The sequence below is a fragment of the Macaca thibetana genome, chromosome 9, assembly GCF_024542745.1.
Source record: "Macaca thibetana thibetana isolate TM-01 chromosome 9, ASM2454274v1, whole genome shotgun sequence".
NCBI lineage: Eukaryota > Metazoa > Chordata > Mammalia > Primates > Cercopithecidae > Macaca > Macaca thibetana.
Window position 1 is genome coordinate 41,335,955 of NC_065586.1, and position 71,868 is coordinate 41,407,822.

Here is a 71,868-nt window from a genome sequence, read left to right on the forward strand (position 1 = left end):
TTAACTATTTTTAAACTGTCTAGTTTAATAATAATAACAATAATTGCGGCCGGGCACGGTGGTTCACACCTGTAATCCCAGCACTTTGGGACACTGAGGCAGGTGTATCACCTGAGGTCAGGAGTTCAAGACCAGCCTGGTCAATAAGGCGAAAACCCGTCTTTACTAAAAATACGAAAATTAGCCGGGCATGGTGGCACACACCTGTAATCTCAGCTACTCAGGAGCCTGAGCCAGGAGAATTGCTTGAACCTGGAAGGCAGAAGTTGCAGTGAGCTGAGATTGCGCCACTTCACTCCAGCCTGGGGGACACAGCAAGACTCTGTCTCAAAAAAATAATAATAGTAATAATTGTGTTGCTAGAGTTCTTTATGTATTGTTGGATACAATCCTATATTAAATATATGATTTGTAAATATTTTCTCCCAGTCTGTGACTTTCTAAATGATGTCTTTTGAAATGCAAGTGATTTTAATTTGAATAAACTCTAATTTATCAGTTTCTTTTTTTCTTTATCACTTTTACTTTTGATGTCATATCTAAGAATTGATTGTCTAGTAGGGTCTCAGAAAATGACACCCAAAACTGAAGGCCACAGAAGCAGCTCTGACTTTCTCTTAACCTTTCTGCCTCTGGTCCCTCATTCTCCCCATAGGCTAGCCATAGAAATTAGAATCCCTCTTCCCCCACAGGTCTAGAAACCAGAACCCCTTTTCTCCAAAGCCAGCAATAAAACCTAAAAATATATCCCTCACTTTCCCATACCTTTCTGTGTAAAAACAGGCCATAAAAAAGTTATCTGTCGGCCGGGCGCGGTGGCTCAAGCCTGTAATCCCAGCACTTTGGGAGGCCGAGACGGGCGGATCACGAGGTCAGGAGATCGAGACCATCCTGGCTAACACGGTGAAACCCTGTCTCTACTAAAAATACAAAAAACTAGCCGGGCGAGGTGGCAGGCGCCTGTAGTCCCAGCTACTCGGGAGGCTGAGGCAGGAGAATGGCGTAAACCCGGGAGGCGGAGCTTGCAGTGAGCTGAGATCTGGCCACTGCACTCCAGCTCGGGCGACAGAGCGAGACTCCGTCTCAAAAAAAAAAAAAAAAAAAAAAAAGTTATCTGACCTACCTTGTTTAACTGTATGTCCTAAGACCCCCATTCCAGAGAGGGTCCTGCCTCAGAGGCAGAAGGAAGGAACGCATGTTTAGAGAGGCCACGAACAATCTAGACAGACAGGCCCTGCTGGGTTTCCCCTTTCCCCACTCAGTCTGTCAGTATCGGATCACACCCTTCTCATCCCATCAGATTTCTACATGGCTGTACATATTCTGTTGAACCTGAGCAAAAAAATGGGCCCTATCCCCTGTATCTCTGAGTCTTCATTCTGAAGGCTCCTATTTCAAGTAAAACTACGATCAAATAAATGTGCATGCCTTTTCTGTTAATCTGCCTTTTGTCAGTGATGTTCAGCAAACTTTCAGAGGGCAATGGGGAAGTTTTCCCTTCGCCTCTACATCCCAAACCACATATATATATATATATATATATATATATATATAGTATAACTTACCTCTTCTATTTAGGTCAATGATCTTTCTTGATTTTTATGTATGATGAGAAATGACTAAACATTTTTTTTGAGGATAAAACTTATCCTTATATATAGGATATATATAAACATATATATAAGGATATATAAACATATATTATATATAGGATATTATATATAGGATATATATGTTTATATAGGATATACAAAGATATATCCTATATAAACTTATATATAAACGTATATTTTATATATAGGATATATATGTTTATATATCCTTATATATATTAGGATATATATATAAACTTATATATATATATCCTAAACTTATATATTTTTACATGAGGATATCCAATTGTTCCAGCACCATTTGTGGAAAAAACTATCCTTTCCCCACACTGAATTTGCCTTGGCACATCTGTCAAAAATCCATTGCTAACGGGCTCAGGTGATCCTCCCATCTCAGCCTCCCAAGTAGCTGGCACTACAGAGATCATTTGAGTCCATTTAAAAAAAAAAAAATCCACTGATGATGGGCACGGTGGCCCACACCTGTAATCCCAGCACTTTGGGAGGCTGAGGCAGGAGGATTGCTTGAGCCCAGGAGTTTGAGATTAGCCTGATCAACATAGGGAGACCCCATCTCTACAAAATATTTTAAAATTCGCCGGTGATGTGTCACACATCTGTAGTCCCACCTACTCAGGAGGCTGAGGTGGGAGGATCGCTTGAGCCTGGGAGGTCGAGGCTGCAGTGAACCATGATCTTACCACTGCACTCCAGCCTGGGCAACAGAGTGAGAACCTGTCTGAAAAAAAAAAAATCCACTGGCCAAAAACATAAGGGTTTATTTCTAGAATCTCTATTCTGTTTGATGGGTCTATATGTCTAATTTTATGCTATGACCACACTGTCTTGATTAATGTAGTAGCTGTGACATTGTGAAATATATAATTGGTCTTCAACCTCATTTCCTAACATACAACTCCTAAAACCCTTAGAAACACCAAAATGATGTCTTATTGTATGTTAATGCATTGACAGCCCCCCAGGTAGCTTCAGGATGGGGCTGTCACCATAAAGACCAAGGGAGGATTACAGGGTTGGGACTTTCAGGCCCACCTCCTCTGGAAAGGGTTGAGGGGCTAAAGGTTGATCACCAACCATTGGTTTAATCAATCATGCCTATGTAACGAAGCCTCCGTAATAACCTAAAGGACAGGGTTCAGAGAGTTTCCAGATAGCAAAACCTATGCAGGTTCTGGAGGGTGGCACGCTCCAGCAGGGCGTGAAACCTCCATACCTCTTCCCACATGCCTCACCCTAGGCACCTCCCCATCACTTTCCTTTGTAATATCCTTAAGAATAAACCAGTAAATGTAAGTAGGTATTGCCCCGAGTTCTGTGAGCTGCTCTAGCAAATTAATTGTGTGGTGACCGCAGTTATATAAATGGAACCCAAAGAGGTGATTGTGGGGGCCCAAACTTGAGAAGCTGGTGGGTCAGAAGTTCTGGAGACCAGGGCTTACGTCCAGAATGCCTCCAGATGCACCTAGCATCTGAGAAGGTGTAGGCAGTCTTACAGGGTTGAGCCCTCAACCTGTGGGATCTGACACTATCTGTCAGACAGGAAAAATCCCCACACATTTGGTCGCAGAAGTCTTCTGTGTTGTCGTCGTGGTGTGACAACAGATGGAAAAGTTTGTTTTTTCCCCTTAGCAGTTGTATAGTAAGCTCTGAAACTGGGATTAATTTCGTTCTTAGTTCTTTTTCAAGATTGTTTTGACCATTCTCAATTCTTCTTTTAGTATAAATTGCAGAATCAGTTTGTCAATTCTTCAGAACAATCCTGCTGCAAATGTGATAGGTGCTGCATTGAAACTACAGATCAATTTGAAGAGTTTTGCAATCTTAAAATATTGAGCTTCAACTTCATTAATGCAGAGTGTCCCTATATTTATTTAGATTTTTTAAAATTTCTTTCCGGAATGGTGGTTTTCAGTGTACAAGTCTCACATTTATTTCGTTAAATTTATCTCAAATATTTTATTGTTGCTATGGTTTGAATTTGTTCCCCCAAAATCATGTGTTGGAAACTTATTCCCAGTGCAAGTTTGGGGAGATGGGGCCTAATGAGACATGATAAGGCCACGTGGGTGCAGTGAATGGATTAATGCTGTTAGCATGGCAGTTTTATAGCATCCCTGCTATAAAAGGAGGGAATTCAACCCCCTTTACTTTCACTTTCCCTTTCTCTCTCTCTCACCCTCTCACCTTCCACCATGGATGAAATAGTGAGAAGTCCCTCACTAGATGCCAGAAACTTAATACTGGACTTCCTACCTTCCAGAAATGTGAGCTCCAGTTTATCAATTTTTTTCTGCATGGATTATGGTTTTTGTGTTATGTCTAAGAATTCTGTACCTAACCCAGATCATGAAGATTTTCTCCTGTTTGCTTCTAAAATTTTTACAGGTTTGTGCTCTACTTTGAACTCTATAATCCCTTCTGAGTTAATCTGTGTGTAAAGTGTGAAGTATAGGTCAAAGATCATTTTTAACACGTGGCTAAATGCTCCAATACCATTTGTTGAAAATGGTATTGGATTTCTCTTTTTCTATTGAATTGTTTTTGCACCCACGTTTAAAATTTTTTAACTAGTCATATTTCTGTGGGTCCATTCTTGACTATTTTGATCCACTTATGTATATTTCTATATCTCCACCAATACCACAGTCTTAGAGTCTTAAATCTTTAGAGTCTTAAATTGTGTAAACTGAGTCAAAGTTTTTTCTAGTTTTGTGAAAACTTGTTTTAGCTATTCCAGTTCCTTTGCCTTGGATAACACTTTAGAATCCACTTGTCTACATCTACAAAACAATCCTTCCAGGATTTTGACTGATATTTTGTTAAATCTAAAGATCAATTTATGGAGAACTGACATCTTGACTATGGTGAATCTTCCCATCCATGAATATGACATGTCTCTCCATTTATTTAGGTCTTTTATTTCTTTCATCAGCATTTTATAGTTCTCAGTGTACAGGTCCTATGCATGTTTTGATTTATACCTAAGAATTTCATTATTTTATGAACTATTGCAAATGACACTGTTTTTAATCTCAGCTTTCAGTTGTACATTGCTAGTGTGTAGAAACATTTTTTGTGTGTGACCTTGGATCCTATAATCTTGCTAAACTCACTTATGAGTTCTTGGATTTTTTTTTCTTTTTCAAACAGTCTTGCTCTGTCACCCAAGCTAGAGTGCAGTGGCACAAATCTCAGCCCACTGCAACCTCCACCTTCTGGGTTCAAGCAATTCTCCTGCCTCAGCCTCCCGAGTAGCTGGGATTACAGGCATGCACTTTAATGCCTGGTTAATTTTTTGTAATTTTATCCAGATGGGGTTTCACCATGTTGCCCAGGCTGGTCTGAACTCCTGGCCTCACGTGATCCAGCTGCCTCGGTCTCCCAAAGTGCTGGGAGTACAGGCGTTGAGCCACCACGCCTGGCCGGTTTTTGCTTTTTATAGCTTCCTTTGTATGTTCTACATATTCAATCATGTCCTTTGTAAACAGAGACAGTTACACTCTTTCCTTTACAATCTGTATGCTTTTTATTTCCTTTTCTTGATTTATTGCACTGGCCAGGATTGCCAGTCCTATGTAAAACAAGAGTAGTGACAGCAGATATCCTAACCTTATTTTCATCTTATAGGGAAAATATTCAGTCTTTCACCATTAAGTATGAGGTTAACTATAGGTTTTTCATAGTTGGCCTTTATGGGGTTGAGGAACTTCCCTTCTACTAGCTTGCCGAGAACTTGTATCATGGATGGATGCTGTATGTTGTCAAATGCTTCTGCTGCATCAATTGGTACGATCAGGCAGTTTTTCCTCTTTGGTCTTTAATCTTCTTTAACGTAGATTACATTGATTGATTTCCAAACACTGAACCAGCCTTAACCTCATTTGATCATGATTCTATATTATTATTTCTATATATTGCTAGATTTTATTTGCTAATATTCTATTCAGGATTTTTGCTTCTATGCTGATAAGGAATATTGGTCAGCTTTCTTTTATTGTCCTGTCTTGTCCCATTTTGAATAAACACCCTAGTGTTTTAAATGAAAACTTCTTAAATGAAATACGTTACCAAAAATGTCACAATTATCATTACCATTTTGAAATATTTTATTTGTTTTCATATGTTAAAGTAGGTTTCCTCAATAAGACAAGCCAGTACCCAAGCTTTGTTCACGGTGTCTGACAGCAGGTAAAACCACTGGCCCCTCTTGAGCCTTGTGCACAGGATATAGATCATGGTGGAGGTTCTTTTGAGATCTTTAATCAATTTTGTAAGAGACCTCTCATATATATATGAGAGAAATTTTTTATTTTATATCTTTATGCAGAATTTTAACTTTATATTTTTTAAAATATAGGAGAAATATATGTATATACACCTGTACATATATATGTGTGCGTGTATATATGTATACATACTATACACTTTTTAAACAAACAGAAATGAATATAACTAACACAGCACCAGCTAACATTTACCTTGCACTTTGCATCTGGTATTCAGCTAAGCACTTTACAAATTTACCTCCTTTAAACAAAACTAGGTTTTTTTTATCTGTACATGGTAGATGATTCAATAGGCTATATAACTAGCCAGTGGTTTCACAAAATATATTAAGAGGTAAGCTGCATCTTGCACCCTGACTCCAAAGATTATACTTCTAAACTGCTGCCATAAGCTTTCAGATACTGTTCTGTAACCTATTTCTTCATCCAACATATCCACTTTATCCTTTTTAATGGTTGTATCATATGCCATGGCAGATCATATTTTCCAAAATTGTTGTAATAATGTACTCCATTGAATATACTTTTCTGGCAATGTGACTCTGATACTCCTCCAAAAAAGTATGGTCTATGTTCCCTCTCCTTTGAGTTTGGACAGGCTTGACTATGGAGAAAGAGACACCAAATTTTTTGTTATTGTTGTTGTTTCTTTGTTTGAGACAAGGTCTCACTCCAGTTGCCCGGACTGGAGTGCAGTGGTGCAATCTTGGCTCACTGTAACCTCTGCCTCCCAGGCTCAAGCAATCCTCCCACCTCAGCCTCCCCACCACTACAGGCACTACATGTCCCAAAGGCACATGCCACAGACCTGGCTAATTTTTTTGTAGAGACTGGGTTTCACCAAGTTGCCCAGACTGGACTTGAACTCCTGGCCCCAAGCAATCCACCCACCTCAGCGTCCAAAGTGCTGGGATTACAGGCATGAGGCACCACACCCAGCCGAGATGCTGTTATTTCTGATGCTACATCACAACAGGCAATAACAGTTTCTCTGCCTGACTCTCCAGAACCCAGGCACCAAGCTGAGGAGGCCTATGCAGCCACATAAAAAGGTCACATGTAGGTGTTCACATGCAGCTGCCCTAGCTGAGGTCCCAGCCAACAGCATTAACCACCCAATTTGTGATGGAGCCTTCAGTTGTGTTGTCTGATAGAAACATGCGAACCATACATGTAGGCCGCAAATGTAAATGGAAATTTTCTAGTAGTCACATTAAAATTCAATTTTAATACATTTAGTTTAACCTATCTAAAATACAGTCAATATAAAAAACATTAAAATAGTTTAGTTTCTTTTTTTATACAAAGTCTTCGAAATCTGATGCACATTTTATACTTACAGTCCTATTTTCAATCAACATACTAGTCTCCATTCAGACTGGCCTCACTTCAACTGCTCAGTAGCCACCTGTGGCTACCATAGTGTGGCCACTTCAGATGACTCCACTGACCAACTGTCGATTCCAACCTTGAATTTTCCCAACTGAAATCCCAGACATCATGGGGTTACAAAGCTGTTCCTGCTGTGCCCTTTCTGAATCCTTGACTCACAAAATCTGTGAGCATAAATACTGGCAGCTAAGTGTGTGATGGTTTCTTATACATCTGTAGTAACTGGGATGCTAGCCTATGAGAGTTTTGTAACTTATTTAAACATTTCCCTACTTAGATGTTTCTCCCACATCTTTCCAGGATATTAGTGTAACCAATGGTGATGAGCAATACAAGCTCTGTAAGTTAGTCAAATTATTTCCTTAAATGTTTGAGGGTGGCATTTCTGGGTCAATGAGAACATACATTTAGATTTACATTTATGTTGCCAAACTGTTATCCAAAGCAGCTTAACCAGTTCTTACTAACAATCATCTATGTGTGTGCAACTGTGTTTCTTTTGATTAAATCTGGCCCTTTTCAGTCATGAGTTGAATACTTAGATATTTTCTATTTCATAGCATTCTTCTTCAAGTTTGCTTTATTTCTTTTACATTTTGAACTATATCTGTGATATAGTTTTATCATAAAATATTCAGGTAATGCATTGACTACACAAAAGAAGTACTATACTATTATTCTTTACTTTGGATCTTTTTCAACTTAATGTTATAGACAGCTTTCCCTGTCAGCTCATAAAAGTCTAACTCACCAAATGTTAATTAATTAAAGGACTGTCTTTTAATTAAATGTTGAGTGACTACATGGTAGTCCAAAGACTGCATGTATCTTAATTTAAACATTCCCCTGATGACAGACGTTACAGTGACTCCAGCTCTTCATTACTACAACACTGTACTTTTTAATTAGATTTTAAATATAAATGGTAGGTCAAAGGGTCAAAGTTCGTAGGCATAATCATTTATATTTCTTTTTCTGATAATTGTACATTCATATCCAAGACCATTTCTCCACTGGAATTTTTATATTTATGTATTTTTAAGGACTCTCTAGATATTCTAAGTGTTATCTGTTAAATATGATGATGGTAATATTTTCTCCAAGTCCAGCGCTTTGTATTTTAATACTGAGAAGCCTCTAGCTGCAGAAACTAAAAGCTTTTAGTTTCTGTGTGGCATTTGTCTTGTTTTTACGATTTCTGAGTTTTCTCATATTGGAAGATAACTACACTAAGTTACAGAAGACACATGAATGATGCTTGATTAAATATTTCATTTCAAAGAACACAGCCAAAGTCAAAATTTCACTTCATCATACCAATATAGGTTGAGTACCCCTCGTCTGAAATGCGTGAGATCAGAAGTATTTACGATTTCAGACTTTTTTGGACTTTGCAATATTTGCACGCACAAAATAAGGAATCTTGAAGATGCATTTTAACTGCAACCCATCACATAAGGTCTGTTGTGGAATTTTGCACCTGTTGGTGCTCAGAAAAGTTTTGGATTTTGGAGCACTTCAGATTTCAGATTTTCCGATTATGGATGCTCAACTTATTCTACATTCTCCTCAAAGATAACTGCTGTTAACTGAGTGTGGTGGCACATGCCTGTAGCCCCAGCTACTCCAGAGACTGAAGTGGGAAGTTGTTCAAGCCCGAGTTCAAAACTACAGTGAGCTATGATCACATGGCACTCCAGCCTGGGTGACAGAGTAAGAGCTAGTCTCTTAAAAAAAAAAGAGAGAGAGAGAGACAGAGAGAGATAACTGCTGTTAAGATTGCTCTTTATTTTTCCAGGTCTTTTTGAATGCATATAATATAGATTTCCTGCAACTTGCTTCTTTAACTTAACAAGGTATCATGGGTATATTTTTACTGTCATACTTTTTTACTTAGAGATGGAGTCTTGCTATGTTGCCCAGGCTGGAGTGCAGTGGCTATTCACACACACAATCATAGTGCATTACAGACTCAAACTCCTGGGCTTAAGCAATCCTCCTGTCTCAGCCTCCCAAGCAACTGGAACTACAGGCATATGCCACCATGCCTGGCTTTGTACAGTATTTACAGCTCCACCTCATTCTTTTCAATTAGCACGCAGTATGCTATAACTACTTCCGTACTGACATACATTTAGCTTATTCAAATATTTCACTAGTACAAACCTCACAATGAATATCCTCACAAGTGAGGTGTTCTCTCAGAAGTACACAGAGTATTTCTGTTAAATGCATAATTTATTTAATGTCTCCTCTATGACGGTCAGAAGGAATAAACTACTCTGCACAATTTGCCACACTAACTACATTTCGTGGCTCTTTCTTTGTTATGAATTTTCTTATGTTGTTTAAGGGCTGAACTTTGGGGAAAAGCTTTCCCACATTCATTACATTTATAAGGTTTTTCCCCAGTATGGAGTCTCTGATGTTCAACAAGGCCTGAGCTGTGCCGAAAGGCTTTCCCACATTTCTTACAGTGATAGGGTTTTTCTCCAGTATGAATTCTCTGATGTCCAGTAAGGGTTGAGCTCTTCGTAAAGGCCTTCCCACAGTCACGACACTGATAGGGTTTATTTCCACTATGAGTTTTCTGATGACCAGCAAAGGATGAGCTATACCTGAAAGATTTTCCACATTTACTGCAGTGATAGGGTTTCTCTCCAGTATGCATTCTTTGGTGACTAATAAGAGTTGAGCTCTTCCTAAAGGCTTTTCCACATTCATTACACTGATATGGCTTCTCACCAGTATGGATTTTCTGATGTTCCAACACAGTTGAGTTATCCCTGAAAGCTCTCCCACACTCGTTACATTTAAAAGGCTTCTCTCCACTGTGTATTCTTTCATGACGAGTAAGGGCTGCATTCTGAGCGAAGGCTTTCCCACAGTCATTACATTTGTAGGGCTTCTGGCCAGTATGAATTCTCTGATGACTTAAAAGGATTGAGTTCTTTCTGAAAGTTTTTCCACATTCAATGCATTTGTGGGGTTTCTCCCTAGAATGAATTCTCTGATGGTGGATAAACGTTGAGTGCTTCTTCAGGAACTTCCCACATTCAACACATCTATAAGGCTGTTTGCCTGCATGAACCTTATGGTGATTTAAAAGGGATGAACTGTTCATAAAGGCAATGCCACATTCTTTACACTTATGTGGTTTCTCACTGGTATGATTTCTCTGGTGGCTAATGAAGGACGAATTGTATTTGAAGACTTTCCCACATTCCTTGCACTTATAGTTCTTCTCTGTGGAGCTTCTGCCCTCCCAGTCCAGGCCTTTTTCCATCATGACACTTTTCCTTCGCTCTCCCACAACAGATCCTGCAGAAGTGCTTTGCTTTAGGGCTGACATCTTTGTTTCAAACCAGTAATCCTGGACTGAAAGAAAATTTAAAAAATTCAAACGTTCTTTATGTCGAAATGCTGAAAGTGAGAGTTGTGCAAGGACTTGAATAATGTTCTATGCTACATAACTAAAGGTTATGAAAAATTATTAATGTGTCCCATTTGTGATTCTTGCTGAGAAAAGATGGCCAGGCTAAGGGCAGGAGAAGTATGATTTTAAAGAAAAGAAAAGAATCTGTACTATAAACATTGCATTTAAAGAATGCAGTGGGCACCTAAGAAGTTGCAAAGTTAGGAAGACAACACAGGAAACAGCTAAAAAAGAAAAAAGACAATGTCAGAATAAATACAAAATTGAGGAGAAAGACCAGAGTCACAAAGAAAGCTATAATTACTACTAGGACAGATTTCTGCAGGTGGTATATTTGAGAACATTATGATGTCACCAAGAACTTGAGAAAAATATTTCTCTGTGAGGATTTAACAGTGAACCAATATTCAATCACTCAGAAGAAAAAAGAAAATAGAAAAAATATTCAAGGAACAAAAATAGTTCTCAGGACAATAAGATTTTACGATAAACTAAATTTTTAACATATCTAAAAAACAACATATCTATGCCAGGCACGGTGGCTCATGCCTGTAATCCCAGCACTTCGGGTGGCGAAACCCTGTCTCTACTAAAAATGCAAAAATTAGCCTGGTGGCACATGCCTTTAATCCCAGCTACTCGGGAGGCTGAGGCAGGAGAATCGCTTGAACCTGGAGGCAGAAGTTGCAGTGAGCTGAGATAGTGCCACTGCACTGCAGCCTGGGTGACAGAGCAAGACTTTGTCTCAAAAAAAAAAAAAGAAAAAAGAAAAAACCACACACAATCAATGGGTATACTATGTGAATTTTCTCTAGCTTTTTACAAAGTACAGACACAAGACCCCAGACAGACAGAGCAAAATGATTCAGATAAAAACATTCTGAAAAACTAATAGAGACAAACTTGTAGTAAAATTAACAATCACCAACCAATTGTTTCACTAAATGCACTTTTCTTACAAACATAAGTTGTATCTATCTATACCTAAAGATATATACACATACATATATTTATATGTATTTATACTTAGTAGTCTAGGGAGAAATTCCATACAACAGATATTAGAGCTAAGACTTATCTTTTCAAGGAAATGCAAGTTGAAGGTGAAGCCCAGTCAGAAACAGCCCCGATTCTTCCAATGGTCTTTGATGGGATATGTGTTTAATGTATTATGATCAAACTAGAGAATATTTCAAGATACTGATTGCCAAGCTGGCAACGTGAAGACACATGTGGGTACTTGTTCTATGACAAAGGTGGTCTTGCAAAGCAGTGAGGAAGAGGAGGCTCTGCATTAGCGCATTTCAGGAGAAAAAAATAAATATAAACCCTACCTCATATGATGCACAAAAATCCATTCCAAGAGGATGGTAAATGCAAACAAAAAAAAAAACAAATAATAAAGCTTCTAGAAATTAACACAGAAGAATATCTTTGTGATCTTGGGAAAAGAAAAAATATTAAAATCGCAAAAATAATAAATGTTAATAAATAATTGTTAATAATATATAATTTAAAATAAGCATTTTAAATAAAGCATGACACAAAAAAGCACTGACAAAGAAGAAAGAGATTGATCAACTGGAAGAACTCAGCTGGGCACAGTGGCTCATGCCTATAATCCCAGCACTTTGGGAGGCTGAGGCAGGAGGATGGCTTGAGGCCAGGAAGTCCAGACCTACCTGGGTAACTTAGCAAGTCTCCATCTCTACAAAAAAAAAAAAACATGTTTTTAATTAGCTGAGCCTGGTGGCATGTGTCTATAGTCCCAGCTATTCAGGAAGCTGAGACAGGATTGTTTGAGCTCCGAAAAAGGAATAACTGCTATTCATCAAGATCATTAACAGTCAGTAACAATACAGAGAGGGATGGTACAATACATGTAATCAGTAACAGGTTCTTGAAATAGCTACCCAATCAGAGATGCTCTATAAGGACCAATAAATACTCTAAAAGGTCTTTTTTTTTTTTTTTTTTTTTGACATGGAGTCTCACTCTGTCACCCAGGCTGGAGTGCAGTGGCGCAATCTCGGCTCACCGCAACCTCCACTTCCCAGGTTCAAGCAATTCTCCTGTCTTAGCTCCCCAAGTAGCTGGGACTACAGGCACATGTCACCACACCCAGCTAATTTTTTGTATTTTTAGTAGAGACAGGGCTTCACCATGTTGGCCAGGCTGGTCTCGAACTCCTGACCTCAGGTGATCTGCCCACCTCAGCCTCCCAAAGTGCTGGGATTACAGGCATGAAGCACTGTGCCCAGCCCTAAAACGTCTTTAACCTCATTAGATATAGAGACATGGATATGTTTGTTTTTTTTTTTTTTTGAGGCGGAGTCTTCACTCTGTCGCCCAGGCTGGAGTGCAGTGGCACCATCTCGGCTCACTGCAAGCTCCGCCTCCCGGGTTCGCGCCATTCTCCTGCCTCAGCCTCCCCAGTAGCTGGGACTACAGGCGCCCGCCACCGCGCCCGGCTAATTTTTTGTATTTTAGTAGAGCCGGGGTTTCACCGTGTTAGCCAGGATGGTCTCGATCTCCTGACCTCGTGATCCGCCCGCCTCGGCCTCCCAAAGTGCAGGGATTACAGGCGTGAGCCACCGCTCCCGGCGAGACATGGATATGAAAACCACAATGAGGCACACTGCACATCCACCAGAATGACTAACTTCACAAGACTGACCACAGGAAGTGCTAGCCAGGACATGGGACAAGGAGTGCTCTCACACACTGATGAAGGAGTATAACTGGGTACAAAACTCTGGAAGATTATTTGACATTATATACTAAAGCTGAATACATGCCCAATAGAAATGTAGCCACATAGGAACCAAAAAATAATTTATAAGAATGTTTACAGCACTTCTAATAGCCAAAAGCTGGAAAATGGCATATATGCATCTGAATATGACAGAAACTGAGGTAGAGTCACACAATGAGACATTCTACAGCAGTGATTTTCCAAGCATGGGCTCCAGCCCCGCAGCACCAGCATCAGCATGCCTGAGAACCTGCTGAATAAAGAACTCTGCAGGGGCCCCACAACTGTACTGCAGCATGCATTCTGAGGCACGCTAGGGTTTTCAGAAGCATGGATCCACAGCAAAGAAAGAAATAGAAATGATGAATGAATTTGAAAAAATGTTATGCATAAGCCAGACAAAAAATTATATGTACTATATGATTCCATTCACATAAAGTTAAAAAAAGGCAAAAATAAACTATAGTGTTAGTTCAAGGGGAGGAGAATGGGTAATAATTGGGAGGAATTATGATGCGATTTACTCAGGTATTGCCAAAGTTCTATTTTTTAACCAAAGTTTTGGTTACATGGGTATTGAGTTTTAAAACACTAATTTGGGCTGTACACATATTTTATCAGCTTTTCTAAATATGTGTTAATTTTTTTAAAGGCTTTAAGAAAGAAAAGGAGAGTCTAGCTTATAAATATCTTAGTACTTCAATCACAGAAATCAAAACACAAATTGCAAAATAACTAAAAAATAATGACAACTCTACATATTGTAACCTACTGAATATAACTAAAACATTACGTAGACAAAGTTTAAGGCTTTAAATATTTACATTACATCAATAAGAAAGAAGAAAAATCAATTAATGAATAACTAAAATGTTTAGGAAAAAGTAAATAAACCCAAGGAAAGCAAAAGGGAAAAGGAACTTAAGACTCAAAACACAGAAAACAGTAACACTAATAAATACACCCAAATGCTCTTCTTCAAAAAACTAAAACAGAGCTAATAAAGGGGAAATAGGAAAACATAGGAAATGGGAAAAAGACAAAGTAAGAAATCAGGGAAAATAACCAAAGATGCAGAGGATATTACTAAAAGAGTTACAAAAAGCTACTTTGTTTAACACAAATAACTTACAACCTTGAATTGCTCCATAGTTTTTAGGAAATTATAAATTACTAAAACTGTTTCCTAGAGAGAGAAAATCTATTTGGACAAGTCACTATTGACAACACTGTCAAAAAAATACCCCCAATTCCTCCCTTCTGCTCCCATCACAATAAATAAGCAAAAACGGGACAAAGGACCCAAACCTCTAGGGAACAGCTATCATGTGAGTTAAACTAGACTAAAGGATAAAAATATGAAAGGCCAAAAAATGTTTTATGAAAGTATTACAAAATTAAAGTCAAAGCCCAATGAAAATGGGCAGATGAAAAAGAAAATGTAAATACATTTAAGTCTCTGCAAAAATTTAAATAAAAGATTAGCAAACGGAATCATCTACTGTCACATTCAGAGAATGATATAATGTGTCATGGCCAAGATAATTGAGAATAAAATCTACCACAGAAACAGATCAAAATGGAAAAGACAGATAGTTCCACATATCTTGAAAGAGCATTTAATAAAATTCAGCAATCATGCTTGATTTAAAACACTAAAATTTCTTAACAAAACATATGAATGAAATACTTCCTTTAAATAACAATGTATGTGTATCCCAACTCAATAGCCAGCTTAAGCTCAGACACAATGCAAAGATGCAAAGATAAGCATATCCATCATTACCTTTGTTAATATAAAGTTGATATAAAACAAACTTTTTAAAAAAAAATCTGTGATATATATGATATACAATTAATTTCCTGAATGTATAAAGAAGCCTTCACATTAACAATTTTTATTGTCCAACAATCTAACAGTAAAATGGGCAAAGGACTGGAACAGGTAGTTCTCAGGAAAAATAAACACAAGGGTTGCTGAAAATGTTGAAACATGCTAAATCACACTCCTGATAAGAAAAAGGCAAATTAAAATTACAATAAAATACTTTCACCTCTCAGACTGGCAAGGATCAAAGCATATAAGACACCGTTGACAAGCGATGATAAAAGTGGCACTCATATGTTGTCATTAGGAGTATGAACATGTACTATCTCTATGAATAGTGGAAATACCCACCAAACTTGGTGGATTTTAAAATTTTAACCTTTAACAATTTTTATAGGAATTTATTCTACAGATTTACTTGTACACAAGAGAATTGATGTGTATGAGGATAACCACTGCAACACTGGTCAGAGTCATTATGTCCACTAAAGAGAACTGATTACATAAATTATAGGACATCCATAAAGTGGAACACTATGCAGGCATTAAAAAGAAAGATAAGCTGGCATGGTGGCGCACACCTGTAATCCCAGTACTTTGGGAAACTGAGGGAAGAGGACAGCTTGAGGCCACGAGTTCCAGACCAGCCTGGACAAAATAGTGAGATCTCATCCCTACAAAAACAAATTTAAGAATAAATACATAAATAAAATTAAAAATAAAAAAAATTAGCCAGGTGTGGTGGCATGCTCCTGTGGTCCCAGCTACTCAGGAGGCTGAGGCAGGAGGATCGCTTGAGCCCAGGAAGTCAAGGCTGCAGTGAGCCATGATCAAGCCACTGTACTTCAGTCTAGGAAACAGAGTGAGACTCTGTTTCCAAAAGAAAGAAAGAGAGGGAGAGAGGAGAGAGAGAAGCTCTAAACAATATAGTTATGTCAAATGACTTCTAAGACATAAATGCCAAAGTAACAGGCAAAAGAGCGTGCTACCATGTACTTAAAGAATTCATGGATACTCTCACAAAGTACACATCACATATGCAAATCTCCACAAGAAACTGATACAGGGATGCCCCTGGGGAGGGGAACTGAGTGATGAGAAAGGTATGTGAAGGAGACTGCATACCATTTGAACCATCTGAATGTGGTACCATAAGCATGTCTAACAACTAACAGAAAGGGAAATATATACACACACACACAAAAAAAACCATAAAATACTGAATGGTTGTGAAGTCTTTGTAGAAAGATTTACTAGTCCTCTAAGCAGATGAAAGAAATATTAGGGGAAACATTGCTTGTTTTCATTACCTCTAAGTTTTAAACATTCTATTTCAAATAACAACCAAAATTAAAACAGAAAGAACAGAGAATAAAGAAGACTGAGCGACTTTTGTTACTATATAAAGAATCTACACAAGAATTTACAGGGAAATGTTAAACATAGTAAGAATAGAAGGAATTACTTCAAAAGCATCCCACCCACAACCAGCAAAGACCTAGGTTAAGCAAGACTATGTATTACTGGTATTTTACATGAAATACAGTTATAAACATTCTCCTGAAGATGACAGAGGCAAAATGACAATTAGAGTTTTAGAAGAAGAAATACTGGCAGGATAAATATTTTAGGTGAGAGAAATATTCAGGTTTAGAGATTTAGAAATGAACTATGGCACAGAGAAAGTGATATAGAGAAACATATACAAAGCATACACAGAAAAAAATGGAAGCCAAGAGCAAAGGACAGTAGAAAAGAGAAATAAAAGAAGATCCGTAAGAAAAGGAAAGAAAATGCTTCCCCAACAATGTGTTCGCCAAAATCGCAATTACCTGAGAGCTAGAAAACCATGCTTACATTTGGAATCTGCGACTACCACTGGTAAGTGGTATATAGTGAGTTAGCAAGCTTCCATGAGAGTGGGTAAGGAATGGAAAATGAACAGGGGCCAGGTGTGGTGGCTCACACCTGTAATCCCAGCACTTTGAGAGGCCAAGGTGGAAGGATCACTTGAGGCCAGGAGTTCGAGACCAGCCATGACTAATATAGCGAGACACCATCTCTACATAAAAGAAAAATTTAAAACTTAGGCAAGCATAGTGGTGCACGCCTGTAGTCTCAGCTACTCCTACTCAGGAGTCTGAGGCGGGAAGATGGCTTGAGTCCAGAGTTTGAGTTTGCAGTAAGCTATGATTACATTCCAGCCTGGGCAACAGGGCAAGACTCTGTCTCAAAAAATATAAAAGAAAGGAAATGGACCAGAAGTAGAAAGAAACAAAAGATAGCCTGGTGAATGCCTGGAAAGAGAGAGAGAAAAATCACATAAAGAGCTTGAGGATTTCAGAGGGCTGGGAGATGGCACAGATGGGCCTGAGGCCCTCAGGAAGGGAGCAGCCCTCCCAAGTACAGAAAGACTGGGGAGAAAAGCAGCCAGCCACTTGACAGGAGGATGACATCAAAAGAGGAAACTAGTGCCCTTCTGCACCGACAGGGCACTCAGAGATGAGCTTTCCACTCAGGAGCCCCCGTACCGTTCCGTGTGCTCCACTGCTGCTGGGATGTTTCCCACCCACTCACCTGCATGTGTGCCTGATGGAGCCTCTCGCACCTCCATCCAGGGCTCTGCCCCTTCCTCCAACTGAGTGATTAGTTTTGGTTTGGAAGAGAGAAGCCCTGTTCATAAAGAAAAAGGATCTTAGAAGAAGAAGAAAAAAAATGAATGAAAAGGAATGTGATGGTGGTTACAAGCACAAGCAGTCACTCCAGACCTCAGTGTCAACTTGAGCATCTGCAAGGAGCACAGACAGGTTAGAGAGGCCTCGAGGGTGGCACCCAGGATGTCCAACTCATGCAGTAAAGCAAATGAAGGGGGCAAAGTCAATTAGAAAACCAGGTCCTCCTATTTTGGGAGGCAGATGAATCATGACACAGAAACGTTCCAGAACTGGGCTAGTTGGTACCACAAAGCTACCCATCTTAACTCTGTATGGCTCTGACCTTTCTTGAGGGGTGGAAGGGGCATAAACTCCAGCCTCTAAGCCCACACTTAAGAAAAACAAAACAAAAAGCACATCATTTAAGATTTTTTTCAATACCCCAAACCATTCACCCTGTGAAAACACAAAGTTGCCCAGCAGACCAATCTTGAGTCAAGGAGAAAGTCATCCTCACCCACAGACACCAGATTCCCATAGTTCTCCAGCATCACATCCCTGTACAGGGCCCGCTGAGCAGCATCCAGGTGTCTCCACTCAATCCGGGTAAAGGCCACGGCCACATCCCCAAATGTCAGCAGTCCCTGCAAAAGCAAACCCAATTCTGCTCATCCAGGAACCCCTGAGGGAAGCATCCCAAGAGAAGGAAGCAAGGTGGTCAAAGCCAGCTTCTGACAGTTCCAACGGTGCTCGTGGAAATGAACAAGTAAAAGCTGAGGGCTGGGGGGAGGTGGGACTCCTCCCTCAAGTGTGTTCTTCCTGCATGCCTGTCCTGCTTCCTCCTCCATGCCTGGCCTCTGCTCACCCCACCCTTCATGTCACCTCGTCAAAAAGGTCTCTTTCTCCACCCCATCCTCTGCCACTCTGTCTCGAAACCCACTTCATTTTTCTTCACAGGATTTCTCACCACCTGGCAGGAGAGGTTTGCACTGACTGTAAGCATCCTCTCTAATGTGAGCTCCAGGGGGACAGTGTGGGTCACTGCTGCCTCCCAGTCAAAAACACGGCCTCACACAGAAGTGTTCAGGCTTTGTTCCATCAACAAATGAATAGAAACTTTGAAAAGACATGGAAAGTGATTAGCTTTATCCGAAAATTTACAGGAAGTATGATCTAACTCTGGGGCAGAATATTTTTAAAAAAGAAAAAAAAATTGCTTTTCATAACAGTAACAACTTACTAGGTACCAGCCAGTGCTAAACCCTGAGATATATATCATCTCTCTAAATTTCTGCCATAACTATAAAAAGTAAAATCTATTTTGTAGCTAAAGACACAAAGGTTCAGAGAGTTGGAAGAACTTGCTCAAGGTCCCAGGGCTGGATGAAGGTACAGTATAAAAGGAAGCTATAAAAAGTAGGAATGAAACTAGAACAAATTGGAATGGTTATGAAATATTAAAAGAAAAAAGAGTAGGCCTTAAAAATACGCAAAAGGTGTTTCAAATGAAATGACTTGTTAGAACAGTAGAAATGTAGCTAATCTTTAATTTTTTTAATTTTATTTACTTCTATAATAGATACTCAAATGTTTATCACTTTCTTTCAAAATACCAACTACATAATCAGTTTCTCAAAATCCTTCAAAACCTAGTTTTCTCCAGGATAAAGGCAAACTCCAGTCTGGGATTCTAGACCATGAATGTTTCCAACTTTCTCAGTCCAGTTTGTTCATGGTTCTGCCATAATGACTTCATTCAGGCAGCGCTTTCCCCTAGTATCCTCTGCATCTCATTTATATTCTTCAGGAAGAACTAAGGCTTCCACTACTCCACCCCTCCCACCCCACCACACACTAAAGGTCAAGAGAGCACTGCTATCACCCTATGTCTTTATGGCCTACGTCTTTATATGCTAATGTGTATTTTTTTCATCATCTGCCAGGTTGCAAAGTACTTTTCTGTTTCTAGCACTCTAGAAAACATGGGTAGCAATAATATATTTGGTGAATGACTACCTAATGGGTAGAGAGGATGGAAATAGTGGGACCCATCCAGGATTGGTTCGGGTAGCTTGGTCCACACACAGGGCAGGGCATCGTCTGGGCAAGAGGCATAAGCCCCACCTCGCTGAAACACGTGGCTTCTCAAGAAATGGAAAAATCAAACTTGCCTGGATCTGGGCTCTTGGGGCCATCTGTCTCCTGAACTGTTCTCCCAGGCAAGGGCAGAGAATTCTGCGTAAGTCAATCTGGGAAAGAAGAGAGGAAATATGAGGAAGTCCCTCCGTGCCCTAGCCTAGCTAGAATCTGCCCTCTGGACCAGGCCCCCGCCCGCCCGTTCCCTCCACGGGTGGGCAGACAGGTCCAGGTGGGTACGCTCGGGAAGAAAGGAAAGGGAACGGCTGCTGGGATCCGTCCTGGACTGCAGCCAGCTCCACGCCAAGCACTTTTGGCAGCACGGGGGGACGGCCTTGTCAGTGGCCCAATCTGTCTGCCAGGGCGCAAGCCTGGAGCGCTCTGTGATGCACCAGTCTCGGGCGGTCGCTCCACATGGCTCAGCCACTGTGGGTAGGCCCTGCCCACCGCCGCCGTCCCCTCCCACCCCGGCTCGCCCCTCGACCCGCCCCTGGGAAAGGCGGGGAGCACCCGCCAGGGGCCCGAGGCTTCAGGGACCCAGCCTGGTGGCGGCCGCTGACAAACCAAACCTAGCCGGCAGGGCTGCGGAGCTGCACACCCAGAGACACAGCGACCACGCCACGCTGTCCAGACAGTAGCTACCAGCCAGCTGCTGGTGCAGCTCTCGCCCCACGCGGGGGCGGACCGGACCGGAAGCGGAAGTGGCTGCGGCCGCGGAGGCCTCTGGGAAACGTAGTCTGCGTCGCTCGGGAGTCTTAGGGGCTCCATCCGCAGAGCAGGTTGGCATCACCTGGGAATCTTTGAAAAGTGAAGGTGCGGGAAGTGGAGAGCGGCTGATCGCAATCGGGAGGTGGTACATTATGACTGACATGCAAAATCTGGTAGAAAAATTGGACAGGGCAGTGGGCTGCCTAGAGGCAGTATCCCATACCTCTGACATGCACCGTGGGTATGGAGACAGTCCTTCAAAAGCAGGAACAGCTCCATATGCGCAGGCATTTGACTCGCTTGACTGTCCTGTGGCAGAGTACTTGAAGATCAGTAAAGAGATTGGGGGAGATGTGCAGAAAGATGCGGAGATGGTCCACACAGGTTTGAAGTTGAAGTGAACTCTCTTGGTTACAGCTTCTCAATGTCAACAGCCGGCAGCTTTCCGATTTGTTGGCACCCATCTCAGGACAGATCAAAGAAGTGATAACCTTTCGGGAGAAGAACCGAGGCAGCAAGTTGTTTAATCACCTGTCAGCTGTCAGCGAAAGTATCCAGGCCCTGGTTTGGGTGGCTGTGGCTCCCAATCCTGGCCCTTATGTGAAAGAAATGAATCATGCTGCAGTGTTTTATACAAACCGAGTCCTTAAAGAGTACAAAGATGTGGATAAGATGCATGTAGACTGGGTCAAAGCTTATTTAAGTATACGGACAGAGCTGTAGGCTTACATTAAGGAGTTCCATACCACCGGACTAGCCTGGAGCAAAACGGGGCCTGTGGCAAAAGAACTGACTGGACTGCCATCTGGACCCTCTGCTGGATCAGCTACTCCTCCCCCACCACCAGGCCCCCCTCCTCCGCTAGTCTCTATCAGTTCAGGCTCAGATGAATCCACTTCCCTCTCAGCACTGTTTGCGTAGATTAATCAGGGGAAGAGCATCACACATGCCCTGAAACATGTATCTGATGACATGAAGACTCACAAGAACTCTGAAGGCTCAGAGTGGTCCAGTATGCAGTGTCCCCAAGCCATTCTCTGCACCTAGACCCCAAACCAGCCACAAAGAAAGAGCCAGCTGTACTTGAACTGGAGGGCAAGAAGCGGAGAGTGGAAAATCAGGAAAATGTTTCCAACCTGGTGATTGATGACACAGAGCTGAAACACGCAGCTTACATATACAAGTGTGTCAACACGACATTGCAAATCAAGGGCAAAATTAACTCCATTACAGTAGATAACTGTAAGAAATTTGGTCTGGTATTCGATGATATAGTGGGCATTGTGGAGATAATCAACAGTAGGTGCCGAGACCAGCTTGGTTGGGGAGACCCTAACTCAGCGGTGCTAGAGGAATTAAAGACACACACACAGAAATATAAAGGTGTGAAGTGGGAAATCAGGGGTCTCACAGCCTTCAGAGCTGAAAGCCCCGAACAGAGATTTGCCCATGTATTTATTAACAGCAAACCAGTCATTAGCATTGTTTCTATAGATATTAAATTAACTAAAAGTATCCCTTATGGGAAACGAAGGGATGGGCCGAATTAAAGGAATAGGTTAGGCTAGTTAACTGCAGCAGGAACACACTCTTAAAGAGACAGATCACTCATGCTTTCATTTGTGGCTTAAGAATGCCTTTAAGCTGTTTTCTGCCCCGGGCAGGCCAGGTGTTCCCTGCCCTCATTCCTGTAAACCCACAACCTTCCAGCATGGGCATTAGGGCCATTATGGACATATCACAGTGCTGCAGAGATTTTGTTTATGGCCAGTTTTGGGGCCAGTTTATGGCCAGATTTGGGGGGGGCTTGCTCCCAACAAGTAGGGATGTCAAAGTTTAGGTAATGAGTAAAGTGCCAACCATTTCAATCAACAAAACAGATGGCTGCCATGCTTACCTGAGGAAGAATTCTCTGGATTGTGAAATAGTGAGTGCCAAATCTTCTGAGATGAACGTCCTCATTCCTACAATAGGCAGTGACTTTAGTGAATTCCCAGTTCCTGAGCAGTTCAAGACCCTCTGGAATGGGCAGAAGTTGGTCACCACAGTGACAGAAATTGCTGGATAAGCAAAGTGCCACTGGGTTCTTTGCCCTCCCTTCATACCATGGGATAAATTTGTATCAAGACGGTTCTTTTCTAGATTTCCTCTACCTTTCTGCTCTTAAAACTGCTTCTCTGCTCTGAGAAGCACAGCTACCTGCCTTCACTGAATTATACCTCAGGCTGAGATTTGCAGTGGCATAGCAGGTCAGGTGATCTTCTGCAGGAAGGTGTAGCTTTTCCATATTAGCTCAACCATGCCACCAGTCCATTCTTAAGGAACTGCCGACCAGGCTAAAATGATGCATTTTAGCTTTGAGTTTTGGAGGTTATTCTACCAACAAACAGTCCATTGGGAGGAAAACAGTCCAAGGAATTAACAGATCAGAATGTTCACACTGGTTAATCTTTTTCTAACGATGAGCATGAAGGTAGCAGAAGCTGGTGTGTTTCCAGCTGGTTCTTCTAACCAAACTAATTTTTCACTATTGACAAGTGAGGCAAGGGTTACACTGGACTGAAGGCTGAGGCTTGGCCATCTAGCATTCCACGCAAAATGGTTTCCTATAAGCATTCCTTTTATTCACTATTCTATCCTAGTTCTGCCTCAACCATGAGATAGGAGAGTCTCCGATACTAGCTGCTACAGCAGTGCCCTTCATCCAGGGCAGTTAAAGAAGTATTGGACCCTTTCTTTCTCTGGGATCCCTACCCAGCACCTTCCTACAGAGATTTAAAAAAAAAGGAAAAACAACACCCCATTCCAAGGAGTCTGGCACACCTGAATCCTCCTTCCCTGCTAGGTGCCTGTCACCTGTCTTCACTGCCTCCTTTTCCTTGTCATGCTCACCAGCTTATGGCTTCTGTCCAAGCACCTGAACAGGGGACCAAAACCTCCACTGCAAGCTGCTTTTAGGTCTTGATTTATGTAAGAATCTTGCACAGCACTGCTAATGTAAATTTCAGTTTTTTCCCTCTAGGACAAACACTTACCAAAATATGCAACTTTTTTGGTGGGAAAAGAGATTGTCCTGTGATTTCTACCCATTTCCTGAGGCCTGTGGAAATAAAACTTTATGTACTTAAAGTTATACAGAAAATAGAATAAAGTTAATACCAAAAAAAGAAAAAGAAAAGTGAAGGTGCCTGGGTCCCAGCTTCAGAGATTCTGAATTAATTGCCCTGAGTGTGGTCCTGGCATTGGGATTTTTAAAAGCCCCCAAGTGATTCTAATGTACTGCTTAGATTGACACCTGCCACCAGAAACTGATAAGCAAAATATGAGAGACGTATTTTATGTGACTTTGGATAGCTATTTGTTTCCAAATAATTCTGTTTTTATTTCATACAAATAAAAAGCATGTTAGAAAAGTACATCATCTAGAACACTAAAAACATTATTTCCTCACCATTTGCTGACATAGAAAATGAAAGTAGGCTGAATCTGTTTTAACAAATGTATTATTTTCTAGGGAAAATATATGTTTCTATTTATTAACTCCAGGAATTAGAAAGCTAAGGGAGGAAAATGTATCTCTCTCATTCAATTAGGGCCTTTTTTTTTTTTTAAGAAAATTTCTCAGAATGGTTCATTCATTTACCAATTTACCAATGATTGACCGAAGCCCCACTATGTGCCACTCACTTCTGTATGCTAAGGATAGAACAGCTGACAAGCGTCTCTCCTAAAGTGGAGTCAGGCTCCTTTGCATCCTCCTTTCAACTATGCCTTGTCTCGGCCTGGTGAGCCGAGTTTTAGGCAAGAATCCTACAAAGCCACTTTATCAAGAATCATGACCAGGCACAGTGGCTCATGCCTGTAATCCTAGCACTTTGGGAGGCTGAGGCGGGTGGATTGCCTGAGTTCAGTAGTTCGAGACCAGCCTGGGCAACACAGTGAAACTCCATCTCTTCTAAAATACAGAAGAAATTAGCTGGGTGTGGTGGTGTGCACCTGTAGCTCCAGCTACTCAGGAGGCTGAGGCAGGAGAATTGCTTGAACCCAGGAGGTGGAGGTTGCAGTGAGCTGAGATCACGCCACTCACTACATCGTAGATGACAGAGCGAGACTCTACAAAAAATAAAAGTATCCCACTTTTTCCATCCCGCTTTTTCCAGCAAGGGCACCTGAGGACCAGTCTTTCCTTACTTTGGGGACTGGATCCAGAATCTGCATTTATTTATATACGGCTAACATTTGCTGAGTCCAGAGGACATGCAGAGCCCTTTACAAATACATCATTGCACTGAGTCCTCACCACCAAAGAAGGTACAATTATTATTCTCATTTTACAGATAAGGAAATTGGCTCAGAGAACGTAACTTGTCTTTGGTCCCTCACCTAGTAAATGGCAGAGCTGGGTACCAACAGTCATTGTTGGATCCCAAAGCAAAGCTGCCCCCATTGGCTTTCCATCATTCCTCGACTGTCTGAACTCCTTGCCTAACCCGCGGCACCCTCCACCCTTTCCTGCCTGCTTTGCCATCCTCACCTTTCCCTCTGCCAATCCTGCTCATGTGGCTCTGCCCCAGTGGCTTCCTTAGCCCCTTGCTTACCAAGCTTCATACCACCTAGGGAACTGGACCCATGCAGGAGCTGCCCTGGGCTCTTCCTTCTGCTTGCCTAACTTGGGCCCCAACTCTTGTCCTGGCCAACTCCTTTCCATCCTTCCTATCAGAACTAAAATATCGATTTCCCTTCTGTGGCCCAAGACTAAGAGATACCCTTTCTTAGTACACTCCACTGTAAGTGCTCCTGTGTGGGGCTTGGACAAAGTGTCAATTGCCAGTGGGCAGATGTAGGCAGAGCTTGCAGGAGTCATGTAAATCATTTGAAAAGAACATTATTTACTGATAATACAGATTAAGGACTCAAAATGGGGGGTTGGGAGAAAGCCCCCGAAAATCTGGCCATAAACTGGCCCCAAAACTGGCCATAAACAAAATCTCTGCAGCACTGTAACATGTTCATAGTGGCCCTAACGCCCACGCTGGAAGGTTGTGGGTTTACAGGAATAAGGGCAAGAAACACCTGGCCCACCCCGGGCGGAAGACAGCTTAAAGGCATTCTTAAGCCACAAACAAAAGCATGAACAATCTGTGTCTTTAAGAGTGTGTTCCTGCTGCAGTTAACTAGCCTAACCTATTCCTTTAATTCGGGCCATCCCTTCATTTCCTGTAAGGGATACTTTTAGTTAATTTAACATCTATAGAAACAATACTAATGACTGGTTTGCTGTTAATAAATACATGGGCAAATCTCTGTTCGGGGCTTTCAGCTCTGAAGGCTGTGAGACCCCTGATTTCCCACTTCACACCTCTGTATTTCTGTGTGTGTGTCTTTAATTCCTCTAGCGCTGCTGAGTTAGGGTCTCCCCGACCAAGCTGGTCTCGGCAATGGGGAGTTCACTGTTTCGATCACTACCAGTTAAAACTTAAAGAGAGATGGGCTCTGTGCTAAATGCTTAAATTCCTCACTTCTTTAGCCACTTGGCAATGTGAAGGGAATGGTGTAATCTGTACCCATTTTTCAGATGAACTCAAGGCCAAGTGGAGATGTGGTGCTCCAGCCAGTGGGCGGCACCAAAGCTGGCAAAAGGCTGGGCCAGGATGAAGTTTGGACCTTTCCGTGCAGGCAATGGGAAGCCTTGGAAGTTTTACACAGGATAAGACAGGAACAGGCCTTTTTCTCAAAAGATCACCCTGGGGGGCCTGGGGTAATGAGAACTTTAAGGGAAGGGACTCACAGCCAGAAAAGTAAGGAGCACATTGTGAGCACATCCGGTGACCCAGTGAGCGCCCTTCCACGGGCTCATCCTAAAGAGATAATCAGCCAAGCGTTCAAAGGTGTGTGTGTGAGAACACTGATTAAAAAGGACTATAGTTGTGCGCCATCACCCCGAGATAATTTTTTCATTTTTTTGAGACAGAATCTCACTCCATCACCCAGCCTGGAGTGCAGTGACCAAGCCAAGGATTCACCATCAGACTGTACCCGTCATACCTGTACAAACTAGATAATTTTCTCTCTTCTCTAGGTCTCAAAATATCTTGAGGTCCCTGTGCCTGTCAGAAACTGATATCCTTTTTTTTTTTTTTCTAAGTCGGAGTCTCGCTCTGTCACCCAGGCAAGACTACAGTGGTGCAATCTCAGCTCACTGCAACCTCTGCCTCCTGGGATCAAGCAATTCTCTGCCTCAGCCTCCAGAGTAGCTAGGATTACAAGCTCCTGCCATCATGCTTGGCTAATTTTTTTGTATTTTTAGGAGAGACAGGGTTTCACCATCTTGGCCAGGCTGGTCTTGAACTGCTGACCTCGTGATCCACCTGCCTCAGCCTCCCAAAGTGCTGGGATTACAGGTGTGAGCCACCATACCTGGCCAGAAACTGATATTATTTTCTTACCACAAGGTCAGGAACCTTGTAAGGGAACTGTGTAGACAAGGTACCAGGCCGGTCATTCCCCATGTCTATCGGCTTTATAAGTCAACTTCAGTTATTTAAAGCAATCTGGTCATATCAGAAAATACGTCATTCCAGTCAAATGGTGGTTTAAAAAAAAAACAGTGTCTCCAATTGTGTCCTGTTAAAAAAAAAAAAATGGATTCTTACTGAGCTTATGCAAATAACTATATTGCCATAATGTAAGAAAACACACAAATAGTTTCTGAATTCTGGAGAAATCAGGTAGAGAGAAAGGTAAATGTCTCAATTTACTCACAAAAGTATATTTTAGGCTGGGTGCAGTGGCTCATGCCTGTAATCCCAGCACTTTGGGAAGCCAAGGAGGGTGGATCACTTGAGGTCAGGAGTTTGAGACCAGCCTGGCCAACATGGTGAAACCCCTCTGCTAAAAATACAAAAATTAGCTGGGTGTGGTGGCAGGCACCTGTAATGCCAGCTACTTGGGAGGCTGAGGCAGAAGAATCACTTGAACCCAGCAGGCAGATGTTTCAGTGAGCCGAGATCACACCATTGTACTCCAGCCTGGGCAACAAGAGCAAAACTCTGTTTAATAAATAAATAAATAAATACATAAATAAAGGTATATTTTACCCAATTTCTGTGACTTACAAGTAGCTCAAAAGAAATAAAGTTTTCTTGACTCCACAAAACAAAACATGAAAAGAATCAGCAATGTTTCAAACAAAAAGATACAAAAATCATTTCACTTCTCCATCAGTTCAGTCCCAGGTAATTAATTCTTGTTCTGTTTGAGGTTGAGTTAGTGATATGGTTTGAATCTGTGTCCCCACCCAAATCGCATGTCAAGTTGTAATCCCAGTGTTGGAGGTGGGCCTGGTAGGAGGTGATTGGGTTGTGGGGACAGATTTCCCCTTTGGTGCTATTCTCATGAGAGTGAGTGAGTTCTCATGAGATCTGGTTGTTTAAAAGTGTGTAGCACCTCCTTCTCTCTCTCTTTCTCCTGCTCTGGCCATGTAAGATGTGCCTGCTTCCCCTCTGCCATGACTGAAAGTTTCTTGAGGCCTCCCCAGCCATGCTTCCTGTACAGCCTGCAGAACCCTTGAGCCAATTAAACCTCTTTTCTTTATAAATTACACTTTCTTTCAGGTATTCTTTATAGCAGTGCAATGGACTAACACAATTAGTGATCTTCATGAACACACCAGTCTTTTATTAGTGGTCTGTAAGCTTTTACATAGTCTAATGATATGATCTACAAAGCTATCAGAAACCTCTATTCAAGAGTACAATTCCTGGTCCTTTCCATGAATATCCTTGAAGACGTAACACTCTAGGATTTGCACAGAGCTAAAAGCTCTATGCAGAAAAGCATCAGATTAAAGCAATTCACTACATGTACCAAGATATATCAACTTTTTAGAAATCTTATACAATTTTGAAACACATACTCATAACATATTTATGGTGTTGAGCTCTTTGCAGGGTTTCACAGGCTGAGCCTCTGTGCAGCCATAATGCTGCATGGAAGCCGCATCATCACTTGCTCAGCCCCTCCAGCCAGCCGGGCACCTGAGATGAGAACTGCACCCAGCCCAGCACCACAGCTCAGCCCCCAGCAGCAGCCCCATCCTCTGCAACTGGCTTTCCTGCTGCTGCACCTTGGTGGCTAGCTCTGATGGCCCAAATGGCAACCACTGCAGCTGGCATTGCTGCGGGCTCTACTGTTGGGCACACACTGGGGGTTTTAGTGGAAGAAATAATGCTGAGCCTCCAAGGCCTGGTCTCACTTACCAAGAACCTCAGGGAACCCAGCCAGCACAGCAGCAGCGGCCTTGCTTCTGAGATCAAACGGTTTTTGGAGCATGCCCAGAACCAGGATGACATAAAACTCTGTGAGGTTTCAATGAGGTGTTGAAACAGTGCAGATTTGCAAATGGAATAGCCTAATCAAGTCCAAACTGAAGAAATGAAAATGGCTCTTATGACCAAGTTAATTTAGCATAAAATATAATTGACAATAAAGGTATAAAGTATAAAACCATCAGTTAAAATTCTCCTCTGTCATTCATATCTTTCCTGCTTCAGAATTACAATGGAAGAGGGTGTTCTCACTGTATAGAATTTCACCGAGATGGTATAGAATTTTGGGCTGGACAAATATTTCTGTGGTTTCCTTAAACCAGCTGCTGTAATTTTATTGTTTGAGAGTTAATTAGAATAAAGTGATTTTCTCAACCCTCCCACCCAAAACAAAATTAATATAGGCATGCTGGCTCACATCTGCAATCCTAGCACTTTGGGAGTTCAAAACTGAGCATCTCTTGAGCCCATGAGTTTGAAACCAGCCTGAGCAATGTGGTGAAACCCCATCTCTACAACAAATACAAAAAATTAGCTGGGTGTGGTGGCATGAGCCTGTGGTCCCACCTACTTAGGAGGCTGATGTTGGAGGATCGCTTGAGCCCAGTAGTGCACTGCACTCCAGCCTGGGTGACAGAGTGAGACTCTCAAAATAAATAAATAAATAAATAAATAAGCATACTTTCATGCAAACATGAATCAAAGAAAGTTAAACAACATTTCTTTTTTTTTTTAGACAGGGTCTTTCTCTGTCATCCACTCTGGAGTGGCAGTCACTGCTTACTGCAGCCTCCACCTCCCAAGCTCAAACCATCCTTCCATGTCAGCCTCCCAAGTAGCTGGGACAACAGACATCAGCCACCATACCCAGCTATTGTTTTAGTTTTTTGTAAAGACAGGGGTCTCACTATGTCGCCCAGGCTCTAAACATCATATTTGTCATTGCTCCCTATATGATTCTAACATGCCAGGCTAGGCACAGTAGCTCACACCTATAATCCCAACACTTTGGGAGGCCAAGGTAGGAGGATCACTTGAGTCCAGGAGTTGGAGACCAGCCCGGGCAACATAGTGAGACCTCATCTCTATAAAATAAAATAAAAGTAAAATAAAATAAAATACAAATAATAAACAAAATTAGCCTGGTGTGGTGGTGCATGCCTGTAGTCTCAGCTACTAGAGAGACTGAGGTGGGAGGGTCGCTTGGGCCCAGGAGGTTGAGGCTGCAGTGAGTCAACATTGCATCACTGCACTCCAATCTGGGCAAGAAAGGGAGATCCTGTCTCAAAAGAAAAAAAGCCCCAAAAGAATTCACTACCGCCAGACCTATCTTACAAGAAATGCTCAAGGTACTTCTTCAGTCTGAAAAAAAATTGCTAATGTGAGAAAAATTGAAGTATAAAACCCACTAGTAAAATTAAATACATAGAAAAACCCAGAATGCTCTAATACTGTAACTGTGGCATACAATCCACTCACATGCCCAATAGGCATGAGACAGAAATTTAAAAATAATAATGAAAATAAGTACTGCATTTATTCACTCCAAGAAAAGTGAATAAATTCAGCACTTAAAGGTGAAGTGAGAAACACAAGTTTTTCTCTACTGCAGGCAAGGCTATAGACAGGTCGTGGTGACCTAGCCTTAAGAAATGAACTCCGGACACCCCCAAGCAAGGTTAAAAGAAGAAAAACAAATTCCTTTACTGTCTCTCCTGTATTGTACTATTAGTTATGACTATGTTTGCCAATGCTTGTATTTAGTAGGATTTGCAAAGTTCCTGTTTTTCTTTCGATGCAGTTGCTAGGCCACTAGCTATACAAAGCCACAGGTTATTGCCAAGGTCAGCAGTTATGCTATAGATTACGTGACTTGTCACTGTAAAACTTACTGCCTTTATTTTGCTTATGTATGCTAACCTACATAAGCTAAACTCTGTTTTTGTTCAATGGTCAGCTTTTTGGATGTGAATCCACTGAGCTGGTGCGTACCTTAAATAAACATCCTCCTATATTCCCCGTATCGGTCTCTCTGGTGCTCAGTTTACCACAACAGCCATGATCGATTTGTCATGAACAATAATAGCTATAGCAACCTGTCAAGAGGTAAGTAATATAAATATATGTAAATTCAGACAACTAAAAGTCAAAATGGGGGGATAGAGTTAAAGTGTAGAACTGGTCTTTTTTTCCTTTTTTCTGTTTGTCTTCTTTTCTTTGTGATCAAAGTGTAGTTGTCATCTGTTTAAAATAACTTGTTATATCTATAAGATATATATTTTTTGGTTTCCTCACGGGAACCACAATGCAAAAAAAAAAAAAAAAATCGATTCACTGCAAGTAAAAAAACAATGAATTAAAACATACTACCAAAGAAGATCACATAGCCACAAAAGAAGACAATAAAAAAGGAAGAAAGGAAGACAAAAGTTACAAAATAACCAGAAAACAAGCAATAAAATGGCAGTAGTAAATCCTTTCTTATCAATAATAAAACAGAATGTAAATGGACTCAATTCTCCAATTAAAAGGGATAGAGTGACTGAGTAGATAAAGAAATAAGACCCAACTACATGCTACTATAAGAAACCCACCTCACCTCTGAAGACACGCATAGACTGAAAGTGAAGGGATAGAAAAAGATGCTTCACGAAACTGGAAACCAAAAGAGGGCAGGAATCATTATACTTAGATCAAATAGAATACAAAATAAGACTGTAGAAAGACACAAAAGGGGTCACTATATAATGATAAAGGGATCAATTCAGCAGGTGGATATAATAATTATAAATACGCATGCAACACAGGATGGTCCCAAGTTTAAAAAGCAAGCATTAATAGGTCTGAAGGGAGAGAAGGAGTGCAATACAATAATAGTAGGGAACTGTCTCAGTAATGGACAAATCATACAGACAAAAAAATCAATAGAGTAACATCACAATTAAACTGCACACTATACTTAATAGACCTAAGTAACACCTACATAACATTTACCCAAATGCTGCATAACACACATTATTTTCATCAGCACTTGAAACATTCTCCATAATAGAGCACACCTTAGGCCACAAAACAAGTCTCAATAACTTTTTTTTTTTTTGAGACAGAGTCTCGCTGTGTCACCCAGGCCAGAGTGCAGTAGCCTGATGTCGGCTCACTGCAGCCTCCATCTCCCAGGTTCAAGCAATTCTCCTGCCTCAGCCTCCTGAGTAGCTGGGATTACAGGTTCCTGCCACCATACCCAGCTAATTTTTGTATTTTTAGAAGAGACAGGGTTTCACCATGTTGGCCAGGCTGGTCTCGAACTCCTGACCTCAAGTGGTCCACACGCCTTGGCCTCTGTGCTAGGATTATAGGCATGGCCACTGTGCCCAGCCTGAGTAAATTTTAAAAAGTAGAAATCGGGCCAGGCATGGTGGTTTACACCTGTAATCCCAGCATTTTGGGAGACTGAGGCAGGAGGATCACTTGAGGCCAGGAGTTTGAGACAAGCCTGGCAACAAAGTGAAACTCCATCTCTACAAAAAATTTTAAAATTAGCTGGGCGTGGTGGCATGTACCTGTAGTCCTAGCTACTCAGGTTGTTGAGGGGGGAGGATCATGTAAGCCCAGGAGGTCAAGGCTGCAGTGAGCCATCATTGTGCTACTGCACTCCAGCCTGGGCAACAAAGCAAGACCCTGTCTCAAAAAAAAAAAAAAAAAAAAAAAAAAAAAAAAAAAACAGTGGAAATCATATTAGGTATCTTTTCTAGCTACAATGGAATAAAATTAGAAATCAAGACGAAAAGAAACATCAGAAACTTCACAAACACATGGAAACTATGCAACATGCTCCTGAGTGACCAAAGGGTCAATGAAGAAATTAGGAAGAAATTTTTAAAATTTCTTGGATAAATGAACAGGGAAATACAACATACCAAAATCTATTGAACACAGAAAAAGCAGTACTAAGAGGGAAGATTTTCGCAATAAACACCTTCACCAAAAAAGCAGAAAGACAGGCCAGGCACAGTGACTCATGCCTGTAATCCTGGCACTTTGGGAGGCCGAAGTGGGAAGTCTGCTTGAGGCCAAGAGTTCGATAGCAGTCTGGACAACACAGTGAGACCTCATCTCTACAAAAATTTTTAAAATTAGCTGTTGTAGTGGCACATACCTGTAGTCGCTACTCGGGAGGCTGAGGTGGGAAGATCGCTTGAGCCTGGGAAGTCGAGGCTGCAGAGAGCCATAATTGCACCACTGCACTCCAACCTGGGTGACAGAGCAAGACTCTGTCTCAAAAACAAAACCAAGAAAGAAAGAGTAGACAGACTTCAAATAAAAAATCTAACAATGTGCCCCAACGAACTAGAAAAGCGAGAACACACTTAATCCAAAATTAGAAGGGAGGAAACAATAAGGATCAGAGCAGAAATAAATGAAGTTGAGGTAAAAATATATATAGAGAGAGAATATCAACAAAACAAGTAGTTTTTTGAAAAGATAAAATTGACAAACCTTTAGCTAGACTAAGGAAAAAAGAGAGAAGACCCAAATACATAAAATCAGAAACAACAAAAGGAGACATAACTGAGACCACAGAAATACAAAGAAACATTAGAGACCATCAACAACTATACAACAACAAATTGGAAAACCTAGAAGAAATGGATAAATTGGACACATAGAACCTGCCAAGACTGAACCATGAAGAAAAGAAAACATCAACAAGCCCATAACAAGTAATGAGCTCTAAGCTGTAATAAAGTCTCCCATCAAAGAAAACTCCAGGTGGCTTCACTGCTGAATTCTACCAAACATTTAAAGAAGAACTAATACCAATTCTACTCAAACTCTTCAAAACAATGAAAAGGAGGAAATACTTCCAAATTCATTCTATGAGGCTGGCATTACCCTGATATCAAACCAGACACAACAAAAAAAGAAAATGAGAAGCTAGTATCACTGATGAATGTAGATGCAAAAATCCTCAACAAAATACTAGCAAACTGAATTCAACAACAGATTAAAAAGATCATTCACCATGTTCAAGTGGGATTCATCCCAGAAATGCAAGGATGGTTCAACATATATAAATCGAGAAATATTAAACATTTATTGACTTATGTGATACATTAATAAACATTTATTGATTTACACGATACATTAATGTGATACATTGCATTTACAGAACCAAGAACAAAAGCCATATAATTTCAATAGATTCTGAGAAAGCATTCAATAAAATTTAACATCCCTTTATGATAAAAATGCTTAACAAACTGGGTGTATTCCATACCTCAAAATAATACAAGCCATATATTAGACAAACCCAAAGCCAACATCATACTTGATGGGGAAAAATTGAAAATCCTTTCTCTAAGATCTGGAGCCAGACAAAGATCCCCACTTTCACTACTTTTATTCAGTATAATTCTGGAAGTCCTGGCCAGAGCAATTAGGTGACAGAAAAAAATAAAGGGCATCCGAACTAGAAAGGAAGAAGTCAAGTTAGACTTGCTGGCAGACAATGTGATCTTACATTTGGAAAATCCTAAAAACTATACCAAAAAATTCCCTGAACTGACAAATTCCGTAAAGTTCCAGGATACAAAATCAACATACAAAAATCAGTAGCATTTATATACATCAACAGCAAACAATATGAAAAAGAAATCAAAACGCATTTTTTGATTTACAATTTTCCCCATTTACAATAGCTACAAAGAATATAAAATACGTAGGAACCAATTTAACCATAGAAGTAAAAGATCTATACAAGGAAAACTATAATACACTGATGAAAAAAATTGAAGAGGACACCAAAATATGGAAAGATAGTCCATGCTCATGGACTGGAAGAATTGGTATTGCTAAAAACACAATACTATTGGCCAGGAGCAGTTGCTCATGCCTGTAATCTTAGTACTTTGGGAGGCTGAGGCAGGAGGATTATCTGAGCTCAGGAGTTCGAGACCAGCCTAGGCAACAGGGTGAAATCCGGTCTCTACTAAAATACAAAAAATTAGCCAGGTGTGGCAGCAGGCACCTCTAGCCCCTGCTACTCAGGAGGCTGAGGCAGGAGAATCACTTGAACCCAGGAGGCAGAAGTTGCAGTGAGCTGAGATCACACCACTGCACTCCAGCTTGGGCAACAAAGCGAGACTCTGTCTCAAAAAAAAAAAAAATGACAATACTACTCAAAGCAATTTATACATTCAATGCAATTCCTATCAAAATACCAATAACATTCTTCACACAAAAAAAATTCTTCACAGAAATAGGAAAAAAAATCCTAAAATTCACATGGAACCACAAAAGACCCCAAATAGCCAATGCAATCCTGAGCAAAAAGAACAAAGCTGAAGATAGCATAATACCTGATTTCAAAATACAGTACGAAGCTATAGTAACCAAATCAGTATGGTACTGGCATAAAACAGACAGTCAAATGGAACGGAATAGAGAACCCAGATACAAATCCATGTACTTACAGCCAACTTATTTTCAACAAAGGAACCAAGAACATACGTTGGAGAAAGGGACAGTCTTTTCAATAAATGATGCTGGGAAACTGGGTAACCATATGCAGAAGAATGAAACTAGACCCCTATCTCTCACCATAAACAAAAATCAAATAAAAATGGATTAAAGACTTAAATCTAAATCCTGAAACTATGAATCTACTAGAAGAAAACATTGAGGAAACACTCCAGGACACTGGTCTGGGCAAAAATTTTTTTGTGTAAGACCTCAAAAGCATAGGCAACAAAGGCAAAAACAGACAAATGGAATTACATCAAACTAAAAAGCTTCTGCACAGCAAAGGAAACAACCAACAAAGTGAACAGACAACCCACAGAATAGGAGAAAATACCACAACCTATCCACCTGACAAGGGACTAATAACAAGAATATACGAGGACCTCCAACAACTCTATGTAAAAACACAAATAATCCAGTTTAAAAATGGACAAAAGAGATCCGAATAGACATTTCTCAAAAGAAGACATACAATTGCTAACAGGTATATAAACGAATGCTAAACATCACTGATCATGAGAAAAATGCAAATCAAAAGCACGATGAGCTATCATCTCACCACAGTTAAAATGACTTTTATCTAAAAACAGGGAATAACAGATGCTGGTGAGAATTTGGAGAAAGGGGAATCCTTGTACACTGTTGATGAGAATGTAAATTAGTACAACCACTATGGAGAACAGTATGGAAGCTCCTCAGAAAACTAAAAACAGAACTATCATATGATTCAGCAATTCCACTACTGGGTATATATCCAAAAGAAAGGGAATCAATATACTGAAGAGCTATCTGCACTCCCATGTTTACTGCAACAATATTTACAATATCCAAAATATGGAATCAACCTAAGTGGCCATCAATGGATGAATGGACAAAGAAATGTGGTGTATGTACATAACAGAATATTATTCAGTCATAAAAAAATAATGAAATCCTGTCAGTTGCAGGAATATGGATGGAACTAGAGGCCATGATGTTAAGTAAATAAGTCAAGCACAAAAAGACAAATATTGCATATTCTCACTCATATGTGGGAACTAAAAAAAAAAAAAAAAAAAAAAAAGAAGTGGATTTCATGAAGATAGCGAGTAGATTGGTGGTAACCAGAGTTCAGTAAGAGTAGAGGTGGGGGTCTGAATAGAGGTTGGTTAAGGGGTATGTATTAGTTTTTTTTTTTTTTTTTCCACACTGCTATGAAAAAAAAAAAAAGCCTGAGACTGGGTAATTTATGAAGAAAAGAAGTTTAATTGACTCACACTTCCACATGGCTGGGGAGGCCTCAGGAAACTTACAATCATGTTGGAAGAAGGAGCAGTCACCTTCTTCACAAGGTGGCAGGAGAGAGAAGAACAAAGGAGGAACTTCCAAACACTTACAAAACCATCAGATCTTGTGAGGACTCGCTCGCTATCATGAGAACACCATGGGGGAAACTGCCCCTGTTGATCCAATCACCTCCCTCCCTCCACTTGTGGGAATTACAGGTCCCTCCCTCAACACGTGAGGATTACAATTCGAGATGAGATTTGAATGGGGAAACAGAGACAAACCATATCAAGGTATAATACACAGTTAGATAGAAAAAATAAGACCTGGTGTTCAATAGACCAGTAGGTTAGCTATGGTTAACATTAACCTACTGTATGTTTCCAATAGCCAGAAGAGAATCTTTTCAATATTTCTGGCATACAGAAAAGATAAATACTATAGTGATAGATATCCCAATTTCCCTGCTTTGATCTTTACACATAATATTAATCAAATTATCATATGTACCCCCAAAATACGTGCATCTATTATATATCAATTTTTTAAATTAAGTTAAGAAATTAAATGTTGGGTTTTGCATGTAAAAAAAGAGAGAATATGGGAGAAAAGAAATTGGAAACATCCCTTAGGGACAATTTTTTTAGGAGTTTTGCTGTAAAGCAAAGCAGAGAAATAAGGTAGTGGCTGGAGAGAAATAGGGTGCAAGGTAAGGGGTTTTATTTATTTTATGGACAATATTATAGTGTATTCATTAGTATGCTGATAATTCAGTACAGAATGAAAATCTTGAAATACAGAAGAGAGAGAAGGCCCTCATTCACGAGAAGGCAGTTAACATCCAGGGTGCAAAAGAATTTTCTCATATAGGAACTAGGGCCAGTCACTCAGAAAGAAAAGTAGAGCATACAGATTATAATGCAGAAAGGAGGGCAGACATGCCTGTGAGGCGGTACAAAGGTTCTCTTTACTCAGTAACAAAAAGCAAAGTCATCAGCACTCAGTGAGACGGGAGGAGTTGTTGGAGGCTTGAAAAGAGAGTAGAAGGCCAGGCATGGTGGCTCAGCCTGTAATCCCAGCACTTTGGGAGGCTGAGGTGGGCGGATCACTTGATCTCAGGAGGTAGAGACCAGCCTGGACAACATGGTGAAACCTCATCTCTTAAAAAAAAAAAACAAAAAAAACCCACAAAAATTAGCTGGGCGTGGTGGTGCAAGACTATAGTACCAGCTACTTAGGAGGCTGAGGTGGGGGGGTCGCTTGTGCCCAAGAAACAGAGATTGCAGTGAGCCAAGATCGCGCTACTGAACTCCAGCCTGGCTCAAAAAAATAAATAAATAATGAAAAGAAAGTAGAAGCTGTGAAACAGTCATTTAGGAGAATGAATGGACTAAGAAATGTAGAAGGATAGCCAGGCAGCATGAAGGGCTCACTTGAACTTAATGGCTATAAACTGAAAATGAGACCAATCATCCCAGCCAAGTGGTTTTCTCAAACAATCTCTGCCATGCAGGTGCAGGCCAGGAACTGGATTCAAGCAGATTTGGGTTTCTATCAAGAGAATAAAACCAAGAAAGACTGGGGCAAGAGAGTTAAGGGTAACCGCACATACACAGGACTGGCCATAACCATGGCGCATGGCCTCTTATATTGCACGAGGAGGGGAGTGTGCACATGAGGAAGTGAAGGTCAGGGCAAGGGTGGTAGAATCTAAATAGGGAAAAGCTCTGTGGTTTTCCATTGAGGAGAGGAGTAAGGTCCAAGGGAGACATTTTGTGTTCCCCAGGCAAAAGGTAAGAGAGCATCTCTGAAGAGGAGACTGAAGGGGACATGGGCCTCTCCAAGCATCGAAGTCCGAAAATAATAGTCCCCCAAATATGTCCATGTCCTAACCCCCAGAATCTGTGGATGTTAATTTCTATGGCAAGAGGGATTTTTTGAAATGTGATTAAATTAAGGATCTTAACGTTGAGAGATTATCCCAAGATTAGTCAGCTGGGCCTGATGTAATCACAGCAGTCGTTATTAGAAGGCCCCACGAGGAGTCAGTGCCCCAGCATGTGATGTGATGATGAAGGCAGAGATTGCAGTCATGCTCTTTGAAGATAAAGGAGCGGGCCATAAGCCAAGGAATGCAAACAGTCCCTGGGAGCCGGAAAAGGCAAAGAAATATTCTCATCTAGAACCTCCAGGAGGAACTAGCCACACCGACACTGACGTTAGCCCAGTAAAACTGATTTCAGACTTGGCACCTCCAGAAGTTTAAGAGAATACATGTTTGTTATACTACTAAGTTTGTGGTAAGTTGTTGTGACAGCAATTGGAAACTAATACACCAAGGAAGGGGGAGGATATAGAAGAGAGGTCCAGGCAACATCTCTTTTCTCTCCAAAATAAATCTGAAAGAAAGGAATTGGGAAAAGACCAAAGGGGTAGCTCTGTGTCACTCGGTGAGAAGTGAAAGAAATGTAAAATCCTGGCATAAACAACCCTTGTGTGCGTTTAGGACAGTTCTGACTGCTGGGAGCCACTTGTCTAATTCCTTCACCTCCTGTGTTTGTTCCAAGATCTCCTATCTAAAATTGCAAAGTACACCCCCAGCCCTACACACTCACACCCCGCAACCCCCCGCCCAGCTCTATGCTTTCCGTACCACCTCATGACACACACGACGCCATATATTCACTGTATTTATGGATTGCTTGTTTCCCCCACTAGAATAGGGCAGTGACTTTTGTGCAAGCATCTTGAACAGCTCCTGGTACACAGCTGGCTCTCAAATAATATCTGTTAAATGGATGACCTTCAGAGGTGAGATGGAAGATGCCGAATAGCAAATATTCACTTCAGAATGTTTTGAAAGGTAAAGATGAAATTATGGGTATTTACGTCCTTTTCCCCCAATAGTATTTTAACAAATGAAAAACACCTTAATAGGTATTCCCAAAATAATTCTTATGAGTTTGTAATAAAAAACGAGGACGAGGACTTGAATACACGCATCGCTGACTCAAAGATGGTCACCCCGCCGGCCCCCACCCCCGGCCAAGAATCCCGCTCCGCAGAGCTCAGAGCTCCGCGGCCCGCGCCGGAAGTGGGCGTGGCTCGCCCGCGGCTTGCTGGGACTTGTATTTCGGGGCTCTAGGCGCGCGAGCCGGCAGCATCCGGAATGCGGCCCCTGCAGGTGTGGGGTTCCACGTGGGAGGTGAGACTGGCCGGGCTTCCCCGGCCGCTGGTAGAGGCGTTCAGGGGTCAGGAAATGGGTGTGCCGCGGCGAAGGCGCTGGGCCGGCGAGCCGCGGAAGCCGGGAGGGCGGCGATGGTAGGGCACGCGACCAGCGGAGGCGCGGCCCGCAGCGGCACGTGTGTCCCGGCGCCGCATTTCCAAACTGCTGCACCCAGGGAGCCTGGCTGCGGCCACAGCGAAGGCTGTCGGGCCGTGCAGCTGAGCGGCCGAGCCTCCGATGGCCCCTCCTCCCGCCTGGCCGAGCTCTGGCCTGGGCCGGCTGGGGGCTTCGTGGTTGGCCACGCCGGCCTTTTCCTCGCCTGTGACCGGCGTGATTGCAGGGGGTTTTCGGTGGACGTTAGGCGACGGAGGGGGGCTCCTGTAAGAGACTGAGGTTTCTGTCCGCAGCACTGCCTTCGCTGAAAAGAGCTTGCATCTGAGCCCCCGCACCGCAGGAACGAGCCAGGCTCCTGAGAATGAGGTCGGGGAAGGCGTCTTGGGCAACCGAAACCCATCCCGAGAAGCGGTCATATAACCCGAGATCTCCTCCTCTTAACTAGAACTTTGGGACAGAGATCGGCAAAGTCTGAGGAAATGGGCACGGCTTAGAGCTGCCGGCGGCTGCGGAATTTACTTAGCTTCTTGGTTTTTTGGGGGGAAGACTTGGCTTGTTTAATCGAAAGCCCTGTGGAGAGAGATGAAGATGGTGACAGAAAATGCGTCACCTCTCACCTCATGGAGGGAGTGCTAGTGGAAGGGTTGACTGAAGAAGCGTCAGAGGCAGGAGCTGGGTAACTTTTTCCCTGCAGTCTTGCTGGACTTGATTTTCATAGCTTTTTCTCTTTCCCTAACTCTGCCTTTCCAGGAATCCATCCCCACTGGGAGTAAGAAATGACCAAGGTCCGGGTGAGTTGGCGCTCCATTTCTCCTAAAATGCCATCTCTCTGAAATGTCCCTGTGCCATGTGTTGTTTTCTTTATTGTCAGGCCCCCAGTACGGTATTTTATAGCTATGGATATAGGGACATTAAGATACTAAGGACATGTAGCTAGCAGATGATGTCACCAGGGTCTGCACAGATAGTTTTCACTGGCCCATCCTACCCAAGAATTTATTCCACTCCTCAGAGCAGTGGGCTGTGCCCTCCTGCGGAGCATCTGGAAGCCTACCTTTTCCTGCCAGACATTTCACTCACATTGAAAGTCATTCCAAGCTATTCCATACTCATCCCAGTGCTAAGTGGTCTCAGCAAAACAGAATGATAAACCACGGTGCTTTTCTTCAAGGAGCTTACCATTTTGATTAGCATATTATATTACCTGTACACAAAAAATATGCATATTAATAGTGATAATTTGTTAACTATGAAAGAGTCAAAAACGAGGAAATTCGTTAAATGGCAGCACAGTGGTTACAAAATCACTCTAGAAATGCTTCTCAACCAGGCTATGCATCAGAAGTCTCTGGTGTTTTTTTAAGAACTAAGCTTCTCTCTTCCAGACCTAGTGAAAGGAGAGTTTCACTCCTTTTTTATTCTTTTGATCTTTGTACATCCAAAGGTTTATTGTGAAATACTGTCTATACACTTGACATAAGTGTCTCTAGGGTAGGTAAAATGAGTTATTCATCCTTTATACTCAGGTTGATTTGTTCTCTTTCACTAGCATGTCTACATATTTAACTGTCCCAATAAATTTTAAATTACCAAGTCATACTTTTTAAAAGAGAGTTCTCATTTGTCTCTGTAAAACCATCTGTAGGAGGTTACCTCAAAATTAACCCTTAGGCTCCCAGGGTATTCGAGATGGTCAGCCTCCACTTAGAATCCCACGGTGTTTGAGATGGTCGGCCCCCTCTTTGCCCTGTCCTGGCATTTTCTGGTGGAGAGCTCTAACTCGGCTAACTCTGAGAGAGCCGAAGGAAAGTGCCTTGTCCTTTGTTGCAGAGAGCAGCAGGCCAGAAATAAACCCCGTGTTTTCTAACTTCAGGCTGTTCTTTCTCCATTAACTAAACAGGGCATCACACCGGAAATTGTTTGAATAAAATATCAGACTGCGTTTTAAGGAAAAAAAAATGTTTTTTAACACTACCAGCAAAGGCCATCTTTTTGCTTGGCAAATACAGCCCTCACACACGAGCTCTTAGAAAAATCTGTTTAGAGGACAGTAAGCTGTCTTGAGGTACTGAGAGCATGGCTTCTCTGTGCCCTGAAAAGTAATTGAGGACTTGAAGGGAGACTAACCTGAGTAGAATCAATACATTTTCCTTCCTTCACTTCTGCCTGCTCCCTAATGGTTAATTATTCACTGCTGCTGCAACTGGGGATTGCTAGTTTAGAGATTCTGGTGTGTGTTACACAACAACTTTTTTAATTTAAAGAAAGGACTTAATTCCAATCACTGTGTGTTTTCTATGTACCACACATTGTCCTTAGGTCTGCTGAAAGGCGGGAGTGTTAGTTAACCCTGCCCTTCCTCTGTGACATTGGGTAAATCACTTCACCCTTATGAACTTTGGTTTTTTCATCTGTAAACTGAGGGTCTTAGGCTTGACTGTCTTTAAGTTTTCTTTTAGTTGTGTTATTTATTCATTTAAATTGAATATGAATTTATATTTATCTTTCAGATTCCAAGTCAATTGTGGTAGCTGCTGGGGATTTAAAGATGAGTTGAAGCCAGGCGTGGTGGCTCACACCTGTAATCCCAGTACTTTGGGAGGCTGAGTGGGGAGGATCACCTGAGGTCAGGAGTTTGAGACCAGCCTGGCCAACATAGTGAAACCTCATCTCTACTAAAAATACAAAAAATTAGCTGGTCATGTTGATGCCTGTAATCCCAGCTACTCAGGAGGCTGAGGCAGGAGAATCTCTTGAACCCAGGAGGTGGGGGTTGTGGTGAGCTGAGATCTTGCCACTGCACTCCAGCTTGGGCAACAGAGTGAGACTCTGCGTCAGACAACAAAGATGAGTTGAGTGTGGCACCTATCCTTCAGAATCTTACAGCCAACTTGGGAGACAGACTTAATAGCTATAGTAGAGGGATGTGAAAGATGCTGTGAGATCTCAGAGGAGAAGAATTCTAACTCATCCTCATGCTTCAGAAAGAGGCTATTGTCCTAAGACTGAAAGCTCCAAAATGGATGGGAGAACTCAATAAGTTAGGGCTTATGATAGAAAGGACTGTGCTAGACTCAAGTATGATGTGTTGAATGACTCCAGGTAATCTAGTGTGCCTCTTCCTGCTTTTCCACTTCAAAGTAAAGTTAGATACAGCAGAGAGGGGCTCTGGAAAGAAGTGGAAGGCCACGTGATGGCATGTATGTAGTTGTAAGGAGGTTGACATTTGTCTGATAGAAACAGGAAATGATTGATCTTGTGACCTTCCTCTTTGGTTGGCCTTTAGAATATCGAGTCTGCTCTCTCCTCTGTAAGCAGGAGCACAGCCTTGGAGTGACTCCTTAGTGCCACTGATACCTGGGAAGACTGTTGATTATTCAGTGTTTCAGTCCCAGCTTTGTCTTGCTTAGGAGCACTATTTCCTTTTTCTCCCTTCCCTTGTCACAATGATTCCTCTCATTTGGTCTACTCCTGTCATTTTTTTTTTACCTACCACAAAGTTAATAGTCCACCAACATATCCTTTCCCTTCTCAGAATGGAATCCCGCCTGCCATTTTATCTTCAGGACCTTAAAAAATTAATAGCCCTGATTGTCTAACCTAGGGACTGAAAGATGACAAAAATTTTACTACGAAGAATTGGTAAGGAGTTATTGTAGCCTAGGTAAGGAAAAAAAAAAAATAAGCGTCTTACTAAGACTGGCAGTGGAAATGGAAAAGAGGTAACACATTGGAGGGAAATGTAGGAGGCAGAATTGACAGGATCTGACATGGTTTGAATATTGTTGAGGTAGAAAAGGAGGATTAGACAATCCAGATGACTGGATGGAAGACAGATAAAAAATAAGGGAGAGAAAACATCATTGGTGGGCTTGCATCTCTAAAGATAGAAGAAAGGATTTGATCTAGAATGCACAGGAAGAGATTAGCCTTAAACAGAAAGACATTTTTTTTTTCCTCTGGTCTGAAGAGGTCTGGTTGGGAAGAGCAGCCAGCCCACTTGCTTTTAGTATGCCGTGGGTCATGCCTTGCTAAAGGATGTGGTGGTGGAACATGAAGGCAGCAATCTTTGCTTCTGGTTGTTTGTCCCACCTTTACTCCAGGGCTTGAGGCTCCTTTTCCAGCCCTCTTCCTCAGAGTGGAGACCAGTGACCTTGAACAGAAAGCTTGGGAGACAGCACCCATCCTTACCTTCATCTTTACCCTCATCCTTCCCCACTGGTGACGAGTCGGATAAGTCATGTCACCCCTGCAGGGCAGGCCCAAGGAAGGAGTAAGTGGTGCCTCTTTAGCCTCAGGCCAAAGCTGGCTTAGCTGATCAAATTTATGAGACAGCCTTTATGACTTTTTATGTATTCTATCACTTTACTTTTGAAATTGTGCCTTAGAGAGTGGTGCCAGCCCATGCACGGTGTAGATACAAGTACTGAAATTGAGAGCTTGAAAAACAAAAACAAAAAACTTCACCACAGGTAGTTTAAGAAGCATTGCTTCATCAGACAGAGCCCTGAAGGGAACCAGATTTGCTGACATTGACTGAAAAAATATTTGGACTCCCTTTATGTGCCAGGCCCTGCTTAAGGTCTTGGGGATGCAGTCATGAACAAATGAGGCAGCCTCTCTGTTCTTGGGGAACTTAAATCTCAGCAGGGAGAGACAGTAAATAAGAAAGCAAGTGAATAAATAAGAAAATAAGGTAAGGCATAAGTCATAAGAAATTAATTTAATTAAACTAGGAAAATGATAGATATAGGGTGCGCCAGTGGATTAGATGGTCAGTGACATGCTTTCTGAAGAGGCAATGGTTGGACTGAGAGCTGAATGATGAGGAATGGAGAGGGCAGCTAGCACAAAAGCTACAATGAGTGATGCGGTTCAAGGGCCTGCTGGGTCACTGGTGCTGAATATGATCATAAGAGAGGCCTAGGTTGGGGAGGTAACAGGAGAGCCTCACGGGCCAGGATGAAGAGTCTGAATTTTACTTCATGGCCACTGAAAAGCCTTTGGAGGGTTTCACGCTTGGCCTTGTTTTTGTTTTAAAAGATCACCTTGGCTGCCATGTGGAAAACTCATGTTTGGGGGAGCAAGAGTAGAGTCAGACCAAGAAGGAGGTTGGTGTGGGTGAGAGCAAGTGCTGCCTAGGCCTAGAGAGGTGACAGTGCAGGGCAGGGGAGCTGAGTGCATGCCGGTATGCTTTAGAGGTAAAGGAGCTAGGTGATGGGTGAGATGTGAGGATGAGAATGAAATGACTTCTTGGATTTGGTTTGAGCAATTGAGTGGTTCGTGTGGCTGTTTACTAAAATGGGGACGACTGGGGAAGAGCAGATGCTGATGGATATTGCTGGAGCAGGAGTTTTGTTAGGGCCTGTTCAGTTTTTTGGTTTGTTTTTTGTTTGTTTGTTTGACTCACTGCAACCTCTGCTTCCCGGGTTCAAGAGATCCTTCCACCTCAGCCTCCTAAGTAGCTGGGACTACAGGCATGCACCACCACGCCTGGCTAATTTTTGTATTTTCATTAGAGACAAGGTTTCACCATGTTGGCCAGGCTGGTCTCAAACTCCTGACCTCAAGTGATCCACCCACCTCAGCCTCCCCAAATGCTGGGATTACAGGCATGAGCCACTGTGCCCAGCCAGGGCCTATTAAGTTTTAAGCACCTTTAGACGTCCCAGTGTAGATGTTAAAAGGAGTCTGGAGGTGAGGTAAGAGGTAAGGGCTGGAAATAAATATTTGGCAGTAAATGGTATTTTAAGTCAAGGGATCCCTCAGGAGAGTGTTTTATGGCTGTGTGTATATGTGCTATTTTATTTTCCCAGTAATGTTCAACTACTTAGTTTATAAGCGGAAGAACAGAAAGCATAGGAAGTGATTTTTAAAGTTTTTAAAATTAGAGAGATTAATATTTTAAGAGTAGAGGAGTCCAGGTAGTGGACTAGTCCCAATTATGGTTATTACAGTTTGATGAAATGTGGCTGAGATCACTGGCACTGTGGAGATTAAGAAATGTGAGGTCAGAGTGTTGGGTCAATTGTTCCTGCGAGAGTTAAGGTTGTCAGGATAATGGTGGGAATGGGGTGAAGATGACAATTCAGCAATGACACAAGAAGACAGTGACACGGAAAGATTCAGTAGCTGAGGACTTGAGCGTAGACATGTTGTGGGCAGGAAGGAAATGATTTGGATGGAAGTAGCCAATTAAGTGAGAAAGGAAAGATTTTCCAACAAAACTTGACTTAGCTCACTTAGATCCCCTGAGCTGCAAACTTCTTCTATACCTTTCTTACCTTTTCCAGTGCTACTGACTTCACCCCCGTTCCAGGGCATTTGTGCAGATGGTTGTTTGTTGAGGAGGAATGTGCTTAATGTTTTAGGAACCAGTTACATTCAAGAATGCCTCTGTGGCCTTCACGGAGGAGAAGTGAGGCCGCCTGGACTCTGCTCCCAGGAAGCTGTGCAGAGCTGTAATGCTGGGAACTACAGGAACTTGGTCTTGGTGGGTAAGGACATGTGAACTTGGACACCTGCCCATTGGCATCTTTGTTTCCCACTTCCTTTTTGACACAAAAGGATGTTTTCTGACTATTCTAAGCAGCTAAAGAACTTGGTAAGAATTGGAGAATAGTAGTTTTACTGGGTTGTCTCAAAAATCATACCTGTTCCATCCTTTATAAGCCAGAGGTGGGACTGATTTTGCTTTCTGCACAATCACCCAATCCCTGTGAGTTTCTGAAATGTGATCTCTCAGATGGAACAAGATAAAGATCATTATATAATAGCAAGTGAACCCCAAAGAGCACCAGGCATCATGGCAAGTTATAAGCCAGGCTAATCCACAACAGAGGAGTCCCTTTTTCAGTGTTCCAGGAGTTATCTGATATCTTGCAGTCTGTGTCGAAAGCAGGGACTTCTGGGATGTTTCCTATGTGCCACTGTTTTACCTGATCTATTCACTTACTTCCCTTCTACCTCTGCAGGAGGTTGTGGTCTTTCCCAGTAATGGTCACTTGCTTCTCTGTACTCTTGCCTTTCCCCACATTTCCCCCACATTGGTCTTGTGCCATCTTTGCTTGGACTTTATTTTTCATTGAATGTCCTCCCCTGCCTTGCAATATCGTTTCCATTATTTCTTTTCTTACACATTCAGGAATTCATCCCTCTCCCCTCCCAAAATTAATCAAAACTCGTGGTGAGACACTCTCATACCCTACAAATAAATAAAACACTTTTTTAGTTTTTTTGAGCAGGAGTCAACCTCTTTCGCCCAGGCTGGAGGCTGGAGTGCAGTGGCATGATCTCGGCTCACTGCAACCTCCACCTCCCAAGTTCAAGTGATTCTCCTGCCTCAGCCTCCGGAGTGGCTGGGCTTACAGGCATGAGCCACCACACCCAGCCAGCCAAAACACTTTTTGACTGCCTGAATCAAGGAGCCTTAAACATTTCCAAATGCAGTAATTCATTTTTTAGATATCTATTCTAAGGCAATAGTAATTTTAACCAAAAATTGTGAACAAAATACTCATTATAGAATTATTTAAAATAGTGAAAAAAATATTTACCCCCTAAATGTATCACAGGGGATTGGTCAGCCAAATTATCATGGATCACAGAAAAGTATGTAGCCATTAAAAAATAGATTGGTAAAGAATTTTAATTAGATGGGGAGATGAATGTATACCTACTAGGTTGAACCATGTGAAATTGCCATTTTATAGCCAAAAGCAGCCATTCTACAAAAAACACCGAAAAGTGACTGGGCACAGTGGCTCATGCCTGTAATCCCAGCACCTTGGGAGGCTGAGGCAGGCAGATGGCTTGAGCTCATGAGTTTGAGACCAGCCTGGGCAACACAGCGAAACCCTGTCTCTGCAAAACATGCAAAAATTAGCCGGATGTGATGGCAGTTACCTGTAATCCCAGCTACTCAGGAGGCTGAGGTGGGAGGACCCCTTGAGCTGGGAAGGCAGAGTTGTAGTGAGCCAAGATGACACTACTGCACTCCTGCCCTGGTGACCGTTAGACCCTGTCTGTAAAAAAAAAATGTGCCATCATGTTAGCTTTCAGGGTTTTTTCCTCCCTCAGTCCACAGTGGGGCCCTGGTTCTCTTCCCTCAGTAACTGTGGCCTTTCAGTTTCTATTTTCAGCTAATCCTGGGGAGTAAAGAGAATGCTACAGGGCAAAGTCGTTACCTCCAGGTAGTGAACCAGGCCTTTCCACATTCTTTATATAAACCCAGTGCCTGTGCTCTGTTCTTGTACCAAAATTGCCCACTACTGAACTTTTGTCTCTTTCAGAGTTTGTTCCTTTTATAATGTTTCTTTCAGCATATTTACCATTATCAATTTTACTGATGGTTTCTATAGTGTTGATCTTCTCTTGAAATTCTTTGTCATGCATGAAATCATAGTTTTTCTCTTTCCTCCAGCTTCTCTCGTAGTCCTTTTCTCTGCAGATTCTCTGGCTTCTTTCTTTTTTCTTTTTTTTTGAGATGGAGTCTCTTTCTGTCCCCCAGGCTGGAGTGCAGTGGCGTGATCTTGGCTCACTGCAACCTCCGCCTCCCGGGTTCAAGCAATTCTCCTGCCTCAGACTCCTGAGTAGCTGGGACTACAGGCGCCCACCACCATGCCTGGCTAATTTTTTCTATTTTTAGTAGAGATGGGGTTTCACCATGTTAGCCAGGCTGGTCTTGATCACCTGGCTTCTATCTTTTTTCTAACTTGAAATCTCAAAGGGCTCTTTGGTTTTAAGTCACTACATCATCAGTGTTTCTCGGCCTTTTTATTTATCATTACTCTCTCCCTGCCAAAAGGAGACAGATTTCTCCTTTAGAGAAATTAAGTATGAAGGAATAAGGTTTTGTCAGGTAGGATTGTTTTGTGAGTCCCAAACCAGCATAATATGTAAGATTTGTTTGGCCAGCCGTGGTGGCTTATGCCTATAATCCCAGCACTTTGGGAGGCCAAGGCGGGCAGATCACCTGAGGTCAGGAGTTCAAGACCAGCCTGGCCAACATGGCAAAACCCCGTCTCTACTAAAATTATAAAAATTAGCCAGGCATGGTGGTGGGTGCCTGTAATCCCAGCTACTCAGGAGGCTGAGGTAGGAGAATTGCTTAAACCCGGGAGGTGGAGGTTGCAGTGAGCCAAGATCGTGCCACTGCCCTCCAGCCTGGGTGACGGAGTGAGACTCCATCTCAAAAAAAAATAAAATAAAAAGATTTGTTGTGCCCCCTATGAACCAATTCTCACCCCTTGGAGACATTATTGTCCCTGAGAATGCATGGTATGTCCACTTATAGGAGGAACTGTTACATATTTAATGCTGTTCAACTCTCCTTTCTATTTTGATAAGCCTAAAATTATTTTCCTTTTTAAGTTCCCTTCTTGTATTCCCACTTTTGTCAGTATTAAAGTTGTTCCAGCCTCCTAGTTTAGAAATGGGCCATGACTGTATTCAGTTTCTCTTGGGCCAGGCATGGTGGCTCATGCCTGTAATCCCAGCACTTTGGGAGGCAGAGGCAGGAGGATCACTTGAACCCAGGAGCTGAAGACCAGCCCGGGTAACATGACAAAACCCCCTCTACAAAAAATATAAAAAGTTAGCCGGGCCTGGTGGCATGTGCCTGTAGTCCCAGCTACTTGGGAGGCCAAGGTGGGAGGATCACCTAAGCCAGGGAGGTTGAGGCTTCAGTGAGCAAAAATCTCCAGGCTGCAGCAAGCAAAGATCTCCAGGCTGCAGCCTGGGCAACAGAGTGGGACCCTGTCTCAAAAAAAAAAAAAAAACAGTTTCTCTCTTCTCGTCCTCAGTATCTAAAATCTCCCACCAATTCTTTTTTACCTTTAACTTATTTTAAGTTTATTAACACTCCTAGATCCCACAGATGTTGCCCTAAAATGAGTCTGTTTAATGCTTAAAATAGGGTAAAAATTAGTCAGATTGTTGCCATCATTTTTCAAGCTCAAGTTAGATGTTGCAAGTACACTTGTCTCCTTTAAACATCATTTATGATGTCATTCTTTGAAGTATTACTATACAGTTGGTAAGTCCTATGAAGAATGGAACAATGCTCTGAGAGAATGAAGGCATGTGATGGAATGCGGGTTGTGTATGTGTCTTAGGGAGAGCCTCTGAAGTGACATTAAACTGGGAGCTAAGGGATCAATAGTTTAAACAGGTGACTAGGGAGGGGAAGAACATCCAGGCAAAGAGAACCACGCAAGAGGACACCCAAAGACCTGGAAGGAGGAGTGTGGTAGACCACAGGGTGCATCTAAGAAGGACTGAGAAGAGGTGGTGGACACGGCCTGGCTCAGTTATGGCGTTGAAGGCACTGGTAAAAGTGGATTTATGACAAAAATTAGCCAGGCATGGTGGCACATGCCTGTAATCCCAGCTACTTGGGAGGCTGAGGTGGGAGAATCGCTTGAGCCCAGGAGGTGGGGGTTGCAGTGAGCTGAGATAGCACCAGTGCATTCCAGCCTAGGAGACACTGTGTGACCCCATCTCAAAAAAAAAAAAAAAAAAAGTAGATTTATTTTGAGTGGGCAGCCATTGGATCAGGGAATGGTATGCTCTGATTGACCCAGTATCACTGTGACTGCTCTGTGGAGAGTGATTTACACGTAGACAAAAGTGAAATAGGAGATGGGCTTCCAATTTCAAGCTCTGCTCTAGGTTTTCATTTTTATTGACATAAAATGGAACAAACTTGTTGAACATTGTTCTTTTTTGCAAGTAAGACATAAAAGTCTCAAAAACTCAAACAACACAGTATAATGTGAAATCAAATCACTTTCTATGAACTCTATATTTATGTATGTACAAGTATATGCATTAAAATTTTATGAGATTACACTGTGCGTATTTTTAATTTGCTGTTTTATGCAGTATGTGTTAGAGTTTTTTTCTGCCATGTTAACTCCCTATAAAAGGACCCCTTTTCTCATGTCAGTATTTTCTCCTAATGTTGTACACTCATTCTCCATAGTATTTTTTTTCTTCTTCCTCTTTTAGACGAAGTCTCACTCTGTCACCCAGGCTAGAGTGCAGTGGCACAATCTCGGCTCACTGTAAGCTCCACCTCCCAGGTTCAAGTGATTCTCCTGACTCAGCATCCTGAGTAGCTGGGACTACAGGTGCCCGCTATCGCGTCCTGCTATTTTTTGTATATTTAGAAGAGACGGTTTCACCATATTGACCAGGCTGATCTCAAACTCCTGACCTCAGGTAATCCACCCACCTCAGCCTCCCAAAGTGCTGGGATTACAGGCATGAGCCACCGTGCCTGGCCTCATTCTTCATATTATTTTAAACATTTTTTTAAAAGCTAACATCACACTTTCATTAAAATGCACCTTTCATAAAATTCCTCCCCCATTCATTTTCACACACCTACAATTTCTATAACCACTAGCCTACTTCCAAGTACTGTATGATATGGCTGTTGAAGCAATATCCTTTCAAATCCATTTAATCATTTCACCCCATTTCATGATTTAACTGCTACAAACTGCCCTGTTCTTCTTTTGTCATTTTTCTTTTTCATTTTTGCCATTACTTTTGAAATGTGCAGACAAAGTGATACATTCACCTGGGTAAAACAAGTTGTATGGGCAGCTCATAGTGAAAACGTTCCTGTTTCCTGACTCTGCTGCTCCATCAGCCATAATGTGGCTTCCAAAGGCACTCAGTTTTCATCTTTCTAGCTGTTCCATATTGGGTTTGTCTTCCTACTCCAGACGATATGTTTATACATAGTTACTCTTCTAAATGAACAATAAATGCATTCACATGATTAAAAAATAAATATAAAAGGTGCACAATGAAAAGTTTCTTTCATGTCTGTAGCTCTTGTCTATCCAGGTTCTGGTCATTGGCCCTTAAAAAGTGAGTAGTCTCATGTAAATGTCATTTCACAAATTATGCCTGGAAATCTGAAGAGTAAAGCTCTAAGTTGGAATGTTGAGTGCATATATTTATGACATTGATTGATAATTGTCAAAATGTCCTTCATATCAGTTTACACTCACAAGTAATGTGTGTCTTCAGACTTCGGGTTTGTGCTAGTTTAACAGGTGGAAAATGGTACCTCAGTATCATTTAAATTTAGTGTATTGTGATATACTGTTATTTCTCCATTGATCAATATTTTGTAATTTCTATTGACTTCCCCATATTATAGATGAGGATGTAGCTTTTTCATATTACCTCCTCAAATGCCTAGCCTCCCAAGAATTTGTTAGAGTCATGTCAGTGATGAATGCTTACATTGCTTTGACTTTGTAATTAGTTGTTCACTATAGAGTCAAGTAGTACAATATGATTATAGTTCCTTTTTTATTTTTTTATTTTTCCTCTGAAGCTAATACTTGCCTTTTAAAAATATATTTTATTTGGAGGGTTTTGACTCCATACTGTTATTGTAGAGTTTTGTTTATTTTTTCTTTTATTTTTCAACTATGGTTTTGGGGTTTGAGGGTTTTTGTTTTGTTTTGTATTTTGTAGAGAGAGGGTTTTGCCATGCTGCACACACTGGTCTTGAACTCCTGAGCTCAAGCAATCACCTCGCCTCAGCCTCCCAAAATGCTGGGATTACAGACATGAACCACCACGCTTGGCCTAATTATGTATTTTATTGACTTCTTGGCTTACTGTTATTTCTTGTAGCATGTATCCTTTTTCTTAAATTTTAAAAAATTTTCCTATAGTATATTCCTGAGTGATTGTTTTAGTAATTGAATCTTTTCATGTTTGAAAGAGTGTCTATTTTTTCCTCTCTTTGAAATGGTTAATTGGCTGGTTAAAAATTATAATTTCACAATGACTTTTAACCCAAAATTTGAAGATATTGAAGATTTGCAATATTGCCAATTAGTTGTTCAGTGTCAATATAATTCTCACTTATTTGCACATAACCTGGCTTTTCTGTTTGGAAGCTTTTAGCATTTTGTTTTTGTTGTTGTTGTTGTTGTTGTTTGTTTGTTTTTTCCTTGAAGTCCTGAGGTTTTAAAAGGGTATGTTTAGTTCGGGGTGTTTTTACATACCATTTTTTAGCATTTATTGGGCCCTGAATCTTGCATTCTAGGAAACATTTTTTTGTTGTTATTTCTTTGATCATTTTTTCTCCATGTGTTCGATCTTCACTGTCCTCATGCAACTCCTTGGAGATGGGCTTTTACTTTTATCTTTCTATCTGTCTGTCTTTTCATATGCATTCTTGGAGAATTCCTCAATCTTCCATCTTAGCCATATGTTCATTTTACTATTTAACTCATCTAAATTGCAGGCCTTTGACTAAAACAGCCTGACACATATCTAGGAAACAAGTTACATAACCTATCATCATCTTCAGTCATTTTATTTAGAATTATTATTTTCATAGCAATATGTTTATATTTTATTATTAGATTGTGTTTAAATATGATATCCACTCCAGTTTTTCTGGGATTTTAATTATGTACCTTTTAAATTCTGTTTGTCTCCTTATATATTTTTTCAAAATTCTTGTGTTCTCAGTATGATATTGGAGTGTGTCCTCAACCCATGCTTGACCCACTTTGGCATGTATGTGTGTTCTACTTTAGGGGACGCTTCTGCTGATTGGGCTAGGGAGGGAGGTAATAAGAATCCAGATGGTAGATGTTGTAGGCCTTTTTTTTTTTTTTTTTTTTTTTTTTTTTTTGACAGTTGGCAGAGCTAAGTGAGGTTTTATTTTGGGAAAAATAAAAAATTTGAATTGTTTTGTAGCTGGATGTGTGGGCAAGGGGACTACCCAGGTAGTAAACTCCCCCCACGGATGGTCTAAGGGCTAGGGCTGAGCCTCAGGTGGGCCTCCTCTTCCCTGTACTCCCCTGCACAGTGGTGTAGGCCATTTTTTAAGGCCACCTCTTTTGCCACTGAGTTAGTGGGGGCATGCTCTGCTTCTTCATTTCCAGCCCTGGGCTATCTTCCTTGTCAGAACTCCCATTAAAAAGATTAGCTTGAAGTTTTATCCTGGGCACTTATGTTGTCAGTTGCTTCTTTTTTGTTCCTCAATCCATCGGTCATTGTGTAGGTTCAGCATTACCTCAACCTCTGCTTCTCTGTTCAGTTCAGTTAACATTATTAGCAGTCTTTCTTTGGCAGATCATTTATTTTATTCTTGAGGCTTTATATGAGGCCACTGCTGCTAGCCATCCAATATTTCTATTTCTAAGAGGAAGAGGGTGGGCTGGGAGAGTGCTGCTAACAGCAAAAACTAGCACAGCACGTTAGGAATGCCTAAGTTGAATTAAGAAATGTCTTTATCACTGTTTATTATTTTCTGAGACATAGACTCCAGGAAAATGGGGTCAGTGCTCCCTTACTTTGTAATAATTGATTCTGAGTTTGGTAATTGAATTTCTATGATTTCTTAAGATGTTTTACCCATGAGGAAGCCTTCTGTTATATATAATTTGAGCTGTACATTTTTCCCCTAGTTTCTCCATCACTCCTAATCCATCTGCTCTTTATCATTTACGAGTTCCTCGATGTTTTTATTCTGATGATGTCGACCTTTCTGTTTTCCCAAGACTATTATGGATTTCTTGTCGTTTCAGTGTAATATTAGGCTATTCACTCTAACTGTTGTAGTAAGTCTGGGGGAGGGTTTTGTTTTGGTTTTGGTTTTTTAATATACCAGTAAGTCTAAACTCTGTATTCCTAGCACAGTTCTCTCACAGGACTTCCAGACCTATATATATCTCACTGCTTACTGACCAGTACTGCAAGAATGTTCCACTAACACCACAGATTATGCAAGGCAGATTTGAGTTTCTGCACCCTTCCCTACTTCAGCCTCTTCCTCTTGCATTTCCTCTCTGATTACAGAGTACCACGGTACCCATTCACTCAGGCAGCAATCCCAAGGAACAGGCTTGGGGCCTCCTTTCTCTTCGAGGTTTAATTTATCATCACATGATCTAGAATGAATTTCTCCCATTCTCTCCACAACTATCATCCTTACTGTTTTTCTTATGATTTGCTATGGCAGCCATCTTGCTACCTAAAGTCTTACTTTCCAGTGGTGTTTATAGGTCACAAAGTCAATTATTTCACTCTGAATTTAAATCCTTTAATAGCTTTCAATCCGTGCAGGGTTTAGCCCTAAGGTCCTTATTATGAGACACTAAGCCCTTTGCTCTGGCTCCTTACTTCCCCTCCGTGGCACATTCTTCACCACTCTTACCGTTTTTATCTCCTTCGTAAGAAGCCACTTATAGTTTTCTTTAACATGTCATATTTTCTCTCCACGTTTCACTTCTTTTTTTTTTTTCTTTATTTCTTGTCATTTTCTCCCAGAAACCTTCCTAAACACCGGGGTCTGAGTTGAGTGTTCCTCTTCTGTACTTTCCTAGCTGGTTATGCATACATCTCTTGCACTGTATTGTACTATACATTCATCTACACCACTCACTTAGTATTATCATTATTTGGTATATTTGTCTTCCCAGGAAGCTTTAGCTTGTTAAGCAAAAGGATTTATATTTTCTTCCTTGTGTCCCCCATACCTATGAAAGCAGAATACCAATGAAATGCAAATTTACTTAAAGGAAAGTAGGCCGGGTGTAGTGACTCATGCCTGTAATCCCAGCACTTTGGGAGGCTGACGCGGATGTATCACTTGAGGCCAGGAGTTTGAGACCAGCCTGGTCAACATGGTAAAACCGCATCTCTACTAAAAATACAAAAATTAGCTGGGCATGGTGGCGTGGGCCTATAATCCCAGTTACTTGGGAGACTGAGGTGGGAAAATTGCTTGAACCTAGGAGGTGGAGGTTGCAGTGAGACCAGATCACACCGTTGCACTCTAGCCTGGGCAGTGGAGCAAGACTCTGTCTCAAAAAAAAACAAAAAAAAAAATGAAGTGAGATGAGATGAAATGTTACTGTTAGCAAGGATATAGGACTTATAGTCTTCTATAGGATTAGTTAGGGAAGACTTTCCTTGGCTATGCTTAAAAGCCAAGAGAAAATTTCTGTCTTGTACCCAGATACAAATGCACCCGACATTAACCCAAAGGACATGACTATAAGGACAAGCTGAACTTTTTCGTAGTTACTAAGCCTTCAGGCCTTAGGCACTCTCACTCAGAAATCTTGAAGTCTACCCTTTGTTCTTACCACTGAATTCTCTCTGTTCCCTAGGAGACTTGAATGAAAATTCTGTGGAGAATCTTCAGCAGAAAGCACTTCAGGATCTGTTACATGAGCTTTCCTCCTGTCTAATTTTGGAAGGCATGGCCAGTACAATTACCGGAAGTCAGGATTGTATCGTGAATCATCAAGGGGAAGTGGATGGGGAGCCTGAACTAGACCTTTCCCTTTGTCAACAGTGGGGAGAAGCATCTTCTCGTATTTCCAGAAACAGGGACAGTGTGATGACTCTTCAAAGTGATTATTTCAAAAACAGTGAAAGTGAAACATATTTGCCTTTGAAAGTCCCAAGCCAAATAGACACACAATACTCTTCAGTGAAGTTCTGTAAGAATGAGCCTCAGAATCATCAGGAAAGCAAACATCTCTTTGTAACGGAAGAAAGCACTGAGAGAAAAGTGATAAAGGGAGAAAGTTTTTCAGAGAACCTTCAAGTTAAAATGGTGTCTGATGGAAAAGAACTGGCCTCGCCATTGTTAAATGGTGAGGCAACTTGCCAGAATGGCCAGTTAAAAGAATCTTTGGATCCCATTAACTGTAACGGCAGAGACATTTATGGATGGAAATCACAGGTGATCAGTTGTAGTCAGCAGAGAGCTCATACAGAGGAGAAACCCTGTGACCATAATAACTGTGGGAAAATACTTAACACCAGCCCAGATGGTCATCCATATGAGAAAATCCACACTGCAGAGAAACAATATGAATGTGGTCAGTGTGGTAAGAACTTCAGTCAAAGCTCAGAACTACTACTTCATCAGAGAGACCACACAGAAGACAAACCCTACAAATGTGAACAGTGTGGGAAGGGCTTCACAAGGAGCTCGAGTCTGCTTATCCATCAGGCAGTCCACACAGATGAGAAGCCTTATAAGTGTGACAAGTGTGGGAAGGGCTTCACCAGGAGCTCAAGTCTGCTCATCCATCATGCTGTCCATACAGGCGAGAAACCTTATAAATGTGACAAGTGTGGGAAGGGCTTTAGTCAGAGCTCCAAACTACATATCCACCAGCGAGTCCACACTGGAGAAAAGCCCTATGAGTGTGGGGAGTGCGGTATGAGCTTCAGTCAACGCTCAAACCTGCACATCCACCAGCGAGTACACACAGGAGAGAGGCCCTACAAGTGTGGCGAGTGTGGGAAGGGCTTCAGTCAGAGCTCGAACCTTCACATTCACCGGTGCATCCACACGGGAGAGAAGCCTTACCAATGCTATGAGTGTGGGAAGGGTTTCAGCCAGAGCTCGGATCTTCGCATCCATCTCAGAGTCCACACTGGGGAGAAGCCCTATCACTGTGGCAAGTGTGGGAAGGGATTTAGCCAGAGTTCCAAACTCCTCATCCACCAGAGAGTACATACTGGAGAGAAGCCCTATGAGTGCAGCAAGTGTGGGAAGGGCTTCAGCCAGAGCTCCAACCTTCACATCCACCAGCGGGTTCATAAGAAAGATCCTCGCTAAGTGACATTTGCCCGTTCAGGTCTTCACAGCGCTCATACTGTAAAAACTGTTAAATATTTAGTATCACTCTTACCTTTATATTCTACAAAGGAGAGAGATGTAAGGGTTATTTAGATGTGTTTCCTCACTGAAAAAAATTCATTCATTCAAAGTATTTAAGTATCAAGCACTTTTTTATGCTGTACAATGAATGGATTGTACTTATTTTCAGATGGGTAGAGTAAAAGTGTCTGTACTTTACAGTTCAACTACATATTCTACCCAGCATTTCAATGGCAAGAACTTTATATTTATTCTCAAGCAGGGCATGTTTTCCTTTGTTCACATTCTCTGAGAAATTGAAACTCTGGTTTCTCTTCAAATTACGTGCTTTGTGTTTTTCATATTTCTTTCCAGTCCTGATTAGCCACCTCTAAACTATGATTGTACACTGTGTCCATTTTAGGCCAAGAGGGCAGTTGGAAATACAAGGGACATGGAAATCCTTGTGTTTATTGCAGACAGGTACAATAGTTCGTAGCCACACAACAAAAAGCTGGAAGAGAGTTACTCATGTAGTACGTTCCCATATACCATTTTGATAGGAAGTTGAACAGCCCCTCCCAGGCAACTATTCAGGAACATAAGTAGTCCTTTTTGGTGAGTACAGCTAGTTTATTGAGAGGAATGTGAGGGAGGGTCCAAAGTAACATGCCTGGCACTTTGGGAGGCTGAAGAGGGTGCATCACTTGAGCCTAGGAGTTCATGACCAGCCTGGGCAACATGGCAAAACCTTGTCTCTACAAAAAAGTGCCAAAATTTGCTGGTGTGCTGGCACACAGCTTCAGACGCAGCTACTCAGGAGGCTACCTAAGAGCAGGTGATAACAACAAATAGGTTCCAGAGGCAGAGCTGGAAAAATGAATACATAAGGAGCAGGGGGCAGCTTAGAGGCTGCAGAAATCATGTTGGGGCTCGATAAGCTAAAAATGGCTAGCAGAGAAAGTGTTCAAGAATGTGCTTTTGTTAAACATGTCTCATCACATTGGACAACATTAAGATGCAAGGAAAATTTTAATTTATCAAACTACAGCAATAAGGAGAATAGGAGAAAGAATATCAGCAAATGAAAATTTGAAAGATGGAAAGATAGCCAGTAGAGCAGAAGCAGGCACAGTTACGCTGCTTACATATGGGGATAAGGAAAAGAAGGAACCAGTTTGGCTCCAGGCTCAGAAATGCTTACTACCTTGGAGGATGGGAGTGAGATGTGAAGAGAAAGCAATGAAACTAATGGCCATTTGTATATGGAACATTCCTCATTACATAAACACACATACTGCTCCCCAACTCCTGTACATGGCTGACCAGAGGTTTAACGTCCAGCAGGAGATGGGAAGTTTCTTCTTTGCGGAAGTTGAATGGCCCCAAGGGAAAGACCTCTACATTGTGGAAATTCGGGAATCCTACAGCAAAGCTACTTTCTAGCTTAAGTACACATAAAACAGCTTCAAAATTCATGAAATAAAAACTGGCAAAATTGAAAAAGGCACAATTTCAATTATAGTTAGATATTTAATCAAGTAATTGATAGCACAAGTCACTTAGGAGATACAAGCCTTGAACAGCACTACCAACTAACTTGACTAATTGACATTTGTAGAACACTTCACTCATTAGCATGATATATTAATATATTTTTTTATTTTTTAGGGACAGTGTCACTCATCCAGGCTGGAGTGCAGTGGTGCAATCGGTTAACTGCAACCGTGAACTCCTGGGCTCAATCAATCCTCCTGTCTCAGCCTCCAGAGTAGCTAGGACTATAGGCATGTGCCACCACACCCAGCTATTTTTTATTTTTGTAGGGATGGGGTCTAGCTCTGTTGCCCAGGCTGGTTTTGAACTCCCAGGCTCAAGCAGTCCTCCCTCCAGGACCTCCCAAAGCACTGGGATTACAGATGTGAGCCACTGCGCAACCTGTATACATTATTTTTAAGTGTGCCTACTATGGAGTATAACAAAACAGTCTTAAAATTTTTTAAAGAATGAAAACCATACAAGGTATATTCTCTCATCAGGACAGAATTAAGTAAGAGACCAATAACAAAGATGTCCAAAAAGTCTCTTAATATTTGGAAATTAAACATCATACTCGTAAATGAGCAATAAAGAGAAAGAAAAATTTGAAAATATTTTGAACTGAATGAGTGACAAATTTGTGAAATGTAGCTAAAGCAGTGCTTACAGGTGAAATCAGAGTATTAAATACTTACATTAGATAAAAAGATTTCAATTCAATAGTCTAAACTTCTACCTTATGAAATGAGAAAAAGAACAAATAATCCAAAGCAAGTAGAATAGGAGATGATAAAGAGCTAAAAGTCACAAAATTACAAATGGATAAACAATAAAGAAAATTTAATGGAACCAAAACCTGGCTCTTTGAAAGGATTGAAAGAATTCCTAGTGTCAGGAATGACAGAGGAAATATCACTATAGTTCCTATACACCAAGAAGGTAATACAGAGGAATTTTATTAGTAACTTAATGCCAATAAATTCAGCAACTTAAATGGAATTGAAAATTGTAAGGAATATAGAACCAAAGCCCACTCGAGAGAGAGAACTTGAATAGTCCTGTTAAATTGAATTTGTAGCTGATAACCTTCCCCCAAAGAAGTCATGAGACCAACATTACCCAGATACCAAAGTCAGAAAGGACATCATAGGAAAATTCGTAGATCAACATCTCTTAATATAGACATAAAAATCCTTTTTAAAATACCAAGTTGAACATAGCAATCTATAAAAGGAAACACATGGCCAAGTAGGGTTTATCCTAGAAATGCAAGCTTTAACATTCAAAAAGCAATATGTTTCATATTAATATTAAAAAGAAAAACCACATAATTTTTTAAATGTAGGAAAACATTTGAAAAAATTTAACACGCATTCATGATAAAACCGCTCAGTTGATTAGGAATTAAATTGAGCTTCCACAATCTAAGAGCAAGCATCTATGGGAGAACCTACATCTGACATCGTACTTAATGGTGAAGTAAAAAGCACTTTTCTCCTAAGACTGGAAACAAGGTAAAGATGTCTAGTCACCACTTCCAGTCAACCTTGTAGTGGATGTTCTAGCCAGTACAATAAGCCAATAAAAAAGAGACTGGGTGTGGTAGCTCATGCCTATAATTCTGGCATTCTGGGAGGCCAAGGTGGGAAGATTGCTTGAGTTTAGGAGTTCAAGACTAGCCTGGACAACATAGTGAGACCTCATTTCTACCAAAACTTAAATAAAAATTAGCCAGGCATGGTGGCATGTGCCTGTAGTACCACCTACTCAGGAGGCTGAACAGGAGGATCACTGGAGGCCCAGGAGGTCAAGGCTGCAGGGAGCTGTGATGGCACCACTGCACTCCAGCCTGGGTGACAGAGTGAGACCCTGTCTCAAGAAAAGGGATACAGAATGTGAAAGAAGGCATGAGACTGTTTGCTGTGACATGATTGTCTATATGGAAAACCATAAAAGTGTCTGAAAATGTTTTTAAAACTAGCAAGTATGTTTAGCAAGGTCACAGGATACAAGCTCAATATTTTCAAAAAGTTGAAATTATGAAAACAGCATCAAAATCATGAAATATAGGGACAAAGTTATTAGACCTGTACTAAAGCTACAAAACATGTATTAATGCTAGAAGAAAGTAAAGAAGTCCTAAAATAAATAGATACACTGTATTCATGAGTTATAAACCTGAAGGACCTACAAAGTCAAAACTATTTTTTAAGATTTCTTTTTTCTTATTTGAGATGGAGTCTCCCTCTGTCACCCAGGCTGGAGTGCAGTGGCATGATCTCGGCTCACTGCAACCTCTGCCTCCTGGGTTCAAGTGATTCTTCTCCCTCAGCCTCCCAAGTAGCTGGGATTACGGTGTGTGCCACCACGCCTGGCTAATTTTTTTGTATCTTTAGTAAAGATGGGGTTTCACCGTGTTGACCAGTCTGATCTTGAACTCCTGACCTTAGGTGTTCCACCCGCCTCAGCCTCCCAAAGTGCTGGGATTACAGACTTTTTTCAAGACTAAAGCTATAGTGATCAAGATAGAATGGTACTGGATCTAGGATACACATACAGGTAAACAGAATTGGACTCACCCATATATTTTCAAGTGGTTTTCAACAAAGATGCAAAGATAAAGGGAAAAGATAGAGTTTTCAACACAGTTCTGTAACAACTGAAATTTTGTATAGGGGAAAAATGAGTAATATAAGCATGAAACCATAAAGTGCCTAGAAGAAAATCTTCATTAAAGAGGACATGAAAAACATAAATCTTAGAAGAAAAAATTAAGTTGGGTTTTATCACTTAAAACTTACGTTGTTTGAAACTTCATATTAAGAAAATGAAAGTTATGGAGTAGGGGGAAATATACAACAAATATCTGATGAAGAGGGACTTACATACAGAATATATTAAAGACTCTTACAACCCAGTAATTCAGAAAAACGTTCAAAACTGGGCAAAAGGCCAGGCCCGGTATCTCACGCCTGTAATCCCAGTACTGTGGGAGGCTGAGGCAGGCGGATCACCTGAGGTCAAGAGTTTGGGACCAGCCTGGTCAACATGGTGAAACTCCGTCTCTACTAAAAGTACAAAAAATAAAATAGCTGGGCTTGGTGGCGCTCGCCTGCAATCTCAGCTACTTGGGAGGCTGAGGCAGGAGAATCGCTTGAACCCAGGAGGCAGAAGTTGCAGTGAGCTGAGATCGCACCACTGTACTCCAGCCTGGGCAACAAGAGCGAAATTCTGCCTTGAAAAAAAACTAGACTAAAGAATGGGTGCCGGGCGCGGTGGCTCACGCCTGTAATCCCAGCACTTTGGGAGGCCGAGGCGGGCGGATCACGAGGTCAGGAGATCAAGAAAAAATCCTAGCTAACACGATGAAACCCCGTCTCTACTAAAATACAAAAAATTAGCCGGGCGTAGTGGCGGGCGCCTGTAGTCCCAGCTACTCAGGAGGCTGAGAAAGGAGAATGGCGTGAATCCAGGAGGCGGAGTTTGCAGTGAGCCGAGATCGCGCCACTGCACTCCAGCCTGGGTGATAGAGCGAGACTCCGTCTCAAAAAAAAAAACAACGAAAGAATGGGCAATTTATGAAGGAACATACGCAAATGGGCAGTAAGCACATGAAAGGATGGTCAATATCATTAATCATCAGAGAAGTACAAATTCATTTTATGATGCCAATACTTTCCTAATACCAAAGCCGTCAGACTGTACTAAGAAAACTGGGATTACAGTTTTCATTACATTTCAGTACATACCATACCCAGCCCAATATCCTTAATATTGAAGGATACAGGATACAGATCAATACCGTTCATATCCTACATACACAAAGTCCTCAAAAAACAGCAAATTGAGGCTAGGCGTGGTGGCTCATGCCTGTAATCCCAGCACTTTGGGAGGCCGAGGCGGGTGGATCACCTGAGGTCAGGAGTTCGAGACCAGCCTGGCCAACATGGAGAAACCCCATCTCTTTTAAAAATACAGAATTAACCAGGCATGGTGACACATGCCTGTAATTCCAGCTACTCAGGAGGCTGAGGCAGGAGAATCACTTGAACGTAGGAGGCGGAGGTTGCAGTGAGCCATTGCACTCCAGTCTGGGCAACAAGAGCAAAACTCCATCTCAAAAAAAAAAAAAGAAAGAAAATTAGCAAATTGAACCCAAAAATATATCAACAGAATCATGCTCTACGACTAAGTGAGGCTTATTCTACAAATGCAAGAATAGTTCAATATATTAATCCACCATATTAATAGGCCAGTGAAGCAAAATCACATATCAAATAATGTAGGAAAAAATGTGACAAAATTCAACACACATTCATAGTAACCTCACCAAGCTAGGAAAAGAGAGAAACCTCTTCAACTTTACACAGAGTACCTAAAAATATGTACAGGTACTATCATACTTAATGGTAAAAATCAGTGCTTTCTTCATAAGACTGGGAATAAGGCAAGGATTCCACTCCCACAGCTCTTATTCAGCATAGTACAGGAAGTCCTAGTCAGCGCAATAAGGCAATAAAAAGGAAAAAGACATACAGATTTTTAAAAACTGTCACTGTTTGCAAATGACACAATTATCTACACAGAAAATTCAAAGGGATACATGCATACACACACTACGAGAATAAATGAGTTCATCAAGATCACAGAATACAAGATCTACATACCAATATACTGCATTTCTATGTACTAGCAATGATTATGTGAAAACTGAAGTTAAAAGCTGAATCCCATTCACAATCACTCAACAACAACAAAAAATTACTTAGTTATAAATCTAATAAAACATGTACAGGACTTGTATGCTGAAAATTACAAAACACTAATAAAAGAAATCAAAGAAGATCTAAATAAGTCGAGACATATATATTCATTGATATTTGAGATGTCAGTTCTCTTCAAACTGATCTGTAGTTTTTACATAATTCCTATCAAAATCTCAGCAATATTTTTTCGTCGATGTACACAAGTTTACTGTGAAATTTATATGACAGGGCAAAGGAACTGCAACCACTGAAAATCTTTTTGAAAAAGAATACAATGAAAGAAATCATTCTACCTGACTTTAAGACTTCCTTATAGTTAAAAACAATCAACAGTTTGGAATTGGCAGAGATAAAACAGTTCAATGGAACAGAAGAGAGAATCCAGAAATAGACCCACACAAGCAAAGAAAACTAGTTTTTGATAAAAGTGCAAAAGCAATTCAATGGAGAAAGGACAATATGTTAAATAAATAGTGCTGGAGCAAATAGATACCCATAAGTTAGAAAAAAAAAAAAAACTTCAACCTAAACCTCACACCTAATACAAAAATTAATTCAAAATGGATCCTGGTTTTAAATTTAAAACTATACCACTTGTCGAAGAAATCACTGGAGAAAATCTTTAGTACCTAAGCTAGGCAAAGAGTTCTTGACATATTAAAAGCATAATGCATAAAACGATAAATGGAAAAAATGGAATTTTATCAAAATTTAAAACGTTTGCACTGTAAAAGACCCCTTAAGAAGATGAAAAGAAGGCCGAGGCGGGCGGATCACCTGAGGTCAGGAGTTCGAGCCAGCCTGGCCAACATGGTGAAACTCCGTCTCTACTAAAAAAAAAAAAATTAGCTGGACGTGGTGGTGGGTGCCTGTAATCCCAGCTACTTGGGTGCCTGAGGCAGGAGAATAGCTTGAACCTGGGAGGCAGAGGTTGCAGGGAGGCGGAGGTTGCAGTGAGCTGAGATCGTACCACTGCACTCCAGCCTGAGGGACAGAGTGAGACTCTGTCTCAAGCTACCTACTGGAAGAAAATGTTTATAACCCATATCTGACGAAGGACTGTATCATGTAAGAACTTTCAAAATTCAGCAGTAAGAAAACAAACAATCCAGTTAGAGAATGAACAAAAGACACAAAGATACATTTCACTGAAGTGAAGATACAAATGGCATGTAAGCACACGGAAAGATGTCAAACATTGTTAGGCATTAGAGAAATATAAATTCAAACCAGAATGAGTCATCACTACACACATATTAAAACAGATAAAATAGTAAATATAACAAATGCAGGCAAGTATATGAAAAAGTGGATCACGGCCAGGTGTGGTGGCTCATGCCTGTAATTCCAGCACTTTGGGAGGCCAAGGCAGGCAGATTACCTGAGGTCAGGAGTTCGAGACGAGCCTGGCCAACATAGTGAAACCCTGTCTCTACTAAAAACATAAAGATTAGCCGGGTGTGGTGGGGCACGCCTGTAGTCCCAGCTACTCGGGAGGCTGAGGCAGGAGAATCACTTGAACCCAGCAGGCAGAGGCCACAGTAGAGATCATGCCACTGCACTCCAGCCTGGGTGACAGAGTAAGACTCTGTCTCAAAAAAAAAAAAAAAAAAAAAAAAAAGGGAAAGAAAGAAAAGGAAAAAAAAATGCATCTTGAGAAATTAATGGTAGGAATGTAGAATGGCATCCCACTCCCGAAATTAGTTTGGCAATTTCTTTAAAATGTAAACAAACACTGTATGACCCAGCAGTTGTACCCTTGTGCCTTTTTTCCCAGAGAAATTAAACTTGTGTTCACAGAAAACCTACACATAAATGTTCATTACACCTTTCTTTGTAATAGCCCAAAACTGGAGATAACACTGTAGAGTTTAAAAAATTGCAGAACATGCACAAATAGGACACACAGATGAATCTTGTAACTGTTATGCTAAGTGAAAAAAGCCAGGCAAAAAAGAATACACACTGCATGATTACAATTCTATTTTTATGAAACCTCAGAAAAGACAAAACTGTAGTGATAAGCAGCAGACCAGTTGTTGCCAGTGGGTGGGGGTGTGAAAAAGAAATAATTACAAAGTGGCATGAGGACATTTTTGCGGTGATGGAAAGATTCTATATCATGACAACAAACTACAGTGCACAGGCCCAATCCAGCCTGCCACCTGGTTTTTTAAAGTTTTACTGGAATAAGGACTTGTTCATACATGTATTTTGCACTACAGTTGCAGAGTAGTTGTGACAGAGACCGGATGTCATGCAAAACTGAAAACATTTACTATCTGGCCCTTTACAGAAAACGTTTGCCATCACCTGCAATATATCATGTTTGTGGTGGTGGTAACACAGGTGTATATATCTGTCAAAAATTCATTAAACTGTATATTTAATGACATTGGCAGGTATTATTGTTCATAAATTTTAATTCAATAAAGCTGATTTTAATACCTAATATTTGTATGACACTTTAGAAATCCATTTAGCCTGTATAAAAACTTGCAGAGAAAAAAAAAATCTGTCTTAAAAAAAGGACCAGTGGGCCGGGCGCGGTGGCTCAAGCCTGTAATCCCAGCACTTTGGGAGGCCGAGACGGGTGGATCACGAGGTCAGGAGATCGAGACCATCCTGGCGAACACGGTGAAACTCCGTCTCTACTAAAAAATACAAAAAACTAGCCGGGCGAGATGGCAGGCGCCTGTAGTCCCAGTTACTTGGGAGGCTGAGGCAGGAGAATGGCGTAAACCCGGGAGGCAGAGCTTGCAGTGAGCTGATATCCGGCCACTGCACTCCAGCCCGGGCGACAGAGCGAGACTCCGCCTCAAAAAAAAAAAAAAAAAAAAAAAAAAGGACCAGTTCTGCTGAAGAGGTAACATACTGTGTCACAAGCTCAATGGATTTGTCTAGTAAGTAAATACATAAGAAAGTTTCTTCTTAAAAGCCCTTTGGTGCCAGGCGTGGTGGCTCACACCTGTAATCCCAGTACTTTTTGAAAGCTGAGGCAGATGGATCACTTGAGGCAAGGAGTTCGAGACCAGCCTAGCCAACATGACAAAACCCCGTCTCTACTAAAAAAAAAAAAAAAAAAAAAAAATTGTTTTTTATGAGACAGAGTCTCGCTCTGTCGCCAGGCTGGAGTGAAGTGGTGCAATCTTGGCTCACTACAACCTCCACCTCCTGGGTTCAAGTGATTATCGTGCCTCAGCTTCCCAAGTAGCTGGGATTACAGGCACATGCCACCACAACCAGCTAATTTTTTTTTTTTTTTAAGTAGACATGGGGTTTCACCATGTTGGCCAAGTTGGTCTTGATCTCCTGACCTCGTGATCTACCCACCTCGGCCTCTCAAAGTGCTGGAATTACAGGTGTGAGCCACTGCGCCCGGCCAAAAATATTTTAAAAATTAGCCGGGCGTGGTGGTGCACACCTGTAATCCCCAGCTACTCAGGAGGCTGAGGCACAAGAATCGCTTGAGCCTGGGAGGCAGAGGTTGCAGTCAGCCAAGATTGCGCCACTGCCCTCCAGCCTGGGTAACAGAGTGAGACTCTGTCCAAGAGAAAAAAAAAAAAAGCCTTTTGGGGCCAGGCTCAGTGGCTCATGCCTGTAATTCCAGCATTTTGGAGGCTGAGGCAGGAGGATCACTTGAGCCTGGAACTTCAAAGTGGGCAGCAAAGTGAAACCCTGTCTCTACAAAAATAAAAATAAATTAGCCAGGCGTGGTGGCACTCACCTGTAGTCTGAGTTACTCAGAAGGCTGAGGTGGGAGGATCACTCGAGCCTGGCAGGTTGAGGCTACAGTGAGCTATGATTGTGCCACTGTGCTCCAGCACGGGCAACAGAGCAAGACCCTGTCTCACAAAAAAAAAGAAATGCATGATTTCCTTCCATCTCTGCATGCAATATGCCTAGATGTAGTATTAATTTAAATCTATTATCAGAACTTCGCTGAATGCAGCAAAAAGAAACCAGTGCATGTCAATATTCAAATTTTCCTACCGTTTCTCAGTGGTGTTTGCCCAAGTTTTTAAGATTTCAGTATCTGTATCCTTCCTTTCAAAGTCCTAACTCCAGGACATTACTTTATTTTTTATTTGTATTTTTATTATTTTTTTATTTTTATTTTTATTTTTTTTAGACGGAGACTCGCTCTGTCACCCAGGCTGGAGTGCAGTGGCAGGATCTCGGCTCACTGCAAGCTCCGCCTCCCGGGTTCACACCATTCTCCTGCCTCAGCCTCCCCAGTAGCTGGGACTACAGGCACCGGCCACCACGCCCAGCTAATTTTTTTGTATTTTTAGTGGAGACAGAATTTCACCGTCTTAGCCAGGATGGTCTGGATCTCCTTACCTCATGATCTGCCCACCTCGGCCTCCCAAAGTGCTGGGATTACAGGCGTGAGCCGCCGCGCACGGCCTATTTTTTATTTTTTAATTTATCTTTTTTTTTGAGACGGAGTCTCACTCTGTCGCCCAGGCTGGAGTCTCAGTGGCGGTCTCTGCTCACTGCAAGCTCCGCCTCCTGGGTTCACGCCATTCTCCTGCCTCAGCCTCCCAAGTAGCTGGGACTACAGGTGCCCGCCACCACGCCCGGCTAATTTTTTTGTATTTTTTAGTAGAAATGGAGTTTCACCATGTTAGCCAGTATGGTCTCGATTTCCTGACTTCCTGATCCGCCCACCTCGGCCTCCCAAAGTGCTGGGATTACAGGCGTGAGCCACCGCTCCCAGCCAGGACCTCACTTCTTATGGCAAAATTATCACTTAGGGACTGTACCTAATAAAAATCCACAAGAGACCCGGTAGTGAATACAAATGGTCTTTGCAGCAGGAATTGAAACTCATGTTCAGTTGTTTCCCTCGAGGCTAATGAAGTTTCTAGACTGCAGAAGGTACACAACAATTTTGCAGAATAAATAAAAACAAAACTTCTAGATTGGACATGATGGTTCATCCTGGTAATCCCACCACTTTGGGAGGTCGAAGCGGTAATCACTTGAAGCCAGAAGTTCAGGGGCAACAGAGCAAGATCTTGTCTCAAAAAAATAATAATAATTAATTAATTAAAATTAAAAACAAACTTCAAGGGAACTCACTTCAGACACACTTTCACATCTTCATTGAATCTTCTCATGAAAAGAAAATGGGAAATATGAAAGAACCAGATATATACTAGTTGATGAACAAGTTCTGCAGTGATAATTCTCAAAGGAAAAAATAGCTAGATTTGGAAGGGAGGGTGGGTAGAATTGCTAGATGTAATACGTAGTGACTCTAATTAAATCCCATTTCATTAAGTGATTTATAAGTCCCTCTTTACATTAGTGTCTACTCTGTGAGATGGAACCTGGATGTCCTGCCTAGGGAATATTTTTGCAAACACCCACACATTGATGGCTCTTTGTACTCCAAAAGAAAACCTCAGTTACTTGCAATTTTTAGAAACTCTGTTTATGCAAATGTTTATAAAAATAAGGGAAAGCAATCATTAAACTACTTCACAGATTCACCTCAACACTTACAGAGTGCTTGGCATGTAGCAAAACGTGTCCTTTGTGCTATGGAAGCTATGGTGAACACTCCTGCTTTCACAGGAAAATAGAGATTGATTAAATAATGAACGATGCAACTATGGATTTTGCTTTTTTTTTTTTTTTTTTTTTTTTTGAGACAAGATCTGGATCTGTCACCCAGGCTACAGTGCAGTGGCGTAATCATAACTCACTGCAGGCTGAAACTCTTAGACTCAAGTGATCCTCCTGCCTCAGCCTCCCAAAACACTGGGATTACAGTGCCACTGCGCCTGGCCTCACCCATGGAATTATAAATGGATATAGCATCCATGAAGATCATTATGGGGCACGATGAAAGTATGTAAGATTGTAGTAAGAAGGCAGGTGGCACAAGATATTTTAGCATCTTTTTGACACAGCATTTGGATACCAGAATGTTTGAAAACATTTAGAAATGTAAACACTCTTATCAGAATTATACCAATACCAGTGAATTTGCTTTGAAAGAGGACTTTCTGCAGCAAAACAGTGACACCTATTTTATTTTATTTTATTTTATTTTATTTTATTTTATTTTTTGAGATGGAGTTTTGCTGTTTCACCCAGGCTGGAGTGAAGTGGCGTGATCTCAGCTCACTACAACCTCCACCTCCTGGGTTCAAATGATTCTCCTGCCTCAGCCTCCCGTAGCTGGGATTACAGGCGCCTGCCACCACACCCAGTATATTTTTGTATTTTTAGTAGAGACGGGGTTTCACCATGTTGGCCAGGCTGGTCTTGAACTCCTGACCTCAGGCAATCCACCCACCTTAGCCTCCCCACATTCTGGGATTACAGTGAGCCACAGTGCCCTGCTGCCTCTTTTATTCTTAAGGGAATTTTCCATTCTGCATAATTTAATCTTTTCCAATTTTCCTAATATTACCTTTGCACAAATTATTATAACCTGTATCAATTTTCTATATAAATTTCACAAGATGTGATCTGTCAATCAGGTGTTTATTTGTATAATGCAATGAATTTATGTGTATGATGTTCTTTTCTAGCGCTAAAAAAAAAAAAAAAAAAAAGAGGCCAGGTGCCATGGCTCACACTTGTAATCCTGGTACTTTGGGAGGCCAAGGTGAGTGGATCACAAGCTCAGGAGATCAAGACCATCCTGGCTAACATGGTGAAACCCCATTTCTACTAAAAATACAAAAAATTAGCCAGACGTGGTGGCAGGTGCCTGTAGTTCCAGCTACTCGGGAGACTGAGGCAGGAGAATGGCGTGAACCCAGGAGGCGGAGCTTGCAGTGAGCCGAGATCACACCACTGCACTCCAGTCTGGGCGACAGAGCGAGACTCCGTCTGAAAACAAACAAACAAACAAATAAATAAATAAATAATAAAAATTAGCCGGGCGTGGTGATGGGCTCCTGTAATCCCAGCTACTCCAGAGGCTGAAGCAGAGAACTGCTTGAACCCGGGAAGCGAAGGTTGCAGTGAGCCGAGATCGCACCAGGGCTCTCCAGCCTGGACGACATAGCGAGACTCGGTCTCCGAAAAAAAAAAAAAAAGACAGAGAGAGAGAGACCTAAGATGATGCTTCCTCCTCCAGAGGAATTTTTCTTGCTGCTAAGAGGGGCCACACTCCTTGATATCTTTAAAGGAATTTCATGTTGGGTGCAGTGGCTCATGCGGGTAATCCCAACACTTTGGGAGGCCAAGGCAGGAGGACTGCTTGAGTCCAAGAGTTTGAGACCAGCCTGGGCAACTGGACAACAGATCCTGTCTCTACAAAAAAAAAAAAAAAAAAAATAGCCAGGCATGGTGGCACATGCCTGCAGTCCCAGCTATTTGGGAGGATCCTTTGAAGCCAGGAAGTTGAGAATGCAGTGAGCCATGATCACACCACTGCACTCCAGCCTGGACAACAGAGCAAGACCATATCTCAAAAAAATTAAAACTAAAAAGAGATTTCAGGGCTTAAGAATGTTCTGGGCCTCCCAAACATCTTGAAGTCTGACTGCAATTTGTGGGAAGGCTGATTTTCTTCTTGTTCGTGCTACCGGTACAGAATCCTCCATGGGTCTGGTCAAGGCAGAGGTACCCTGGTCCATCTCATCCATGGGCCACAGA

At 41.5% G+C, this 71,868-nt stretch overlaps 2 protein-coding genes and 2 pseudogenes across 11 annotated transcripts; 3 read left to right on the forward strand and 1 right to left on the reverse strand.

Annotated features, from left to right (window-relative positions):
* Positions 1–9,080: 9,080 nt before the first annotated feature.
* On the reverse strand, positions 9,081–20,819 carry ZNF485 (zinc finger protein 485). 2 transcript variants are annotated; one of them, XM_050804316.1, is made up of 5 exons: positions 20,720–20,819; positions 20,157–20,234; positions 18,503–18,629; positions 17,909–18,004; positions 9,081–10,690 (listed from the first exon to the last, which is right to left on the reverse strand). In XM_050804316.1, exons 2-5 carry the CDS (start codon positions 20,178–20,180, stop codon positions 9,612–9,614), a joined length of 1,326 nt encoding a protein of 441 aa, XP_050660273.1. In that variant the 5' UTR covers positions 20,181–20,234; positions 20,720–20,819; the 3' UTR covers positions 9,081–9,611. The 2 variants fall into 2 exon arrangements, with proteins under 2 accessions (XP_050660273.1, XP_050660272.1); XM_050804315.1 differs by having other exon boundaries at positions 20,691–20,819.
* A 92-nt stretch (positions 20,820–20,911) lies between these two features.
* LOC126962815 (adenylyl cyclase-associated protein 1-like) lies at positions 20,912–23,193 on the forward strand (annotated as a pseudogene). The gene is made up of 2 exons (XR_007728812.1): positions 20,912–22,132; positions 22,654–23,193. The product of XR_007728812.1 is annotated as an adenylyl cyclase-associated protein 1-like (transcript).
* Positions 23,194–28,810: 5,617 nt separating this feature from the next.
* On the forward strand, positions 28,811–29,243 carry LOC126962228 (coiled-coil-helix-coiled-coil-helix domain-containing protein 2-like; annotated as a pseudogene).
* A 10,828-nt stretch (positions 29,244–40,071) lies between these two features.
* On the forward strand, positions 40,072–58,278 carry ZNF239 (zinc finger protein 239). 8 transcript variants are annotated; one of them, XM_050804304.1, is made up of 5 exons: positions 40,080–40,149; positions 41,035–41,075; positions 42,795–46,781; positions 51,295–51,507; positions 56,448–58,278. In XM_050804304.1, the coding sequence occupies exon 5, from the start codon at positions 56,540–56,542 to the stop codon at positions 57,914–57,916; it is 1,377 nt and encodes a 458-aa protein (XP_050660261.1). In that variant the 5' UTR covers positions 40,080–40,149; positions 41,035–41,075; positions 42,795–46,781; positions 51,295–51,507; positions 56,448–56,539; the 3' UTR covers positions 57,917–58,278. The 8 variants fall into 8 exon arrangements, with proteins under 8 accessions (XP_050660262.1, XP_050660264.1, XP_050660261.1 ...); XM_050804303.1 differs by having other exon boundaries at positions 42,795–46,777; XM_050804301.1 differs by lacking the exon at positions 51,295–51,507 and having other exon boundaries at positions 42,795–43,135; positions 46,656–46,781.
* Positions 58,279–71,868: the final 13,590 nt, after the last annotated feature.

Excerpts from the sequence above, each read along its gene's own strand:
- ZNF485 (XM_050804316.1), bottom strand. The coding sequence starts at position 20,180 with ATGGCCCCAAGAGCCCAGATCCAG. Across the intron at positions 18,005-18,502 it reads TGGGAATCTGGTGTCTGTGG|GGCTTCTCTCTTCCAAACCA; the intron begins GTGAGGATGACT and ends CTTTATGAACAG. Across the intron at positions 10,691-17,908 it reads TCCATCAGGCACACATGCAG|TCCAGGATTACTGGTTTGAA; the intron begins GTGAGTGGGTGG and ends ATTTTCTTTCAG.
- ZNF239 (XM_050804300.1), top strand. Across the intron at positions 41,076-46,655 it reads AAGAAATGACCAAGGTCCGG|GAACCAGTTACATTCAAGAA; the intron begins GTGAGTTGGCGC and ends TTAATGTTTTAG. Across the intron at positions 46,782-56,447 it reads CAGGAACTTGGTCTTGGTGG|GAGACTTGAATGAAAATTCT; the intron begins GTAAGGACATGT and ends TCTGTTCCCTAG.